Genomic DNA, 72089 nt, shown 5'->3' with positions numbered 1-72089 from the left:
TAACAAGGGAAATATTGTCCATCAATATGACCTAGGTGGCCGGTGTTTTTCGATCAGCTGCCATAGGATACTGTATTATTTTGAGCCACATAGTTAAATACCCGTTATAATTTACGTTACAAAACGGTTTCGAGATCTAGACATGGAGTTGTTTGCAAGAAGATATTTGCAATTAGTCTGTAAGTGTTCTTGACGCGATATCACTGATTGAGATACTGAGCTGATTGGTTCTTGCCTAGCCGTTGTCATAGAAACTATAAAGACGGTACGTTTGCAATAAGTAACAATGCTTTAAAATTGCAGCTGTGACTGAAGTAACACAAACATTGAATGCATGTTTGCTTTTATTAATGGCGCGGATCCCTCACCCCGATGAGCACACGGCGCGCCGCGGCGGCTGCAAACTGGCACACCACAACAATTTCCAGTCTGCGTGCTGATTGTGAGATCAAACTTTCACATAATTGAAATCATTACTGACTTGGGAAGACAAAGGAGGACCTATAACGTCTGTACGTCATGATATGCATAAATTATATTCATGATATATCGTCATTACTGAAATGTGTACTAAAAGTGTAATTCTAAATTCTGTGTTTTCCTACAGGTTGTCAGACGTAGACCAGTGGCCGTACATATCGAGTAACGTCGGCGACCTTTTGAAAGCTGCATGAATCCTGCATCCGGGTCATCATGAAATATTCAGGACTACTTGTGTGCTTCTGTCTGCTATTGCTGAGCTGCAACAAGGCACCATTTGTGAATGCGCAAGATGCGCGTGCAGACATTCCCGCTCACGAAGACCCTGGTCACAACGCGCACCAGGAGGGCGTAATATTCGGTTGCCTTGGACTTGTGGTCGTGCTCGCAGTATTCTGCACGATGATCCTGTGCGCTCTGATCCAGAGAACGCGATTTGAAATCCGACGCCTCGACGAAGTCATTCCGAAGGTTGTGGAGCGCATGCGCAAGGAAATGGTGACGGCTAATGGCGAACTGATGTCGGGGACGCTGACAGCTTCGCATGAATTTCAGACAGAGTTTTTGAACGAGGACGTGCAATTAACGTCGTACAGGCGACGAAACGAGGCCGACGCGTCAGCCGAGGCTAGTGCTAACGCCGAGGCTAGTGCTCCGATCGAAGAAGCCACTACTCAAGCGGAAACGAGCCTTCCGAGGAGAGATGTCGAGAGGGAAGAGCGATCATCGAGCCCAAGGAGGAGTAACAGACGTGAGCGTCAGCCGTCACCCGAGCGACGGGAACGTTTCGAACGCCACGCCCATTTGCAGCACGAGTCACGACACAGCGAGCGCCTGGAAGATGTGTTTCGCGCGCATCCCTCGTATGGCATCCGACCTCCGCCTCCACCATACCTCCACGGCTACGACAATCCGGGCATGATGATGAACGACGAAGCGTCGGCATATCGACACGGCCGCCGACCAGGACCAAGAACGGCCCCAAAGCCGGCGCATCGATCGTCGCGCCCTGTGTCTGCCTACCTGACTTCGGGAAACGAATATCCTGACGAATCACCTCGGCCGGTTTCGGTAATCGGCCTCGGAGGTGATGACGTCGAAAGACAGCCTCGAAGGCATGGTCATGGACGTGATCGTAAATACAAGTCACTTCTCTATGAAAGTCATGTATAACACGCTGACATATCATCGTACGTCGACTAGCTTGTATTTTGAATGATTTTGTACTGTTTATGTTATGCGTCATGTCACTTTGAAATTTCACTCATAACATGTAATCATGCTAGGTACATTATGTTTCACAAACGCCATAAGGCGATGGTCAAGTTCCTTGTTTCTGTTTTTTTTTTTTTTTGAAAGAGAAAAGAAGATTAATAGCCCTATGATACTTCATCCTCAGGAATAATACCCCCAAAATAATGACTGTCCAAAGGCTGAACATAATGTAGTGTATGCCTAATGAGGGTATTCTGCTACGCCTCGTTGCCAGAAAGTAGCTAAGCAAAAAACAAAACAAAACAAAAACAGAAAACACACACACACACACACACACATCGCTGAAAGTTCTGGACTGGAAATGGAAGGATTATGTTTCATGACTGTATTCCGAACCATTCCGAAAAAAAGAAGAAGAAACAATTAATGTTTTCCATCAAGATACCACTGTTTGACGTGGGCTTAATAGTATCTCAAAAGGTTCGATACAACTCCTTCGCCTGTATGATACATAGTGTATGTTATCTACAATTAAGGGTTATACCTATTCTTTTTTTTTTTTTTTTTTGCACTGAGGTTTATTCAACGGTAATATCTTTCTTACGTTTATATCTCGTTCCGATGAAGTTCATCCACAAAGATTAGCGGTTGCAAACGAACAAAAGGAGAGACTATACATTGTTCGGCAACTTACATGTATAGTCTAAACCCAACGGAAACTGGGCGATCCATACGGTCGTGGATGAAATGAAATGCAAAAAAAAAAAAAGAAAAGAAAAAAAGTCATGGTTCAATTTATTGGCAACGAGACTTATGTGACAGTTTGTTCGAGTTGTGAATGGGAAGGATTCGTGATGTTCAATCACAAACTGACACGCTGCCGCGCACGGTCTACCATCCAAAACGACGCACAGCCCGCTAGTGGTACTTTTGTGGAACGGTGCGACCTGATGAATGCGTAGCGTGACGGAGAACATCTGCCATTCATAGTAGTGATATAGCGGGACTTTATTCATTACTTATCAATCTTTGGAGTCACTTTTCGACTTGAGAGTTACCAATGTAGAGACATGGTTGCACAAAAGAAATATACACTGTACTGTGGATGCACCAGACCTACAAAGCAATCTTCTCTATACCTGAAAAGGAGAGCATTCACGAATATTATTCCGCAACAAATTCTTGGTTGCGGGCATTACCCCGGCATTTTAAAACTTAAGGTAACCTTATCTTTGCAAAGGGGTTGAAAACAGCAGCTGAACCCTAACCCTATTATATGTATACTTCCATGAGACCTAGCTCTAAACATTTATAAACTCCAGTCCCCCAGTGTGAACCCCTCACCCTTACCTACAACTGTAACCGTGATCCTGGACTCAGGAGTCACTAAGAATGCACAACGATGGTTCACTCACAAGTGAATACAGAATGTCAGTAGTATAGGTGAACACATGAAAACAGCAGCAATCGACTAGGTGGGCTTGCTTTGTTGTGAAACAAAGTAAGAGACTTAAAAAAAAATCGTGCATCATATCAGAATGATATCATCTTTGTCACTGACAAACAAAGTTTACCACTTTTTAAAATAACCCAGTAACTCATCTTGACGACAGCAAACGTTTTGAAATGATGAAGTACGAGAAGTCTAATTCTTACGGAGTTTTATGAATGGATTTTTCTTGTGAACAGGACCTTTTTGCGTCGACTTTTATTGAGTGATATAAGATTATATTGGCAGAGTCGATAAGAATACTTCGAGATGCGAATAGCACACCGGGTCATATTAAAACAAAAGAGAAACAATCGGAAGGGTACACCGGGTCATACAAAAGAGAAACAATCGGAATGGTACAGGAATAGAAGACGAGCAATAAACATTGTAAAAATCGTCTTGTATGACATGTTTGTCATTGTATTTAGTTTGCTTTGAACTGCCCTAAACAGCTATTTAATGAGAAATATTGTGTCCCGACTTACTATGTAAATGGACATATTACGTATATGACACAGATGGTTGAAGAGATTCCAAAAGCACCATTGTGTTGTACATACTTCAGTTACGGTCACTGCCATATCAATTAAGTATTATCCTTCAGAATTGATGTGAGGCTACACATCTTTGTATTATACATGATAATCAATTGTCATCGCACAAACTTGCCATCAACCTGCCGTCTATCATGCCAAACGTTGCCTTATTCTCGCGTACGGATTACAGAGACTCCAACCCCAAGCACCTTTTGGCTGGAGATCTTCCGTCGGAAGCGGGAGAGATGGAGTCTCTGGGATTACAGTATTACATAGTATACACAATGTTCATGAAGGACAGTAACTCGTGGTGTATAGGACCTATGTTTTCATGATGCATCCGAAGAGATTGATATTCTTGGAGATTCATCATAGGACTCAATGGTGGACCGAATCATTCCTTCCCTACCGGGGTACGTTCGAAACCCACCAGCAGCACCTGTTAGCGAGTACTATTATGTGCATCGAAGCGGGGTAAATGGTCTTCGGTAACGGTCGACTCCTGTCGAAATTCTTCGGCTGAGTGTATACTTTAATGCTACAGTCACACACGGCCGGGTCACAAAACGGATCTGATCAGGTTTGGAATATCAAGTTCTGCTGTCATGGCCCTCCGGATTAGTCCAGGAATGGAGAGTATTATGCTACAGTCACACACGGCCGGATTTCGAACCGGGTCCATAACGAATTAAAACTGTCTCGGCCCTGTTTGAGCCATAGAGACCAGTATCGAACCGTATAAAAGTCCGCTTTAATGAATCATTTTCGACCCCTATCGACCCGTGTCCACCCGCTTCGACCCATACTGAACCCGTATGTAAACCTTCTCATCATTCGTTGCATGAATATATTTAAAGACTTGCGAAGTTCCTTAGCAAAATACATGTAGATTGAAATCCATTCGTTATGTCAATGTTAATTAAAGGCTTGGACAGTTTCCTAATAACTACACGAAGATTTATCATAATGACTGCCCTAAAGCGTTCTCAAGCCTGTCTTTCATGGGCCATTATGACAAAGTGCTCAACTGTATACAAGTAATATCCATCCGATCGACGTCAAGTGTGTGCCCATTGAACCTATAAAGATATTACAAAAGGAAATTGTGTTGTTATACCACGCAGGAAAGCCTTATACGATGTAGATATTTTGACATGCTGCATAGAGAATTTCCACCATAACAATGCCATTAGCCCAAGGTACAGGTGTTATGTATGTAATGAGACTACAACAGACTCGTGGGCCTGTACATACGATTGCATTTTAATATCATTCTCCAAGGGTGTATACAGTATATGAACATAGTGATGAATGTATGACCGACCGTAACAGGTCAACTTGACTAGCAAGAAGTGCATAGAGTACAGTCCTCATGTAAATCATAATATAGGACCATATGTGTGTAATCTACGTGGCCTGCCCTTCACTTGTCTAGGTGTATTCTATTTTCACTCTTCACAATGGAGATTATAGGACCTCGTGCTGTTTCTTTTTTTCTCTATTCTTTATTCGATCAGACAGGAAGTGCGCTCCCAAGTAAGACCATCTCTTGATCTGACTCAGTGTTTGGATGCTTTCAAGCTCCAAAGTACATCCCACACAGCCTTTTCTCTCTCTATTCCTCTCTCCATCTCTATCTCTCTTTCCTTCCTTTCTGTATGTCAACCATTTTGAAAAAGAAAAAAAAAAGAGAAGAGAGTAAGCCTAAATTAACAAAAGGAACTTGTTCTTCAGCCGTTGCACGTAATGAGCAAAACTTTTGTTTCAAAGCAAGACATTTTCCCGTCATCTTAGTTGCTGCTGTGCACTGCATCTAAGAGTAAACAGTTTTATGCGTCTTTTCCAACAATTATGATAAAATATGCCTAGTGAACTTGAAACTCGAATCACTGTTCCCATTTCTGCGCAGTCTGTATCCCTAGTTACATTTCAAAGTGTTGCATACTTAATAAGCAGCGGTCTTATCATTGTAAAATTGTTGCACTGTGTGAAAAAGCAAACAGAAAACAACAACAAAATGTCTCTTCACTTATTATACATACTGTACAAGGTCGTCTTGAAGTCCAAAGGAATCTAGTGAGGCTTTTAATCATTTTCATAATATTTACTTTATTATTTTACTTATATCTGTAACATTTACAACACTACTATAAAAGTTATGTACACACGCTTCAGATCTATTAAACACACTTTAATAGAAATGCGACATTATGAGTACAGATTCAGCGGCAAATATCCGAAACATTTCATGCGCTCCTATCCTATTGTACATGTACAGTGTACACTGTACTACATACAGTATACTGCTCTGTATGCTCTTTCCAGTTCCAAAGTTTTTCATCAAATTCAAATCCATGTCTTGTATCTACCTACAAGTTTTATGCATTTTCTTTTTCTCCACATTTATTGATGAGGGAATCACAACTTCATGCTTTGATGGTGTCACAGTGTTTGTTGTATGTTTTACATTGAAAATGCGTAATGAATAATTGCAAGGAATATGAAGAAAACGTCAAATAGACTGTAATTTTGGGAATGAACATTCAACTATGCAATGAAATAAATCTGTATTTTGTACGAAAAAAAAGTGAAAGATCGTGGACCATAGAATTCTTTCTGTGTACCAGTGTGGCGTGCAATTGTAATAGGAATTTCTTGCATTACATTTGAAGTACGTGTACAATTGTATATGATGGACATTTGGTGTAGTACGACTACTGGGGACTATTTCTTACAATACACTTAACATACAAATTCACAAATATAGAACATTTTAAAAGGTATGTAACGTATCCTTTTACATAATGAACTAGAACTATCACTCAATGTGATTAATACCCACACCAAACACTGAGGGAGTTTGCTCAACCAGCATTAACTTTGTATGCTTTTTATTGAAAAAAAAAAGAAACCATGGCAATGTATTGTTCATTATTGAGCAAATGTCTATCTTGCTCACTGATAGTCATATGTGCCATACTCAAGTCAAGTGCTCAAAACCTGACAGAGTAAGATAATTAAATTGGCAATTTCTATAATATTTGTTAAACAAATGTTGTTACCATGGCAACACAATGTTCGACATAAAGAATGAAGTTTGCACAACTACATATCGCAGCTGTCACACGTGCCAAATTTCAAGTCAGATGCTCAAAAGCTGAGGGAGTTAGCTGAATTCATATCATGGCATAATTTTCATTCAAAATATGCAGTTCCCATGGCAACACATTTTTCAACATTGACGAAAGATAAGTTTTGCACATCTAGGTTATATCAAGATCACATGTGCCAAATTTGAAGCCAAATGCTCAAAAACTGAAAGAGTTAGCTGAACCACAATGTTTGTATGATTTTCATTCAAAATGTACTGTTACCATGGCAACACATTGTTCAACAATGACAAAAGAGGAAGTTTGCACATCTTTGTGCTATAGCGGTCACATGTGCCAAATTTCAAGCTAAGTGCTCAAAGACTGAGGGAGTTCACGGAGTCCATAGTATTTTTGTATGATTTTCAATCAAAATATGCTGTTACCATGGCAACACATTTTTCAACAATGACAAAAGATTAAGTCTGCACATCTACATACCATAGCCGTTACATGTGCCAAATTTCAAGCCATATGCTCAAAGACTGAGGGAGTTAACTGAATCCAAAATATTTTTGTATTCTTCTTAGTGAAAGAATGCTGTTACCATGGCAACACATTGTTCAACAATGATGAAAGATTAAGTTTGCACATCTATGAACTATAGTGGTCATATGTACCAAATTTCAAGCCAAGTGCCCAAAGAGGAACATTTTGTAAGATTTCTTAAAAATTTGCCGTTGCCATGGCAATGCATTATGCAGTACTAACGAGAAAGGTATCATGCACATCTTTATTTGATAGTGGTCCCACATGTCAAATTTGGTGTCAATTGCTCAAAAAATGAGAGAGTAGTTCAATCCACAACATTTTACAAGATTTGTTCAAAATTTGCTGTTGCCATGGCAATGCATTATGCAATACTAACAAAAAAGGTTGTATTGCACATCTTCCTTTGATTCTGGTCACACATGCCAAATTTGGGGTCAATTGCTCAAAAAAGTGAGAGAGTAGTTCGATCCACAAGTTTTTATGAAAATATGCCATTACCATGGCAACATATTATGCAATACTAACAAAAAAGGTGTCTTGCACATCTTCCTTTGATGCAGTCATGCATGCTGAATTTGGGGTCAATTGCTCAAAAAAATGAAAGAGTATTCGATCCACAACATTTTACAAGATTTGTTAAAAATTTGCTGTTGCCATGGCAACGCATAATGCAATACTAATGAAAAGGGTGTCTTGCACACCTTCCTTTGATAGCGTCTGGTCACACATGCCAAATTTGGGGTCAATTGCTCAAAAAATGAGAGAAAAGTTCGAGCCACAAGATTTTGCAACGGACTGACCGACCGACCGGCCACCCGACCTCAGAGTGATTCCTATATACCCCCCCCCCTACACAATATGTGTGGGTGGGGTATAATAAAGATAATACACAACTAACTGAACTGTAACAGTAAGCTAATGATACATCAAATTCCTACAATTTTGTATAAAGTGGGTTTTGTCAGATTTTCATGACAAAAATTTGATCTTATACATTACATCATGTAAGACACAACTCATCATCAAAACATGAGAGAAAGTGCCACACTGTATTTTTTTCTTCCTTCTGGCCCAGTGGTGACTGAGAAAAAAAAAAAGAGGAAATATCAAATAAGTTCATTTCAACAGCAGCTTGTTAAATTGGAAAGTGGACGTGTATCCTTGTGTGTAGGTTCCAGTTCTCTGTCAGCGTGAGAAACTTGAAAACACGAGGTGCAACGCATGAAATGGAGTGTCAAAACATAACAGACAGCGAATAGACACATTTAACCTCCAACTGAACTCCATAAAACATGCTGGGAGAGTTCCTGTTCAGTAAACTACCTGGATGTGATATTGTTGTTTGAATGTCATGGTGAGAAACAAAACCAAACAAACTACAATGTACAACAATAGAGTATGTAAGGCCGCCTCTTCTGCCCACTGAACTTGGCATCGTGGCAACCTCTCTTTTCAATGTAAAATTGATTTTCTTCTACTACTTTAACCATTTCTTCATTATCTACTAGCCTACTATTCACTAGCCTAGTCTTGGCAACTTTACTGTTGCTTATCAGGATACAGGACTGGTTTGCACCATCATCCACAAAAACAAAACAATACCAGGTAAACAAATACATTGTACTACACTTCTGTTCACAACTGAAGTAAAATACAATTGTACATTGACAAAACAGATTTTTCTTCATGTAAACATAATTACTTGAATGATAATAACAACATCCCAGCATCATAAAAGGCACGTGAACACTAAATAAGGAAAATGTCAGGACAGTCTATGTGAAGGATGAAGTTGGCAAGAAGGGACAGAACAAGGAACAATATATTATGGTGAAAACGGCTTGTGAAAGGACAGATAGGCAAAAGATGAAATAAATTTTGCTTTTAAGGGGAGAGCGAAGAAGTGTTTAAATACTTTATACAGTAATAAGAAAGGCTCAAGACAAAATTTGGCTATCATCTTCGGAGATTCCTAGCAAAGTAAGGGCAAGTCCAAGATAATGTCCCCTCAGATGCTCAAAATTCATCTTGATTTTATCAAAAAGTTATTGATATCATCTTGTAGCCAAAGAGTTAAATCATATGTTTCCAGCAAAGAAAATATTGAATTATGCAAATTTATGCAAGAAATATGGCCTTGATTTGCATAAATCAAAAACAAACCTTACGTATGGGACAAATTATAAATATTCATCTAAAATCAGTTGAATTTGTCCTTGACCTAGTTCCTTTATGGACATGACCCCTGTATGAGTTAGTATAATCTGCAATTGGTAAAACAAGGTCAGCACATTAATTATGCAAATTATGCACTTTCCCAGAACATAGTGTCCCATACGTAAGGATTTGAGTATGTTTTTTTAAGTTTTTTCTGAAGATTTGTAACATTGACCAATCATACTTTAGGAAGTTCTAATTTATTCATTTCAACTCCAGATTAGCAAAACTAAATGAGGAAATTTAATTAGTCCTTCATCTTATAACTAATTAAAGTTTGCTTACGTATGGGACAAATGCCTTACGTATGGGACATTACATGCAAAGTGAATGGGAAAACCGCCTTTTGACATGGATGCTATATGTCCTTACATTTGTTTGGTTAATGGTTATCTTTGCACCTACTCTGAAGAATATGTCTATATATCTGCCTCTCCTACTCAGATGACCTCAGGGAGAGTGTAAGGACAGCATTATTGAGTCATTCTATGATTAAGAAAGGAAAATAAAGAATATTCATTTATACTTGTAATTTCTTATTTTCATTACAGGCTGTGCAGCTGGTCTTGAATTAACATTCCCCGTTAACATTTTGATATTGGACATTTTCTTAATTCAGTTATCATTTTCAACTTTACCTCTCTACAAAATGACTTTGTCCAAGAATGGGATTCTCTGAGTGTCATTTTAGGTGCAGTACACTGTTCAGCATGTACCACAGGTTGTACAGCCTCAAAAGCGAAATCAAAACAATTGTGCTTATGGCGCGCATCAATGACAACATTATAGGTCTTACTGAAAAGAAAAATCACTTAAGGTGTGAGCAGGTAACTTTGTCATTACTTGAGTTGATAGCAAAGGAAAAACCCTATGAGAGTACACTTGTACTTTTTATTTTGATATGATTGTTAATATTTCAACTGTTCACCCTCAGAATATGTCATGACTTATCAAGGTCATGAACATGATTTCTGAAAATCCTGTAAAATGAAGACTATAGTTTACATTTGCTATAAACCACAATATCAATACTGGTTCTGTGGTTGCATGGAGTGCTAAAAACACAAATTACACAAACAAATAGGAAATTCAATTTTCTTTTCTATTTTGTGTTTGAAGAGACAGATGTGCTCTGAGACACCTTCATCAACTCATACTTACTTTGTACCCCACATCTACACAATTATCAACATACACTGCAATCTGGTAGTGTATGATCAAATGAGGTTATTAGAATTTATTCAAAATTGTAATTTGCAGATCAGTGAGTTACTTAAGTGTTTCAAATCTAGATTTGAATGTGCAAATGATAATCTTTCCTGTATCACTACACAAGCATGTATGTATGTACAAAGTAGCACAAATTTTGTCGTCTTTGGTTTCATAGACACGAAGCCAAGCAATTTGAAAAAAAAAAACAAAACAGAAACAGCATTGGTACATACATTCTTCTATCTCCTTAAAATCTAAAACTTTCATTAAAATTTGATTGATTTTGCAGTTCAGCTAAAATTCACATGGCAAAACATGATGATTACAGAGCAAAATGAAGTACTCTTGTTGTTGTGTTTTGTGCTGCATTTCAAACAATTATAAAGCTTTATAAAAACTTAGACAACTTGCAAGGTAAGCCTAGAGCTACTGAAAGTACCCACTTCAAACTGTATCTGCAAATACATTGTACATGACATTTGATTCTAAAGTTGAAATTATCAAGACTACAAATTAGTTATTGTACATGTACATGTATGCTATATCAAGGTCACAAGCTAGAATTTGCTCATTTTTTTTTTCATTTGATGAAAAAATATTGACTAGAGTAATTACAAATGGGCTAGAAATAGAGTGTCAGTATACTATTATCTGCATGTGTAGACATCATGAGGACAGTGTTAATGCATGACGGAATCCAAACTAAGACATTTAATTGTAAATTGGTAATTACTTTTATTTGTTTTATTTTAGCTTTTGCTGGGTACCTGAACCGGGAAAGTACCCACTTAGAAGTCTATTTCATTTGTTACATGTTGTAGCATGATTTGTGGAACTGAATATGACACTATGGGGAAATTTAAAGTCATTCCCATGAATGCATTTGTGCACTAAAGACAAATGTCCCATACGTAAGTTGAGCCATGTCCCATACGTAAGGTGTACTTTCGTTAATTAAACCAACTTCATGAAAATATGCTTTATTCTTTTGCAGTGAAACTTTGCTGAAAGATACTTCAGTATTGTACCTTTCTTCACTTCCAAACAGAACTTGATCAGTAAGGTACTTTCAGAGAATTTTCAGTTCAAACTTTATTTTGAAAAATCCAGTTTTTCTCTGGTCCCATACGTAAGTTGGCATATTTTTCTTAATAAAATAATCAACCCAAGGTCAAATGACACCAAACTTAAACACAATATTCTTCTCAAGAGTACCAGTCCTCCTGATGATAAACAATAAAATCCAAGTGCTCCTTCATTACTTTTCAGAGGTTTGAAATCTCTGAATGTCCCATACGTAAGGTGCGCGATATCTTGGACTTGCCCGTAATCTAAACACAGATAATCATTCAAATGACTGTTCTAAATTTAAATCTGTATACAAAACATTCTAATAACTGAAAAAAGGAGAAAATATTAGAATGTTATTTGTTTTTGTTTCCTTATGTTCTGATTTCCTCAAAATTCTCTTTAATGAATTTGGGCCTTTCTTCTATTCAGGTATTCTTTTGCAAGAAAAAGGGAAAGGAGAACTAGATTAGTTGGAATTGAAGAGGAGAGGAAATGTACGCAAATGAAAACTAAAACAGAATCTGAGAGGGAATGAATGGGAGAGCTAAGTACATAAATAGGCCTACAGGTGGATGACAATGATATCAAACAGAAGTAGATTGGTATGATGAAGATGTTATGGTGACACTGTGAGGAGAATGGTGGGAGCATCAGTGTGGACAGAGGGGTGATAAATTTCACAGTGCCACACAAACACAGGAGAGGAAGGTGATGAAAGAAGGGGGCGGGTGACTGGTGACACAGGGAATGGGCAGGAGGGTTGGGAAAGGGAGATGACTCTCAAAGATAGAGAGAGAGAAAAAAAGCAGAAACAGACAACAAAATCCCAGAATTGGGTTCACTACAGCATGATAAAAGGAATAGAACCTCTTTGCCTACTTGGACATACCTCCATGCTTGGCTATCTGGCACAAGAAGATGGAAATCAATGACACCTACACTACCAGTTTGTGAAATACATTGTACCTACCAAACAAGAGTAAATTCAAGTAAGGACGATTTTTTTAATTTGGGTGACCCTACGTATGTATAGTCTCTTTACACATAGTATTCCACCTTCTCTCTCTCTCCCTCGCTCTCTCTACTCCTACCTATGCCTTGCTCGCAATGTATACAGGCTGAAAATATTACATATCATACACACACAAACAAAACGACAACAAACATAATGTGTATATACATGTATGCACATTGTAAACATTTTATCATCAGTACCAGTATATTCCTTGTTGTAACATAACATACATTTGGTGATACAGGGAGTAGGTTTTTCAGTATCTTCACATGGTCCTCTGGATCTCTTATTTCCCTCCAATTTAGCATCTCTCCTTAAATGCTTGTTCTCCTGTTCTCCTGTAACATGTCAGGTTATCCTTCGACTCCACTGCTGGTTGTTTTGGGATCTACATCTCGGTCATATCCGATCAATCGCTGGAGAAAAGAAAAATTTGAAAGTGTGTTAGAAACAAGAAATAAAAGAAGGAGAAGACAATGAGATGGAGAAAAATAATAAAAGCAGAATCATATTAAGATGAAATTAAGAATAATAAAGAAATAAAGATGAGGGAACAGAAGCCGAAGAAAGTGATGTGGAGAAATAGAAAAACATAAGCAAAGTCAGACGAAGGAACGACAAAAGGAACGAGAAAAGGAGGAGAGAAAAGAACAGGAAGAGGGAACAGAAAGAATAGATGACATGGTGCAAAAATATAAGAAGGCAAAGAAGAGAGGGTGGAGGAGATAAAAAGGTACTATGTACATACATGTACTAGTATGTTAAGGACTAGTTCACCTTCATAGACATGTGGGTTGAGAGAATGTAGCAATATTAGTAGAACACATCAGTGATGGTTTGAGGAAAATCGGACAATCCGTTCAAAAGTAATGAATTTTTGAAGTTTCTGTTCAGTCACAGCTGGATGAGAAGACTACTATAGCCTGTGATGTCACATGTGTACAACGATATAAAGAAAGAATAAAGAAAATTCAACATAGTTTCACTTTTCTCGCATTACAAAAGAATACTCAACTTCTCTCTCTCAGAAGGCAGGGGGAATAATATTACCCTTAACATACGTCAGTAACAAGTCGAAGAAATGTGAACTTTATTCAAAAAGTAAAGTTTTGTGAAATTCTCTTTTTACTTTCCTTATATCGTTGTACGCATGTGACATCATACACTGCAGTAGTCTTCTCATCAAGCAGTGACTCCACAGATACTTTAAAAATTCACAACTTTTGGATGATTTGTCTGATTTTCCCCAAATTTTCACTGATGTGTTCTACTAATATTGTTGCATTCACTCAAACCTCATGTCTATGAAGGTGAACTTGTCCTTTAAAGATGATGGAAAGAAGAAAAGATGAGGAGGAAGACAGAAGATGAAGAGAAGATTACAGGAAGGAAAGGGAAACTGGCAAACAGAGAGAGGTATAGACCTGATTCAGGTTCGTTGAGGGCAGCCGGCAATTTGTGGCACTGGGCGCAGCCATAAGCTCAAATTGCGGTGTCCCAGCCTAACCCCCTTCCTCTCCCCCACCCCCCGGGCAACATGTTTATCGCGCACTTGTAACAAAGGTTCGCGCACTAAGCAAGCATTCGCGCACTCAGTACGAGACGCCCATTGGCTTAAACAACCATGCATCAGTTTTTCACTCCGTGCGCGTGAGAGGGGTGGGGACAGAGGAGGGGAGGTCGGCTGAGACACCGCAGTAATGGCGTTGCCCATGCCAAAAATACACATAGCGCGTCACAGAATCGGTCTATAGGAGGAAGAACAAGGGAAAGCAAAATGCAACTTGAGAAAAACATAATGAAGAGAACAGTGAACACTGGAGAGAAGATGATTGTGTCGCATTACATCGTGTCCTGCCTAGGAATGTGGCTGTCACGCATGATGAATGACACTGACACCCAACATGAGGAGCACAGATAGGACAAATTGATAAGACACTGCCAGCATTTAAAGGAACATGCCAGGAATCTCGCCCGTGCTCTTGCCGAGATGAATACAGTACAAATTTCCATAAATTTGTTTATGAATGCTTTCAAGAAGATGTCCCTCATAATGTATACTCTCTCGCAAGACTTGAAATATTATATCAAATGGAAGTAGCAGATGATCATGGTTTACGTCAGGGTTTGGTCAGAATAGCAATTGAATCAAAGTTTGAAAGATACAGACCATAGTATAACCTGTCCTGATATATTGACCTTCAGTTAATTAACACACAGTGTTTAATTCTGGCAGATAGAACTTTCTTTCTATCTTTCTCTTTCTGCACCTAACCTAATGCTAGTCTATGTATACTCTGCAGCAGCTGAAAACATAATGCATTATGATATCTTTAATTCTGATTCATTCTCCGTGTAAGATGACTGATAGTCTGCAGATGTTTGACAGAGGGCAATGGTGGGCAGGCAAGCATGTAACAGACAGCACTGCTCCTTGTGAACTTTTCACCTTTTATCTTTAAAAATTCATGCATTAAAAAAAATGACACAGATTCTGAGCGAGACAGTGAGAAAAGTATATGAATGACAGAAACATCCACATGAAAATTCTTCACACATTTCTGTTACAAAGTAAAAGTTTACATTAGTTCATGAGTACACACCAGAATACACACCAGACCACAACCTATTTCTGTTGTAAAACATGTACACTTCTGTCAGTAAAAACACCAAAAAAAAAAAAAAAAGGTGACTATATTTATCACGATGAGAAAAATAAGCAGGTCTATTCTACATACCTGTTAGAGATAAAAAGGTACAGAAGATGTGTAGTACAACAAGAACGCAGACTTTACAGATTTTGATGTTAATCAATATGTTTTCAAAATATGTACGGAACAAAAACATGTTGTGAATGAAAGACTAAACACTAAACGCTACATTCCAATTTCAAGTTATTTTCTATTTTCATTTTTTTTTTGTACGATTACAATTCAACAACTTTAATACAGACAATATCTGAATGTGTGTGTTGTGATCCTTTACATTTTGCTGATAGCAAAGCTTGCAAATGAGAGAGCGCTCCTAAGGATCTGCTGACAAAATCTCCCTAATGCAAGCGGAGATGCCATGGACCCTGATAGCCATGATAAAATTGAAGATACATGTAGCTGAGGAAGAAGGTTATAACGGAAGAGGAAATTTGTTTGAAGGACATTGACCCCATTTGGCTGGACCGAAACAATTCATGATGAAGATTTTTGGTGAATTTCCTCTAATATCCTTTATAGGGTTGAGAAGACATCCGACTATTCTAAAACTGGAGAGCATGTGTTAGGTATGACAATACAGAAGCAAAACAACTTCTGTACTGTATGCAAAGGTACTGGCCATTAACATGACACATTGCATGGACACAAAGCTGGTAATTAGGTCTGCACTATAAAGTTTGCCTATCAAATCAAATGCACAATAACTTAACATGAAATTTTGATTAAATGAGCACATTACGATAAAAGGGAAAATTCCTGGGAGATTCTTTAAAATTGGTAAAAATCAACCAACATTATGCCTTGTCATCATGATTAGAGTCTGCATTTTCAAACATACGTAACAAAGGCAATATGGGTGTCAAGTTGAAAGATATGACTTCAAGAAATGCGAAGATTGAGTTGATTGATTGATTTATTTATTATTATTATTATTTTTTTTGGGGGGTGGGGCACTTTAATGATACATTTATGTGTTATAATTTACATAATCACAATAACAGTCACATTTATCATGTTATTCTAATATATATACACTTGAGCTTTTACAAATTGGGGACATGAAATAAACTAACACCCTGCATACCTCATGTGAAATCCAGCCTCTGACCAAATTGCTAAATATTAGTTCATAATATATTTATGCTTACCTTCCTTAATCACTACTGCCACATGAAAATAGCAATTTGCGTCATTTAGAAGAAAGAGTTGATAACATAATATTCATATATTATTATTATTATTGCCAAATTACTTGGCTATGAATTTGATTAAAACGATGAAACCAAATGTTCAAATATATTGCATACTGGTTTTTAGAATGTTTGGAAGCCAAACACTTTTGTATCTCTTGAAAACTTTGGCTATCTATCACTATTGTCCACCACTGAATTCCTGTCACCTATTATGCACAGAGAATAATAGTACACTTTGTTTTAAAGCATACCCGCTCTGAGCTTTTTATATGTTTTTGCATAAGAATAATTTCTCATGATTCATTTTTTCCCTCCTTGTTTGACAGAGACACTTAGGAAATGGTTGTGGTAAGTCAGAGTGATATCTGCTGAGCTTGCTATGGAGGTTTTTATAGAGGTATAACACGGTTCCCAGGAAGGCATTCTGGGTCTCTGACAAGCCTATTTCAATCACAGGAAACAAGCCCTCAAAAAGCCATCCAGGAAATGTTTTGATAGTGATGAGACTACGGAAGGACATCATAAAATACATGAGGGAGATATACAGTGTAGAGAGGAAGGATATAAAACTTAGAGATGATGGCAATCAGATAAAGGAGTGTCATGCACAACCCCCCCCCCCCAAAAAAACAAAAACAAAACAAAAACAAAAACAACAACAGCATATATTAGGATATTTCTCCACCTTTCATTAAAGTCCCTTGCACCATAACATGCCAAACTTGTTGAGTTTAAATGACACGAGGGAAAGAGCCCATGTAGATAATGATCAAGACACTTTAGGCAGAGAAAGAGACAGACGGTGTGATATACACTGTACATGTGTAATACAACACCTACTATACGACATGGTTATGCTCAGTGGTATAAAAGCATTTACACATGTATACAATTGTATTTTGGTACCAATCAAAGATGGGAAAGATAATGCAGGAAAAAAAAAGAAAAAATGGCAAAATAGAGCAAAGATGCACTTGAAAGCAACATAGATTATTGATGGACAGACAAATGAAGGAATGAATTTAATTTTCACAGTACTGGAGGTAGTCTGGTGAAAAGAATACACATTAACAGTTATATCATGATCACATTGTGTACTATCCCACACTGGTTCTTATTTCTGGTGCAATACTATTGCCTTCCATCACAAGCTGATGTTTGTACTGCACTGCATGTCTTTTATATGTACCTTTTATTTTATCTATTTTGTTTTTTCTAATTTACGTGCTATCTTCATGCAGAACTTTTTCTTTTTTTTTCAGGTTAGAGGTGGCTGGAAATGATCATCATATAATTTTTTCTAAACAAGTTTATTTGAGTTGGACTGGTGTGCCCAGCCTCAGGCATACTACTGATCAACCAAGCTGATAGATTTCAAACTTTGGGGGTGGTTGTATTGAATAGATGACTGAATCAGATAAAGTTATTGCAGAACTTGAAAGAAAAGAGGAAACAAAAATGGCAGAGACCAAAATACTTTGCATAATGCTTGCACCAAGCAAGATGAGATCATGAATGCATGGCATTTTAACTGCACAAATATCAAAAAGAATGCTATGCTTTTACAGTACTGTATAAGCTGTTATTTTGCGTAAAGATATTTTCGAAAATTAGGTGACATTTTCACAAGATGTTGATTTCGCGAATTGACACCAACGCTATCTTGCATGTATTGTTACTCTAGTGTATGGCGACATTTTCACATGTTGTTAAATTCGCGAAATTAGATTTGCGAAATTTGCGAAAATTAAACCCTCGCGAAAATAACCACTTATACATAATCATTGAGAACTATGAAACAGAAATTAAAGGCATAATTTACCATTTGCAGATGAAACAAGAACCCAGCATTAGTGCTTTTTAATAGTTCTTAAATGTGAGTTAGGATAGAAACAACCACTGTTAAGATTTGAATTGGTAAAATCAATGTTATGTATTGTTAAATATATACAAAATGTGAACAATAGTTAAAATAAAAATGTTTCCAGACTAAACTGTCTACGGTTACGGTTTATTGAGAAAAATACAGATATCTCCGTATATTTTAGGCTTTATAGCGAAAATTTTATACGATAGGATGTTTTGTGGTACAACAGACCTACGTACACATATGCATTAAATGTCATTTCCTGAATTTTTTTTTAAATCACTGTTTCCAAAGGTAAACAGGACCTTTAATCTAAATTAAACTTTGTTTTTGTTTTTCTTTTCTTTCATAGATAGTGGCTGTTATCAACACTTAAAAGGCTCATTGATCTTAAGTCTGTCCACTACTTGATACCGTAATTGCTGTTATATACAATGGCATGCTTCTTTTTTACATTCATATACATTGTAAGTTTCAGCTGAAACATACAAACTTTTCTCCCATTCAATTAGAACATTAATACAGAGGCACTGTCCTCAATCTACCAAAGACCCAGATTGTGCCTAATGAGTGTCATCTCTGATACTAAACATTCTATCCAATGTGCATGTAATGTACCCTTGTTTGTAGCATGAATGCGCAAATAAAGTACGCAATCACATGACTGACATATAACTTCCTGTAAAAGTAGATATTTTCGCGTGACTATAATTTGTCGAGCTCAGCCCGATAAGAAGTGTTTCTAATTCCGCTAAATCAAGACAGTAAGTACAGGAACATATTGCAAGCAAAAATATTTGCGTGCTTTTATTTTCACGCTAGTTTCTGGTTGCGCTAAATGCGCAAAAATTTCGACACCGCGAAAATTTCCACGTTTACAGTAAATCAGTCACTAATACCACGATTGTCACGGTGCCGTGCAAATCCAAAGGCTGGCATACATTTCTTTGGGAATGCATCATCCAGTTTTCACTAAACTGTGATTACTTTCAACTTCTATTGTAGAAGTTCTGAAAGTGAGCGCCATGTGAATCCCCTAATTTACTGTTAGAGAAAGGAATGTTAAAGGCTTTTAATGACTAGTACAGAGTATGCTCATCCCACCACTCAAAAAGAACAAAAAAACAACAACAACAAATACACGTACAAGTATGTACGTAAACAGCAGTTGTCTGAATAAGTTCTTGAAAATAGATGAAACAATCTGACCCCTCACACTCTACGAACAAAATATATGGTACGTCTATGAAGTCACTAAGTAAGAGAACTTAACAAGCACCCCACAATCAAAAATTGTAAAGCTACATTGTAGATATGAGACTTCAAATTCATAACTACACCTTTGAGAAAGTGATGAATGTGTAGTGTACAAAACTGCTTCTTTTAAAAAAGAAATTCTTCAGCTCACTCTTCATTCGTACTGTCCCTAACCCTAAAAAGACTGGGCTATTTTGGTAGCTCGAAAGACTGGGGGGGGGGGGGGGCCTAAAGGGCCCCCCCTTAAGATCTCGGCCGTGGATTGCACGATCGCCGCGGAAATTTGCACAATGGTAGTGTGCGATGTAATCTACAAGATCGTATTTTTAAATCTTCCAAAATAGTCTTCTTTTATTTTATTTTGACTAATTATGCTAATTTATGCGAGAAATCAGACTCTTTGATCTAAATCAGTATATAAAGCTAAGAAATTGCTCATTTTTGGTCTCATTATTCTTTGTGGCATTCTTAGCAAATGTACTTGAAAAAAATTCGGCATCAAAATTAATTTCTTATTTATTTTATTGTTTTATGAATTTCTTATGTATTTCTTTGTTTTTTCGACCTTTTGTTTTCTGTTTTTTTTTTTTTTTATTTCTGGCAGACACTTTTTTAAGCATAATACTCCTAAAACAAATTAATTTTAGCCATTGAGAGTAAAAATAAGCATATTTATATGAACCATGTGAAAAAACTCAATTTGCATTGACTTTGTACACAAAATCACATTTTTGAGCCATTTTCGGCCTCACGTGCATGTACAAAAAGTTATGTAACTTCAGAACCGTACCCCCGGGCGTCACAAATTTGGTGTCAAACTGTGCGGGAAACTCGAAAGAAAAAAGTCATAGAGCATCGCGGCGAGAGCATTGCGTGTTGCAGAGTAATCGCACGAAATGTCGAGAGGGGGGCCTTTTAGGCCCCCCCCCCCAGTCTTTTTAGGGTTAAATTGTTTTTAGTCATTTTTGTGTGTGTGTGTATTTCCATCGTGTAGGTGTGTCTCATTGCACCAACAATTTTTGATGAGAATATGTGACCCTGCATCACAAAACAAACAAAAAGGCGTACCCCTTGATTTTACGTGAGGACTCAAAAAGGTGAAATGGGTGAACCGAATCAATCTTGAGTTTTTCATATTTTCTGAAAGAGCTTTTTTCCTTCTACATTATTCTTTAGTTTGGAATTATAGCACAAATGGGAAAGTAAGTGTGTTTTCAGAAGTTTTTCTACAACCCTTTTTGCGGGAGAGTAAAATGATCAGGAATTATTTGAGACCCCTTTTCATTTCTCAAAATCCTTTGTACACTCTTCACTTTCACGTCTAATATCAGAACCTTTTGAAAGGATAATGCCGCTGCTTTGAAAGTTGGTATTAATCATGGACAGAATGTGTTAATAGAACATGCTCAATTCCAGCTTAATCTGATAATCCCTTAATTGTTCCTCCGGTGGTTGAGATCCTGTGTTTTGTCCCTTTCATCGCACAGCTAGCGCGGCTTGGTGAAAGATTATTATTAAAAGCACTTACTTGAATAGACCCTGTACTTTAGAGCCTCTTTTCTCAGTTCACACATTTCCAGAGTGTGCTTTCTTTCCAGTATTTAGGTAGGTTAGGGGGGTCCATTTAAATTGAGTTATACATCATTTTAAAGCTTAGAGTCTTGGTCTGTTCTTTCAGAATCTGCCCTTAACAAAAAATATATGTCTGGCGACTTTTTGTTGGTTTTGTGATGCAGGGTCACATGTTGTATGGTTAAGGGAAAGATGTTCTTGACAAACCACATTAGAAAAAGTCAAACTTGCAATGAAAATGAAAAAGAAATGAAAAGATAACTCAATGATTTTGTTAATACCAAAAAAAGAAAAAAAAAAGAAAAAATGTTTCATTCAAATATTTCCATGTGGAAAGAGAGAGTCAAGTGAGAAATACAATATAGATGATCAATGCAGAGATGGCATGCATTTTTTTCCCTCCACACAACAGAGATCAATAGTAGAGTGGTAAAGGCAGCAATATGTTGTTATGTTGAAATGCGATATGAACGGAAAATGCGTAGTAGTCAGACTCATGTACATACACATTCGCGGCCAGGATCTGCGCATCAGCGTGTGCGGGGTGTTCTACGTGTATATCTACGTCTGGATGGTCAGCGACCTCGTCTACCTCCCGATTGACGAGGTTTTCTATGCCGCCACCGCCACCGCCATTTACGACATCTGCCGCAAGGGCGACAGTCAGCTCTACAACGCACACACATATCAACGAGCAAGGAAAGGAGTGTTAGTAAGCATGGCTGCTCTAAGCAATGGTACATGACCATTCAGTTTTATCTGATTGGTATGCAAGGGCAATGGAGTTAGACACATGTTGGAAAACAGTTTTTGAAGGATAACTGTATAAAACTCGAGAAAACTACAGCATGACCAAAACATACAAGTAATTCATATCATAAAGATTTTGAGTAGACGTCAGCTTGAGATACATTATACCTTACAGTACAGTCTACTGTACAACTGTATTTTATGGATTTATTAAAGCAAACACCATAAAAGAATACCCTCAGTACTTTATTTTGTGAGATCAGTATTTTGGGTTTCATAGAAGTCACCTCCAGATAGTGCAAACAATCACAAACCAAAATATAACACAGAAAATGCAAGATACAATGTACAATTGTACGTAAAGAGTCGAATACAAAAGTAACCATGGGAATGGATGGAAACAAAAAGTGCACTGACAGATCACCACTCTGTAGGTTCTACTAATAGACCTACCTACGTAGGTGCCTACAAAGCTTGTCAGTAGATGAAACATTATCATTCAATAATATTTGGCAGACAGAGAGGGATGCATACAACCATGGACACTGTATTTTCAGTTATTATAATAATGTTCAATCAGTTTAAGGCTAAAGAGGTAGTACATTAAAAAGAGATACTAAATTGCACAATAGTTGTCAGTGATTTGCCATGATAGTTATGTGTACCTATCAGTACAGTTGTAGTACAAATGATCACACATACAATGGTGCTAACTGCAATATAATTTCAGCGAAGCAATTATGTTACCAGTAGTTGTAGTTGTTAATAGTTTCATTCTTGAATAGGCAAATATGAATGAATAAAATAAATATCTTTGAAACATATCTAGGAAGAAGCTTACTGTGAGAAAAGTTACATTCTAACTCCTAAAATGTGGATGTTAATATACACTGCATGGATTAAATGGCATGAAGTTATAACATGCACTGTTGATCAAATACATTTGTCTTGAAAAGTATGAGACTAATCATTGCTACACGATTACACTGGGATTCTGTAATTTTGAAGAAATGCACATACCTTCAGTATTTTAAGCTCTACAAAGAAGCGTTACAAGCTGCACATGTGTCACCTTGTTTAAGCACCTGAACATATTACATCGACCAAAAAAGCAAAGACACAGCAGGAGCAGAAACATAGCAAGATGTGAGTGCAAGTAACTAGAAGTGCACAGCTAAAATCACAACACACTCTGAAGTTAACCATGTATATGCAGGTCAACAAGGGATTGACTTTCTAAATCTGAAAATAATTGTTTATATTGTGTACACTTACTAAATATAATTTCAGTGAGTTCTAATATTAAACTGAAAACTATTGTTTATGTATTAGTATTTGTATATTCATGAACATGTTTCATAACACTTTGAAAATCAAAATATAAAACAAACAAAAGCATGCATGAATGGACCATATACACATGGAATACCAAATTAAAGTACTGATATGACCAAACACTGCCTGAGATGTATACACCTTGATACTATCACTGAAGAAAAATATATCAACATGAATACAATATTTGGTTCCTCATTCTATAACCAGATTATGGTATACTGTTTGATGATGAACAGGCAAAATGTCTAAAATGAGAACACCAAGAGCATTTGTTGAGACTCATATTCATATCCAAAAGTATTATTTTCCAGTATTTGATTTTGACATGCATATCATCACAAATCTTAAAAGGCAAGCCTTCAGAAACATAATTGGCTGGCATAGTTTGCATAAAATCCATGGTTTAAGCATCTGGTCCTGGACTAAAAAAAAAACCCCAAGTGCTTAAACTGTATCTGTAGTCTGTACTTGTGCGCACAATCTTGACGTTGCATATGTGGGTTATGTGGCACACACAAACACATCCTGAATTTGCATTACTCACAGGGACTAGATTCAATCTACCTCTTACGCCCGAACATATAATGTTGCACCGTGATATGGCCCAAAAAGAATGGGCTATGGCCCAAATAGAGTGAGGATGTTACTATATGGTAGACATACAATGTACAACATATTCCAGACTACTACTGGCACACAAGTCCTTATTTATATTGCAGAGATTAGCCTTCCGTCACTACACTGGCGATGACAATGTATGTTCTCTACACCGCACAAGATGTTGGAGACACAATGTACTGTGAGTTTGGCAAATTGATAGCGATGATCCATGACTACAGTATTTTTTTCCCCCGCAAATCGGGACTTCCTGATAATTTTGGAAGTGGATAAATTCGTGATTGTAGAGTACAGAACTGAAGAGAGAAATGTACATTGTATGCATAAATGCATGTAACATTAATGTTGCGATGAGAGTTGATATTTTTGTTTTTGAATTCGCAATGTTTACCACCTGACTTGCAAAATTTGTGAAAATAAAAACTTTATGACAAATTTAGTGTATACGGTGTATGTACAGTACATTCGTCCATAAACATAACACTCGTGATCTAAATTCTAAAGCTTTACAGTGCATTCCACCTGCACTGAATGAATGGTAACCCAGTGGACAAAAACACAGAACTTCTTGTGCTTTTTTTCTTTCTTGTTTTGCGTAGATGCTCTTTGCACGAAGAACAAACTGATGAGGCCAGTGAGGAAAGCTGACAGAGTTTTAACAATCAGTTAGATCAATCACAACTTTGCTTTTGAACAGTGCCCTCATCTGTAGTAACACTGATTAAAACCTGTCAATCATATGACCGTACATTATAGCAATATTTGCAACATACACGTAGGCATACAAAATATAAAGTAATGTGGAAGATTTGCATCCACTGTATAACATACTTTAAAACGAGGAATGTCCACACGCATTTTAATTTTGAGAATTTCTGGCGAGCCAAGATTCGCAAAATTAAAATGCATGCGAAAGTTCTTGTTTATACTATATGCATTGAATGTTAGAGGCAACTCGCGACATTTCATGCCGCAAAAAAGGCTGTCGCCCAATTCGCGAAAATTTCATGCCGCTATAACATTGTGTTTTACAGTAAAAGCAGTGAAGTAATTTCCACTATCGATATGCTATAGAAGTACAGTACGCACCAGGCATGGGCAGACACATAGAGGGTATAGGGTAAACCTCTCTCACACACATACAGGTGTTGTACACACACACTCAGGAAAAGAAAAAAAAGAAAAAAAAAGAAAAAAAAAGTTGCCTCACATTGTCGTGACCTATTATAATCCAAGGGTATCATCTGGGGAACGGAGGAACAGTTTGGTGTGTACAAGGATCACAAAGTATTACCCTTGAGTGGGTGGTGCAACCTGGGACTTTGGAAGAGACTCTGCCTTATAGGTAATAATGTGACTAAGCAATGAGTCACTCATCAACTACACAATAAATTAAAGGCGTCTGCCAAGGGTTTGACCTGAGAGAGGTCGACTGTTAAAATGAATCAGAGTATGTTTTAATCACAGTGAGAATAAAAGTGTGCTTTGAGGATTTTGTTTAAACCCGTTGAGGACAAGTGCCGAGTATACTCGGGCAGGTGTCTAGATGGGAAATGCATGTTGTAGCAAAATCAGTCCATCCTCAACGGGTTTTAAGATATCCAATCAAACTCAGTCAGGATCACCAGATTACAGCAGCTTTCAACTGATGTTATTTGAATTGTAACATGTCCACCCTCAATAACAGGGCTTCAGTAAGATATGCTGCCAACCAATGGCTCTCCCCCTCCCTCCTCCCCCCACCAAAAAAAAAAAAAAAAAAAAAAATGGTTTAAACTGAATCACAGGTGGCGATCCACCCCTCAAAATGATTGATTTGTTCCAAAAATCTGCATACCACAAAGCTGTCTGTATCCAAGCAGATGCCAACCTCTTGCCCCAGACAATGTCTGTGAAATCTATTAACATTTAAAGGGAATCATTTACTCTTGGAGGTAATGGGTTTAGATGTCTGCACCTTAATGAAAAATACATTCATTCTGATTAGCCCTTTTTGCTCTAGGGACTTTGAACAGTGTGTACAATATCATGGGGTTACTCCGCCAAGCAGCACTCAAAAGGTAAAATAGCACTATTAAAATAGAGCCTACAGTTTAACACCCTTCTGCACCTCAATCTACTTGCATACTGAAAGTATAGGAGTGTGTAATGCCTTTCTACTACCAAATCACTGACAAATGTGCAACTTGTCCAGAAACAAGCCGTACAGTGAGGTGCCCGCGTCAGGGGCCCTAATACCATCACCCTGCTTAAAATTGTTACAAGCGCACCGAACAAAAATTTATGCCCTGGACTGTGTTCAGTACGCTTGAAACTTGGCAGGGTTACCACAACCAAGCATACTCTGTGAAAACCGAACAGTTTTTCTGTGAAAATCTTAAATTTATAATTAATATAATTAGGAATATGTGTTATAAGTATCATCACAGTCACCCGCACGCATCCTTTACGTGTATGTCTATGGAAGCATCACCGTCACCCGCACACGTCTTTTACGTGCTTTGTCTATGGGAGCGCTGGTGATGAGTTGCGGGCCCCTTCCTTGGGGCGGCACAACCATTTTCCACATCGTTCGCATTTGATGACAATAGCTGCAAATTTCTGATATCGATCAGTGAACTTGAGGTTCTATTGGAATCTTGAGCATTTTTCCTGTATGTGAGTGGGATTTCCTAGAATTTCAGTGATGAAATGTGATTCAAACATGCATAAACATTAACTACTACGTGGTGCGGGTCACTCAAATATACATGAACAATGTATTATGAATAGGATTGCCTTCCTTCTAACATTGTATGAAGGCTCCTTTTCTTCCCCCCCCCCCCCCCCACCCCTGTTTCTCTGTCTCTCTTCTTACCTTCTACTATCTTGTGATATGAGAAGTGAAGATACAGAAGGAAGAGCAGATGTAGTGAGGCCACGACTCCTGCGATGACAAGCTTCTGGGATTTAGCTGTTGTTCTTGAGATATAAACCATAACCTGAAAATGGGAGGAGTTTAATACAAAAACAGACAGCTGATTATGAACTTCCTAGTTTGTTTTTTCTTTCTTTCTAAACTGTGTGGACATAAAAAAAATATGAAATACATTTGCATAACTATCAATGAGATTGTCAATTTGAATCAAACAATTCATGATTGTTTAGTTTGTTCTCTCTTTCTTACTCAAGGTATTTCACCTGTCAGCAACATGTTCTGCAACCAAAAACAGGCAATAACATATGGCCAACATGTGACTGCAATGAAAGAACTTTTTACTCTTTGTTATCAAACACAGAGAATGGCATTAAATTAAACTTTGCCTGACAAGTCTCTGGTTAGAACCAGAAACTTATTTGAGGCAGAATATACTTGTTTCATATTTTTGATTAAAAATTGAAACAAGAGAAAGAAATTGGTATCCTGGCAGTGGCCACACAGACAGTGAAAATGTAGCAGCCTTGGTACCGCAAGAATTACCAATAGTGGGTATCAGAGCTAAAGAATGGGTCCTGAATCGTATCTGGACAATAAGCCAGTTCGTAATTAGCTCATGGGCACATTGGTACAAATGACCTTTCTTTTTTCTCAGTTGGTTAGGCACTTCAATCGTTTTCAAAGAGACATTATGGCTACCGGTAAGCTTGCCCGACGTAATAATTCATGGAATTCGTGTTCAAACAATGAATGAACTTGCATAGACCAGGTGACCAGAATGGTCCGTCAATCAACCGTCGGGGAAGCATCCATCTCATTGTTTTGCATTGAATGCATTAAAAAACTGTTTTATTCTTTTTGCCAAATACCAGGTTTGCTGTCAGGTGGATGTACTGGCAAGTAACATTTACAAGGATTGCATGAATAATCATTGTATGACAGATGCTTATCTCAGTGAATTTAAAAACCAACTTGCCTCTTGGTACAAATGACCTTTTTCTGCTCATGCGCAAAGTGGAACTACGAACTGGCTTATTACCCTCCCCGGCTAAAAACTGGTTAGATGTAAGGTTAGAGTAAAGATTAGGGTTAGGGTTAGGTTTAGGGTTAGGAGTTTGGGTTAGGGTTAGGATTAGGTTTAGGATTAGGATTAGGTCCAGGGGAGGGTCCGGGGTAATTGCCCAGGGGGTAATTGCCCTAGACCCATCCTGAATACTTATATTTTGGGAGAGTTGATTGTTTGTATCAGTGACATCATTTCAGAATCGTGTACTATATGTAAAATGTAAAGAAAAAAAAAGTAAAAAATAAATAGTGAATGTCAGACCATGTGAATATTCTGAAATAGTTGAAAATATATATACAGTCATGTGTGGCTCTTTCAAGCAATCACAAGAAGTCAATTATTAGAGTAGAAGCTCATCTGTATTGGAAATTGACCGTCATGTGATGAAGACAAAGACAGAATATTCTGCTGATGAAGCCTGTAGGGTCAACAGCTGAAAATTCTGGAGGTAAATATCGTGTATTGAGATCAAAAGTTTAACATCAATTTCTGTAGAAGATAAATTGTTCAATCCAAAATATGACCAAACCTAATGAGAGTAAAGATGCAGCACCTACATAAAGCATGAAAACAGAAAGGTTTTTCCTGAGACTGGGAGGGTTAATAGATTATACTATAATGCTTGCAAGATGTACTCACCATTTTGGCAGCCGAGAGACCCCCGAGAATGCCCCATAAGGCGTAGAAAAGGGTGTGGGAGTGCAGACTGTGAAGTGCTGTGCCAAGGAATAGGACGAGGCAGTAGGAGAACATGGCATAACCCTGTACAATGTGAAAACAAGATAAAAGCGATGGCACATGAAAATGGGGTAAAGGGGTATGACGAGTACATACAATGCAAATATTCTGTGAAGTTTTTATGCATCACATAATAACGATAGCAGCTACTTTGTATTCGGTTGATATTGGTATATGTAGGATTATCTACTATCCTGAAAAAAAAAACAAAACAAGCAAACAAGAAATAACTAAAACAAAAGTACACACTTGTCTTCGATGAAAATAAGAGAAGCTTATGGGTCACAAAACAATATTAATATCAAATAAAAACAGTATGACTTGACAGCAATTGATACAATAGTACAATTTCATTCAGATTGACTCCATGTGTAGCAACGGAATATTTAAGCCCAGGAGGCATACCAACTTTATACAAATCAGCCACAAAGAACAGTGAGTTTCAATTGCATAATCACGGCAAGAGAAATGGTGGAACTAGCCTACAATCCGCTGAGATTGTGAAGGTAGAAGGCTGAAGTTTATTCATTGCTAAGATAGGATAGTTGTGGGTATGAACTGCATGTACATGTAGTACTCTGGGTCGGCGGAGCGTTTTTAAAAGTGTGGGGCCCACTTCCGGGTTTAATGAGCTACAAGCCCAAAAAAAAAAAAAAAAGGTCTTCAGCTCATCTCTCCCCTTCCACGTCTCTATCTATTTCTTTTATTAAGTGTGGGAGGCCCCCGACCCCCCCCCCCCCTTTTGGTTCGGCCATGGTACTATGACTACTAGCAGGGAAGACAATTGAGTCTATGAAACAAAGGTGGTACAGTGTGACTAGCCAGGAGGATGAATGAGTTAATGAAACAAAGGGGGTACTGCCACCCTTCTTGAATAGCAGATTTAGTGGCACTGACTGGACAGTGACTTAAAGATGGAAAACCACGTTAAAGTGTTTGCTTTTTGTGATGCTGCACAAAGATCCAAAAAATGTCAGACAATTTTATTGTAAAAATGCTCTTGTACTATGTCTCCCCTCCCCCTTACAATTCATGGTCAGTTTTTCTAAACAAAGCTTTTGGATGGTGGACAGGACATCTTTAGTATGATACAGGAAATGAGTATTATGGGAAAGTAGGTACAAGGTTGTATACTTATATTAAGGTTGATACTCAAGTCAGGAGTTCTCTCTCCCCCAAGCACTGTGGGGTGGAAGGACATGTTTCTCTTAGCCCTGCTGTACTTCAATATTTTTGTTGTGGAGAAACTCAGCTTTTTGCAGATACAAGAAGTTCCATCCTTGCAAAACTAAATGACCACCATTCATCATTTTGGAGTTGTTCACATGTTTTTTAATGGTATTTCATGGACGCTTTGCTGTATATTCAGAACCAACTCTCATGTTGGTTGATTTAGGGGAGAGTCAAGTGACTACTTGGTACTTTGCAGAGCCAGCATGCAACTTGTAGAATTTGCAGCAACCCTGCAGTAATCTTCATTTGGACACAGACACCCCCTAACTGCCAGTGGACTCAATGCAGAGGCATCCTCTAGTAATCATTCATTGACCCTCAACATTTCAGGGACTGAGTGCGCCAACGATATTTGCTTGTAAACCCGTTGCAGCCCTCAACCTGAAGGACTGTAAACTTGAGCATTTCACATGAAGATGGAAATGTAGGGACCCCATCCCTGTAAGGCATAATTCAGAGTGGAAAAAAAAGTAAGTACACAAAATACGTTGTACATGTGTACTTTCACTTCTGACTATCTTTTGTATCATTGCTCTTGAGTTTGAAGAGCGCATGACTTTGTAAGATACTGGGCGAGCAAACTGGCTACTCATTACCCTAAAACTATGAAGGTGTCTGTTAAAATTTCAGTGTATACTGCATTGTGTTTGTTGCTGCTTTGATGCCCACATACTTGGTTTATTTGAGAGTGAATGTTGTACGTAACTAATGCTTATAGATGTGTTAATGAAATGATGTATTTGGGGAGAGAATCAGCCATCCTGACAAGTGACTTTTATTCTACATCCCCTACCAATGCATGCGAGCTGGAACAAAACTGAATGTAGATATGACCTCTGTCAAGTTAAGATATATATAAAGCAAACAAATTTATAAACAATCATAGATGGGGCTGAAAAGGTTGATTTGAACACTCGTCATTGATGACATGACTCAAGTGAAGTTCACGCTGAGTTGAGGTACAGTTGCAAGTCGTTGGTTCAAATACTCACTGTCAATGATAAAACTTGAAGGAAGGTGATGAAAGTATTGCAGACATAGGAAGTGGTGTAGTAAATGAGTGATCCAAGCAGCCAGTAGCCAAAACAGACTCCAACCGCCGATCCCATCAAGGTACCTTCTTTCTGTTGCAAGAAATGTTTTGAAAATAAGGACAGTGTATGTTACATCGAATACATCCTGTGGAAAAATTTAATATGTTTTTTTATTCTTATTCTGGCCAGGTTTAGAAAAACAAAGCAGAAAATAAAGTCTGCACATGCAACATTAATCTGAGCCCATCATATCATAATGTGTCCTTGTCTTTCATGGTGAAAATACACCTGTAATGTACAAATAATGTAAGAATTTGAGTAGCAGGTGCACTGCATCTCCCATAATGTCACAAACATACACCTGTGCATTATTTGGTTTTATAAATGGGTCTATGAACAAGCTTTTAGTATGATCTCAGCTGATACAACTTTGTACTTCAACACAATTGGGCTGCGCTTTTATTAAAGATTGGTCCTACAGACAATTGAACATGTAGTGAAGATTGTTTGGATTCGTGCTGTAACGTCTCAGTGACATCATACGTACAGTAGCACACATACTCTGTACCCTTTGCACATAATGCAGAGCTAGCTGTAGCTAGCTACGTACACACGGATGGCCAACACTGCAAGCATAGTGGTTGCACCAAGCAATCAGCAATTGTACCATAGGTCAACACATCATGCCGATATGCTTTTTCATTGCACACTTACTGGACATCCATGAATGTTAGTAAGAAAATATTTCAGAGTGCACACATGCCTCACTTCAGGGCTTCAGACTGGCTACACTGATTTCTTGAACCCATTTTATAATAACAATGAATGGTATTGTCCGAATCAAGTTGTGTTACTTACCACAGTATGCCCCGAGTCTTTCATTCCATACAGCAAGACAGCTATGAGGGTGAATACATTCATCAAGGGCCCATAGAGCTCACCAACCACTTTCTGTGAACAAACAGATGACATTCAAATGGATATATATCACTGGGGTCAATAGTAAGAATAAGAAGAAAAAGAAGATGAAAAAAAAAAAATCAGTACTATAATTATAGTTTGTAAGGTGAACTCATTAAAAGAAAACAAACGAACAAACACCCAAACAAAGAAACTTTTTTTTTTGGAAAAATGGACTCATCTTTTTTTTTGTACTGGAATTATGTCGAACCTCAGAATTGAAAAACAAAACCAAGAAAATATACACATACTTTGAACTTTGGGGGTGGGAGAAGGTACCTTTTTTTTTGTAATTAGTGTTTGAGAAAAAGGGGGTCTGTTACATACAATGTACATGTTGTCAACTACAACCCTACCTCAGCACCCAATACATAGCTTATTAACCACAAAAAGCTGTAGCACAGAAGCGCCCCCCCCCCAAAAGGGAAAAAAAAAAGAAAGAAAGAAAGAATGAAAGGAAGAATATAAAATTATGAAGATAATGGTCCTACTTACTTGTGGATTGCCAGTCAGTTTTCTTGGAACAAGAGAAAACAGTAACCTGTAGGGTAAAGCAAAAATATGTATTTGATAATTATAAAATATAAAAGATATTCTATATTTGCTCTCATAAACAAAGAACATTTGAACTGCACATTTCTGAGTAAGAGTTCCAATATAAGAAATATCTATAACACTAGACACTATGTATTTTGTTTGTTTGTTTGTTTGTTTTTTTGTCCTTTCTTTGCAAACCAACATATGACTTGGGTTTCTCATCACTTAGAAAAGGAATGTATGTTTCAAACTGCTTGGGATTATTACTGGTTTTACAAGAATGACATTAGCAGCAGTGAATTTTTGCTATAGTACTTGCAATCATGGCAACATTTGATATGACAAATATCTGGTTGAAATGGCCTTTTTTTGAAGGTCTTCACATCTAGGAAGTTGTGAATTGACACCGAGAAACAATGCTAAGATTTCAAGCAAAATGACATCTAGATGTAACACACCCTCATGATTACTGCACCCAAGTCTCATACATAAGACTGGGTCCATCTTTGAAAAGAAGGGCATCATAGAGGTGTAATGGAGGTATGTATTTTTTCAAGCTTGCCAGAAAGAGAGTGCCAAGAGGAAACTGTCAGGGTACAGTGTATTTTACAAACATGTACTGCCAGTACTTTGTCCTTTTTTTCCCACAGTCTGGCATTTTCAATAAAAAATATGAAATGAACTGTATGAAGTTATCTCACGTAGTAAGAAAACAAAGAAAAAGAATATATTCAACAACAAACACTGACAGAAAGGACTCATTTTAGGTGTACAGGACTTGTTCAAGTGGTTTTCATACTATATGGTAAATTCAGGCAACCAGGGATAGATATTTACCTTGCTACCACTACTTTTGGTTCCACATCGAAATATGGACGAAGAATGTCGATGTTGCCATAGATGTCAAAGGCCTTTCTAGCCTGTTGCTTGCCAGCTTGCCACACCTAGAAAATTTGGGTTCAATAAGAATCAACAATCAACAATCAAGAATCTATCATTGCAACAGTAAGGATAGCTCTAATCTGGAACAATTACATGACGCAAGCAGGTCAATATTATCGCATACACTATAATATAGTGTACGTTGAATCTTATATATTATATAAGATACAACAATGATGCTGATGATATTAGAAATATCTAAATTACCATTATCATTAAGAGAACAATAAGACAGAGTATTTCTTTGGCTCTTGACACCAAAGTTGCAAAGAACACATTACCGGTAGGATTCATAGTAATGCATTTAATATTCAATTCTAACCCACAAAATAAGGCAACATGAATACACTTTGAACGGCCGGACAGATGTTCTGCTTGGGAATCAGACAGGTGCAAACATCAGTACCATATGATGTTTGAAGTTTTCAGAAGTTTCAAAACTAACGCAGCAACTGATTGGTTCTCGCAAGAGGCGATACCATTACACCACATTCACGGCCAATTCTGATTGGTCAACACAAAGCTGACACCAAACCCACCGTGTCTGCCATCTGGCTCCTCATGGCGTCCATGAAGGTAGCGTTGCCTGTCTGGCTGTCCCCACCGGAATTTCCGTCCCCCTCTGTGCCGTCCTCATTGGTCAGCTGTGGGGGCTGACGGACCAGGGATGGCACAGCATTGGAGGGGTCAGACTCCGACTCATCCAAGTAGTTTGCATCAGAGAGGTCTATCACTGCTGATGAATGCTGGGAGTATCGTTTCAAGGAAGGAAGAAAAAACAGTCAGTTTACATGTATGCAACATGCAGACACAATTGACAGCACCGGTCACAGTTTGGCTCAACAAAGATTTTGACGAATTGATCATCAAAAAGTGCAATTCTAGACCATGTTAATTTTTAGTGTAGTAATATTACTTGAGTAAAACACACAGAAAGGTACTGGCAGTGGTTTGAATAATGAAGTTTTTTTTTTTTTTTTTTCATTGCAATCAATTGAAAAAGTGCTCTTTATTCATGCATATAAGCAGAAATTCTTCATTGTTTAGTGTACAGTATAACCCATCTCAGCTCAGTTGCATAATGTATTACAATGTACGTGCAGCAATTGCACTTCTCATACTTTCAGTGAAAACAAGTGAAGCTTCATAAAATTACAAAACTGACTCGTTTGATCAGGAAAGTACATTAAACATAGGGCTTAGTCTCTGACCCATTTTCCCTTCGTATGACCTTACATGCACAAATTGTACAAGTGCACGTATCCGAATCTGTAAATGCATACCCTACTTGTATAAATGTAGATGTCTACACTGCACACTGAATGTTTTGTTTGTTTGGTTTTTGTTTTCAGAGAGTGTAATTATGCAACTCTTCTTTATTTCATCACTTACATTGCCAATGGTAATAAAATTAAAAAAAAAAATAATAAAAAATAATTTAATAAAAAAATGCTCCAGAGGACATAGTAATAAGTTATACCACTACACACTACAAGAAGAAACTCATTTTACATGTGTATCAGGAAACCATGGAATAGTTTACCAAGAAATTTAATAGATGCACCCAGTGTCTTCAGTTTTGAAGTTGGTTTGGATGAATTCTGGGGCAACAAAGTTTGACAATTAAGTTTGACGCCACGCCACCTGGCCATGACCCAGCTCATCTCAAGGACCAAACCTGGATCTGAATACAGAGGCTCAGCCTGCGTTCTGAATCTTCTATAGGTATCCACACGTAGGTAATACTGGCAGAGTGAGTATGTTGTACGTAAGCCCTCCAATGTATGTGTCGGTACCTCCCTGATTAAATGCAGTGCTTAGTTTTATAGTGTTCTACTCTACATTTACTTATAAAATACTGGTAGCTGTACTATAGATTTGAAATTTAATTGCCACTTTTGTCTCTCTCTCTGTACAGTATGTACAAGTATGACAATGTTGTACATGTAATTTGTATGTTTGTGCAGCAAGTAGTGGAGTATGATATGTAGAAACAAATGCAGGGCCTACATGAAGTGCCAGTATAGTACAACCGAAATGAAGAAGAAAATAAAAAGAAAATAAGAGAAATTCAGCAGTGAACCCCATCTTTTTTGAGTCGAGATGCAACCCACAGAAAACAACAACAACAACAACAACAACAACAACAACACAACCAATAAATAAAGGTAGGGACCTATAATGTATCAGATAGGAAGAACATTTCACTCACACTGGGAGTGTTTGAAAAGTAAAATGAAAACAAAACAGAAGTCTGCATTGCCATTGTATACATTTTGTAGGTATGTAGACACTACGTAGACTATATAGATCTACAGAAGGCCTAACCGCAGAAGCGACCCCAACCCATACCGCATTGTTACTACGAGTGTAGTTAGAGTAGCGGATCAAGTTTGCGGCAGGTTAAGGCCTTTTCAAGGGTATTTAGTCGTATTCTAGTAAAACAGGCAACAGAAATTAAATAATTCTTTTTTCAATTTTTTTTTTTCAATTTTTTATTGGAAGAGGTACCAAAGGCCTCTTGACACCTGCATCACAATTTTGTATGGTGGACAATTACCCTAGTCATGATAATCAATTTTATGCAGAAAATTTGCAACCACCAAGAGGACCCGGTTTGCGGGCAGGGGGGTCCAGTTTGCAGCATCCCACACAAAAATGTCCCCTGATTTTTTCAAACATTAAAATTTTGCAAAAACCAAATATTTTTTGATGGTCCAACTAGTTTTCAGCTTGTTAGAACACTTTATTTGGATTCATTATCTCGATCCTTCACGATTTCATAGTTTTTCAAGATTGCATGTATTCTTTTTTTTCAATTTTTTTTTTCAATTATTTATTGGAAGAGGTACCAAAGGCCTCTTGACACCTGCATCACAATTTTGTATGGTGGACAATTACCCTAGTCATGATAATCAATTTTATGCAGAAAATTTGCAACCACCAAGAGGACCCGGTTTGCGGGCAGGGGGGTCCAGTTTGCAGCATCCCACACAAAAATGTCCCCTGATTTTTTCAAACATTAAAATTTTGCAAAAACCAAATATTTTTTGATGGTCCAACTAGTTTTCAGCTTGTTAGAACACTTTATTTGGATTCATTATCTCGATCCTTCACGATTTCATAGTTTTTCAAGATCGCATGTATTCTTTTTTTTCAATTTTTTTTTTCAATTTTTTATTGGAAGAGGTACCAAAGGCCTCTTGACACCTGCATCACAATTTTGTATGGTGGACAATTACCCTAGTCATGATAATCAATTTTATGCAGAAAATTTGCAACCACCAAGAGGACCCGGTTTGCGGGCAGGGGGGTCCAGTTTGCAGCATCCCACACAAAAATGTCCCCTGATTTTTTCAAACATTAAAATTTTGCAAAAACCAAATATTTTTTGATGGTCCAACTAGTTTTCAGCTTGTTAGAACACTTTATTTGGATTCATTATCTCGATCCTTCACGATTTCATAGTTTTTCAAGATCGCATGTATTCCATCAATTTCCACCCATTTTGACATGTAAAATAGCGCTATGTGTGTAAATCCCATAGGGGTGCCGCAAACTGGACCCATCCCCGACATTTTGGTCACTGTGGCAATCCTCAAAACTGACAAAGGAAATGAATTTTAGAATATTTAACACAGTTACACGAGGAATCCTTACCATGCCAGGCCTCTTTTCATAGTAAGATTTTGTATAAAGATGCAAACAAGGGATGATGGTGGTTGCCTAGCAACAGAACAAAATCTCAACGTTTTGTTAAGAAAGTCATACTTTTGTAAAAACAGCGTGACACAGACGGTTTAAATCAGAATTACATTGTATGAAGGCCGTCATCCGAGTTATGTCATGATTCTGGTATCAAAAGAAAGCTCTTCAGTTGCTCTTCAAATAAAACAATTTAGAAAACAAAAATACCCTTCTACTTTTGAAGATATGGTTAGATATTCCTAGGGGTGCCGCAAACTGGTGCCCCTGCAGCAAACTGGTGCCCCTACTCTACACTATGAAACCAGTACCTAGTAGCGAGTTAGGCCTTTTGTAACCCCGGCGCAGGGCGCTGCGCGCTGTAAGTCATAGACTAACTCTGTAGCTGTAGATGATCAGATGACACGTGACGACTATAATAGTATGGGCAGGCCTAGAGGATGTCTATATTTGACACACGAATCACACACAAAACTCCCCCCCCCCCCCAAGAAAAAAAAAAAACAAAAAAAAAACAAAAAAAAAACAAAAAAAAAAACAAAACAAAGATAAAAACTTAATTCAATAACAATGAATGGAAAATGAAACGAGAGAAGCACTCTGAGAGCACAGACCTCCGCCAAGCAGCTGCTTCCATCAATAATCCTATTCTTCCAGAGATCAGTAATATTTACCCATGATACGTATTGCATGCTAAAAAATCATCCAAATTCACAATTATCGCAGGCTTTCTTTTTTTACGTCATCAACCCTCAGCTGCGCGGCGCGCCTTGCAGTAGAGCACGCACTGAAGTGCGCGTATGAAAACCTCAAAAATACACAGCTTGAACTCCCAGTGGTAGAGACTAGAGTCAAGTTCATCATGTTCATTGACCCTACACTACCTGCCAAAATATCGAAAATCCTTCATAAAATCCATAAAAGTTTCCGGATTATTGCCAAAATTTAATCATCTGTTCCTTGTGTCATTCTCATCCTTTCCTGTAAGTTTCATCCAAATCTGTTCGCAATTTTTTGAGTTATTTTTGCGCAAGGACAAACAAACAAATGGTAAATTTATTAAACGAAAACATAGATAAACCTCCTCCCTTCTTGGCAGAGCCAGAGGTAATAAACACACACACACACACACACACAATCAATCAACAAGAACAACAGCCCCATCAGGCACCACATGCAGCAGGGGAATAGACCGACTGTGACAACAAATCATGCAAAAGAGAGAGGGAGGAGAGAGCTAGCTAGGAGAGACCGTATGTTGCTCAGTGTGGCTTGACTTAACTATACACAGCCCAGTCGCTGTACATGGTACGTCGCGACAGCTGTTTTCGCATAGCGTAATTACAGCGTCTGCCTGGTCGGGCTAGGCTTGACTGTGATGACGTGTACGCGCCACGCACGGCCAAGCGACTACCGTCGGGTGAAGCCAACCGCGGATTGGGGAGACCAGCGGAAAGAGTCGCCGACTGTCGGGGAGAACGCCCGACAACTGTCAATAACAAACACGTACAACTCCAACGTCATGGGCATTCATAGCGTAAACTTTGGCAGCTTGGCATCCCAATTAGTATTTATGGCATTGTATCAAATCACTGAGGCAGAAATCTACCATGAAAGACAGCACAGAAAATCATTCTTTCCTTCTTACTAATATAACTATAAATTATTTCTAGATGTCCTTAAAACAACGAGAAAAAGCAGAAAATACAGACCATTTCGTCGTTTTTCGCGTACCACTCGGAAGTCGCCATGTTGACACATATTAGGCTCGCTCTATTTCTGATTTTAGATAATGATATGCTTAAGACAATCGAGCGAATATCAACACCAATTTCATGTAAATATAAATATTGAGATATGTAAAAATATTTACCGTAGATGTAACAAAAATAAATAATCATCTAAAAGTCCAATATACGTTTGATAACCTATTATTATTTGTTGATCTGCTTCGCGCGATGTTCGATAACACACACACACAACACAGCAATTGCACTTGATATGCACACTGTAATCGCACCAACGCCACTTTGCACTGCATGCTGTATGGATTGATAACATTGGCAAACTGCAAATGTTTATAGAATGTATTAAACAGCGAGTAGGGAGTGTCATGCCAAATTTATTCTCTACAGATGGAGCTGGAGATACGGACGAATTGTGCTAGACCTCTAGTCCATGAGTTGTGCCAGGTAAAAATGAATGTCATGCCGTCATTTCGAGGTAGAGGTCTAGGCCCTAACTGAATTCCATACCCTAGTTCTGTACGTTGTCACGTTGTCGTTGTTACTGACCATCCAGGGTCAGCACTGCACTGCCACGGCACTGGCAGCACTGCCACTGGCACTGCACTGGTCAGCTGGGGAGATGGGATCATATCAGGATAATTTAAACCCCGGGCGCTCCCTGTGCGTTCGGCGTTCGGGCTGTGTTTTGCAGCGCATTAGGATTGGGAGAGAGACGAAATCATGTCTGGTATTATAAGTCTAGGCCTAGATCTAGGCCTAGGCCTATAGACAGCCTAGATCTATAACTTGCACTAACGTTTAGGCCTAGTACTAGTAGTATGGTAGGTGTTCAACCCACCGACCGGGTCCATAACGACCGACCGCGCATTATAATCACGATAATGGCATTGCGTACAGAAAGAAAATGTACGCATGGGACTACGCGCAACGGTGTTCGATTCTTCACTGGGCTACGCTACCGAGTAAAATGTGGCGAAAACAACTAGTCTAAGTATTCCCTCTAACGTTAAATTACCGAAATTTAGCAAAATCGAATAAGGTTTATCGTGTAACTACATATAGACCTAACTAGGCCTACCTTTGCTGACTCGTTGTTACAGTGTAGATGTAGAGTATCCTTCCGTAATAAATTTGACGATTTTGACCGCAAAATTGTCACCGCCGCTTGTACGATCGTGCACACACGTTACACACACATGACATAAACATTTTGTCGCCCATTACGACCGTACGAGTTGATGCAGAAACGAGAAATGAATGTGAAAAAAACAAACCGACTCATCTAATTTATTTCAATTAGGCCTACGATGAAAAGTTTCCTAATGAAAATCAAGTCAAATTCATCAAACAGTCCTTCAAAAGTAATATCGAAGGATTCAAAATATATTCAAATGTTATTGGGGAAAAAATGACGGCTAGAAAAAAACAGCGGCCTGTCGAAAAAACGCATTTAAGTGCCCTTTATACGTATTGTCAGGGTGGTCGGTTGTAATGAGCAGGGCAACTGAGTGCGGAAAAAATGACACCCCACGCGTTCGAAGCCGCCATCAAAGAGCGCGTACCTCAGATCGCATTTTCAGTGCACGCTTGTGAATCCGGAGTATTTTCTCCACACGTGAGTAAAATTTCAGGCAAATTGTGAGATTTTTCACGTTTCTATTGATAGCAAAACGTTTGGTTAGGTGTCCGGTATTATGAACACCCAACCATACGACAACACTAACGTTACTCATCGACCACCTGGTTACAAAGTACAATTGTATTTTAATAGATCGACCACCCTCGAGCTCGTGCAATGGCTTTCTCGTGTATGAAATAGGAAATACGCTTGATATGAACCCACATGTATGTATAGAAAAAAACAATTTAAAATGTTACGAATTGATGAACCCAATATATATCGCCACATCCTTCATTTCACATAACATACCACCCATCCTCATTATACATTAACAACTCGTGAATCTAAGAATATGGATATTGTGGGGAAAATTATCAGTAGATACATTGTAGATCTTCATTCAAAAGAAAGAAAGAAAGAAAGAAAGGACGGGGTGCAATATGCTGGAACGTTCGAACATAAATACAAATCAAGACCTTTTGAGTTATGAAGGAAGACTTAAACACTTGAAATTGCCTTCATTGGCATATACATGTAGATGGCATAGAGCCGATATGATACAGATCTTTAAGATTGTGAATGAGATTGATGATATGAAGTCCTCAGATTTTTTTGAGTTCTCAGTTGGAGGAAGGACGCGTGGTCATAAATTTAAGATACTGAAGAAACATGTAAAGTCCAAAGTGAGACAGTGCTCTTTCTCTCAAAGAGTTACTTGTGAGTGGAATAAGTTGCCATCATTTGTAGTTGACAGCCCATCCGTGAATAGTTTCAAGTCTAACCCAGAGAGGTTCTGGAGTCAAGACAAGAACAAATACAACCCCGACGGGATATTTCTTTGTCCATGTTATACTGCACAGTGCCTAACAAAAAGTTATTAATGTCAGTATATCGCCGAGATTTAGACTCTACGTGCGTAGGATATGGAGCAACAATCTGAGCATGGGGTAAGGATCCGCGGTATTTTCTCCCAAAGTGAGACAAAATTGAGGTAAATCTGTACCTATGAATATTTTTCGGTGAAATGGCAGTTACAAATAAAGGCGGTCGATGAGTAGTAAAGTCCAACCATACTCTGCTGCAGTGACTATTTAGTGTCTAACTTTCGGCAGAAGCTGAACACTGTAATGTTAAGAGTTCTGACCGTTTCTTATAGCTTTAGATTTTTGTGACGGGGACGTTCAGAGGGGAAAAAAAAAGTGTTCGGGTGACAGATCATGTGCGAAAACACGCGTCATGCGTCAAGTTTATCTAGAGATCTCAGTCGTGAGAGTTGTACTGTTTAATAGAGTATTAGTCTATGTTGTAGCTTGCGTCATCTGAGTTTTCCACTAGAATCTATCGTGTTCTGAGCTATTTTTATGTCCGCTCAAACAAACTAACAATGTAACATTACATTTTTATGTTAGAGAGCTAGAACGTCTGCTTCATAAGCTTCATGCAACCATCATAAAATTGTATGGGGGCCGCCATTTTGTGTTTTATTCCTTGCATCCCAGCATAATTTAAATCTACTCTTCAGCACAAAGCAAGGGGAGAGGAGAACGTCCACTGCAAATGTCTCAAATGTCAGCGCCGCAAATCTGTTGAAGCTCCCAACATGTAATTTAACTCAAGAATGTGATAACAGTACTGTAAGCCTACAATGAAAATACATTGTACAGTCCAGTCAGTAGATAAAAAGATATGTCTGTCTGAAGCATTTTTAATTTTTTATCTTTTTTTATGGAAGTCTTTCCATTTTTTTTTTTTTTTACTTTTTCAGTTCTCCGAAGAGGGGATTCCGTGAAGCCAGACGTAAAACCGTATTCTCCGCGGAAAATATTTACACCATATACATCCGTATCAACAATGCCATGCCACCAAGGATAGATTAATAAATGACAGACTGATCCTTTGCCATCGGTCATTGACTAAAAAAGTAACCAGGCTCAGACTCGGCTACATTTATGATTCAAACTTACTGTATGTACCTTTTTATTCACTGTATAGGCCTAGTCTACTAATTATCACACTATAACATGAACACAGATCTTCTTCTCCCCAATCATGATCTAGGCCTACATGTAGTAGTAATAGGCCTATTCAAAGGACAACTTTGGGCAAAGCCAACACAACGGTAGCAAATTTTGGGAAGAGACAAAACAAAAGGTCGGACTTACCGTGAAATACTGTTTGCAGTGTAAGCATTGGTAAATATACACAGCCCAGTCGTCTGGTCAGGCTAAAAAGCATTGGATATGTAGGCTGCATGTAGCTTAATAGTTGTGAAGATTGTCACACATTTTCTACTGTTCGTAGTGGGAAAATGCTTAATCATGTTAATTGCAAGTAGATTCACAAGATATTAGAATTTGTAAGTCTAAAGTGTAATCAAAATTGTACAAACGGGCCCATTTCATAAAACTTGTCATCAATGACAACTGCCACATTTCTATGACAAATTTGCTCTCAGCCAATCAGATGCAAGAATTTCAGTAGCTTGTCACATCTATGACAACTTGTCACTGATGACAAGTTTTATGAAACGGACCCCTGGCCTACCTGCGCTGCGGTATGGTACAGTTTGTACTTAAAATTAGAGGGCAAGTCCAAGATATCGCGCACCTTACGTATGGGACATTCAGAGATTTCAAACCTCTGAAAAGTAATGAAGGAGCACTTGGATTTTATTGTTTATCATCAGGAGGACTGGTATCCTTGAGAAGAATATTGTGTTTAAGTTTGGTGTCATTTGACCTTGGGTTGATTATTTTATTAAGAAAAATATGCCAACTTACGTATGGGACCAGAGAAAAACTGGATTTTTCAAAATAAAGTTTGAACTGAAAATTCTCTGAAAGTACCTTACTGATCAAGTTCTGTTTGGAAGTGAAGAAAGGTACAATACTGAAGTATCTTTCAGCAAAGTTTCACTGCAAAAGAATAAAGCATATTTTCATGAAGTTGGTTTAATTAACGAAAGTACACCTTACGTATGGGACATGGCTCAACTTACGTATGGGACATTTGTCTTTAGTGCACAAATGCATTCATGGGAATGACTTTAAATTTCCCCATAGTGTCATATTTAGTTCCACAAATCATGCTACAACATGTAACAAATGAAATAGACTTCTAAGTGGGTACTTTCCCGGTTCAGGTACCCAGCAAAAGCTAAAATAAAACAAATAAAAGTAATTACCAATTTACAATTAAATGTCTTAGTTTGGATTCCGTCATGCATTAACACTGTCCTCATGATGTCTACACATGCAGATATAGTATACTGACACTCTATTTCTAGCCCATTTGTAATTACTCTAGTCAATATTTTTTCATCAAATGAAAAAAAAAATGAGCAAATTCTAGCTTGTGACCTTGATATAGCATACATGTACATGTACAATAACTAATTTGTAGTCTTGATAATTTCAACTTTAGAATCAAATGTCATGTACAATGTATTTGCAGATACAGTTTGAAGTGGGTACTTTCAGTAGCTCTAGGCTTACCTTGCAAGTTGTCTAAGTTTTTATAAAGCTTTATAATTGTTTGAAATGCAGCACAAAACACAACAACAAGAGTACTTCATTTTGCTCTGTAATCATCATGTTTTGCCATGTGAATTTTAGCTGAACTGCAATATCAATCAAATTTTAATGAAAGTTTTAGATTTTAAGGAGATAGAAGAATGTATGTACCAATGCTGTTTCTGTTTTTTTTTTTTTCAAATTGCTTGGCTTCGTGTCTATGAAACCAAAGACGACAAAATTTGTGCTACTTTGTACATACATACATGCTTGTGTAGTGATACAGGAAAGATTATCATTTGCACATTCAAATCTAGATTTGAAACACTTAAGTAACTCACTGATCTGCAAATTACAATTTTGAATAAATTCTAATAACCTCATTTGATCATACACTACCAGATTGCAGTGTATGTTGATAATTGTGTAGATGTGGGGTACAAAGTAAGTATGAGTTGATGAAGGTGTCTCAGAGCACATCTGTCTCTTCAAACACAAAATAGAAAAGAAAATTGAATTTCCTATTTGTTTGTGTAATTTGTGTTTTTAGCACTCCAACCACAGAACCAGTATTGATATTGTGGTTTATAGCAAATGTAAACTATAGTCTTCATTTTACAGGATTTTCAGAAATCATGTTCATGACCTTGATAAGTCATGACATATTCTGAGGGTGAACAGTTGAAATATTAACAATCATATCAAAATAAAAAGTACAAGTGTACTCTCATAGGGTTTTTCCTTTGCTATCAACTCAAGTAATGACAAAGTTACCTGCTCACACCTTAAGTGATTTTTCTTTTCAGTAAGACCTATAATGTTGTCATTGATGCGCGCCATAAGCACAATTGTTTTGATTTCGCTTTTGAGGCTGTACAACCTGTGGTACATGCTGAACAGTGTACTGCACCTAAAATGACACTCAGAGAATCCCATTCTTGGACAAAGTCATTTTGTAGAGAGGTAAAGTTGAAAATGATAACTGAATTAAGAAAATGTCCAATATCAAAATGTTAACGGGGAATGTTAATTCAAGACCAGCTGCACAGCCTGTAATGAAAATAAGAAATTACAAGTATAAATGAATATTCTTTATTTTCCTTTCTTAATCATAGAATGACTCAATAATGCTGTTCTTACACTCTCCCTGAGGTCATCTGAGTAGGAGAGGCAGATATATAGACATATTCTTCAGAGTAGGTGCAAAGATAACCATTAACCAAACAAATGTAAGGACATATAGCATCCATGTCAAAAGGCGGTTTTCCCATTCACTTTGCATGTAATGTCCCATACGTAAGGCATTTGTCCCATACGTAAGCAAACTTTAATTAGTTATAAGATGAAGGACTAATTAAATTTCCTCATTTAGTTTTGCTAATCTGGAGTTGAAATGAATAAATTAGAACTTCCTAAAGTATGATTGGTCAATGTTACAAATCTTCAGAAAAAACTTAAAAAAACATACTCAAATCCTTACGTATGGGACACTATGTTCTGGGAAAGTGCATAATTTGCATAATTAATGTGCTGACCTTGTCTTACCAATTGCAGATTATACTAACTCATACAGGGGTCATGTCCATAAAGGAACTAGGTCAAGGACAAATTCAACTGATTTTAGATGAATATTTATAATTTGTCCCATACGTAAGGTTTGTTTTTGATTTATGCAAATCAAGGCCATATTTCTTGCATAAATTTGCATAATTCAATATTTTCTTTGCTGGAAACATATGATTTAACTCTTTGGCTACAAGATGATATCAATAACTTTTTGATAAAATCAAGATGAATTTTGAGCATCTGAGGGGACATTATCTTGGACTTGCCCTAGAGTAGACGGGGGTCTAGTTGAAGTGCATTGAATACAAGTGTCGTACCTGAAAAGTAATTAGGAGCTACAATACATACACATTGTAGGGTCACGGTCTACTGTTTTGTGTTTGTTTTGCAGGGATCTGATGAATGTTTACAAAAAACGACTAACGACTAACGACTAACTGGAAGAAATGAACTGAAATACATGTGCATCTGAAGCTGGTGATCTGAAATGGAGGGGACCCTTGATGAAGATGACAACAGTTCTAGGTCCACCATCCTGCTCGACAGCGATGATGGCGAGGGCTCCGAGGATCTCTATGACTCTGATGCGACAGAGATTTCTGATGGCGAAGAACCTGCCAATCAGGTACAGTTTGTACATGTACAGTACTGTACTTGCCTATAGATACTTTAAAGCAGATGTTAGTTGTGATCAGTAAGGCCTAAATTTGCAAGTCGTACTGCAATGTAACCTGATAGTTTGTACATGTACAAAATACAACATATTTCATGGTTTGGCCTGATACAATGTATGAACAAATGTGTACACCTGTACTTGACTAGTCCAATGGGTTTTGTCCAGCATCCAATTTTGATGAGCTTGTAATACGGTACCCGTGCAAATGAGTAACCTCATTTGATGTACAATGTTCTTCTTTCCGTTAAACACAAAGATTCAGGTGTTCCTGGGGGCATCTTCATAATTATGACCAAATCACACATTTTGATTGGTAGTGCATCGTAAATATCATACATTGTACATGTATGTACAATGTACAGTGTACATATTGTGTTACATTTACAATGTATTGTATGTAGATGCATTTTGTGCATTTACAATGCAGACTATGAACACACCAATGTCTATTGCTGTGCCCCTTCATCTAGCTTTATGCATGAGCTGTTTGGCCCACTTTTCACATGCATTTCTATGCCTTGACTTACAGTATGAATTACAGTATTGCATTTGAGTTTGATATGCTACAATGTGTACTTGTAGTACAATGAACATTGCACGTCTCTGTTTGTTAGCCCTCGTCAGCAACAAGAAGAGAGGCGCAAGATGCACCTGTTGGCAACGGTAGGGAGACGAGAGCCGATATGCCTGACGCCACACAGGCAGAGAGTGAATCACTGCTTGTAATACCGCAGCCTGCCAGCCAGAACCGGATCAGAGCGGAGTTAACCAATTCTGACGTGTTGACGGCAGGTGCATCCACATCGGTGGCTTCATCCACATCAGCGGCAGGTGCGTCCACATCAGGACTGCATCATGCTACAGGGGTGACAATGGACCTTGATGTACCAGGCCCCAGTGGTCTTTCACACTTTGGACGCTCGCAGAGCAGTTTGCATTCAGCTGCCGATGGAAGGAGAGTAGAAACTGCCCCAGAGCAGTCAGCTGAGAGAGAAAGTGAATATGCAAATGATGGAAGAACTTTTGTCCAATCAGGAACTGGCATTGGAGGTAGCTTGCACAGAGTTCCAAATGATCATGAAAACAGTGGAAATGGTGGCTCTGCAACGCCATCACCATCGTCATCAGACGCTGATATTCATAGGCAGAGCCAAGCTGTGCCAGCAGCCAATCAGGCAGCAGCTAATGAGGAGGAGGAGGAGCCAATGGAAGAAGGGGGTGTGACCAATGAGGATGAGAGCAGCAATGATTCGATGTCTGATTTCCAGGAGGCCAAGAAGCCAGCCGCCAGTGCAGCTAAAGACAGCAGTGACGGCAGTGATGATGAAGCGGTAATTGTCTTGTCTGCAGCAAAAAAGTCTTACTGTAATAGGAACCCAGCTAGCTGTTCAGAACTTTCGCAGCAAAAACAATCTTGTCATTAGAATTGGCAATAATGTAAACTTCATACGCTAGATGTTGCCAACTGAATAAAAAAAAAAAAAATGATTTGTCATCGACTGTTTTGATACTAGCAGTAAAACAACAAAAACAAAAACAAAACAAGAAGAATGACAGAAATCAGTTTCCTCACAAGCAGATTCTGCTATTCTGCCCACAGACACCTGTCTTAGCATACAGTTGAATTTGTGACTAGTCTGCAATGTTTTTTAGGTGATTCACCACTATACCTCAGAAATTTGGGTTCTTTTTATGTGTCCATTCAGTGTGCTATTAAATCCCACCGAGAATTTGGGCTAATAGCTCTCCCAACAGTCCAGGCTAATTACTGCATCGTAGAGCTTGCCTTTTTTCTTCTCTAGTGTCACCAACTATTAAAGCTAAATTTCGATATTAACACATTGGAAGCGCACCCAGTATGATTTAGCAGGTCTACATCAAGTTTTTTCTCGAATTACTGTTGGACTGTGAATTAACAGCACAGGAAAATATGAACTGACAGGTAGTGCACTAATGATAGCCTTGGTGTAAAAAAATCATGAAAGCAACATCTTAAAAAAGATGAAAGTTACCTCCTCATTCGCAGAAATATCTGTACACAAGAATAACAGCTCATGTAGGCCTACAGAGAGTAGGTACACTGTAGTTTTAATGTGGTCTAGTGGTGTTGGCTGTGATCATAGGATGATTTGTAAAATAATTTGCATAGGAAGCACATGAGTTTTTAGTTCATTTATTCGTTTGTTTTAAAATATCATCTTTTCGAATCAACCTTCTTCAGCAATCCTGTATCATCTGCTATGAGACATGGACAACGTCCGGCTCTCACCGACTCGTGTCCCTCAGATGCGGTCATCTGTTCGGTCAGAGGTAAAACCAAGGCTTACTACATTGTATTCGGTGTTCCAGCCATACTACATGCACCTATGTTTTGTTTCTAAATGGGCAGAGGGTGATCTATGTAACTTAGAAGTTATGGCTCAAAGAGATGCGATTTCAATCATTCAAGATCTTGGCTACAATGGAGATAAGCATAATTTCTATGTTATGGAGCTGCATGAATGAAGTGTAAATCACTGAAAGTACTATGAAAGAAAAAATCTGCAATATCAACAGCAACAATGCATACACTAAAATGTGGGTTAATGATGGTTACCTGTTTCCCTTCATTTTTATTGTTGTTTCCACTTTACATGCATATCTGCCAACTACATATTACAAATATTTTGCAATTATTACAATTTTTTTTTAACCCGTTATACGAAAATACGAATACACCTCTAAAAATTACAAATCTGAGCTTATCATGTATTGAAATTCCCCTTTTAGCATTGCATTCAATTAAATGTTGTGTATGTTTTTCTTTTGATATCATGATATTTTTTTCCCTTGTTCTACATGGTATCGAGGACAGGAAAACTGAGTATGAATTTTACCTCTGCAGTAGTGACACGTACATTTGTTCATTGTAGTACAGTAGTGCTCTAGGTTTTATCTTTCCTGATTTTGATGCATCTATAAATCACCAGTATCTCAATGATTGTTCTTCTCAACCTCCTTGAGGTTTATGTGTTTGGGGATTATAAGCAATCGCCTTGATACCAGTAGAATAATGGGTGTGTCTCTCTGTACATTGTAGCTGCATTGAGCAGTGGCTGAAAGGACAAGGAGGGAAGTGTCCACAGTGCAACAGCAAAGCCAAGAAGACCGACATACGAGTCATCTACGCCAAGGCTCTCAAGGCACTGGACACCTCGGAACGGGATCGTGCAATCAAGTAAGCTCTGTGTAGTTTTCCTAGTAGTTCAATTAATATTGTAAAACATGATATATTCGCGGCATGAATTTTTTCGCGAATTGGAGCCGACAACCTTTTTTGTGGCATGAAATTTTTGTGAACTGCCACTGGCATTCAATGCTTATAGTGTAGACAAAAACTTTCGCGTGCATTTTAATTTCGCGAATCTTGGCGCCCGCGAAATTCGCGAAATTAGAATGCACGCGAACATTCCTCGTTTTACAGTTTGTCGTTTGTTTAGTTGGTTGGTTTGACGTTGTACATCCTGTATTCACTCGTGTTTAAACAGTTTACAGCTGGAGTTGTTGAATGTTCCATCAATCTATCCATTCATATTTCAATCTATCCATCTATCCATCCGTCTATTGATTCATCTTTCTTAGGATCCATTTTATACATTTATCAGTTCAGCCATATATCTATTTTTTGATCATTCAGTGTATCCATCCATTTATCCAGCTGTGCATTTACCTATCCATCTATTTATCCATCCATCTATTTATCCATCCATCTATTTATCCATCCATCTATTTATCCATCCATCTATTTAACCATCCATCTATTTATCCATCTATCTATTTATCCATCCATCTATTTATCCATCCATCTATTTATCCATCCATCTATTTATCTATCTATCTATCTATCTATCCATCTATCTATCTATCTATCTATCCATCTATCTATCTATCTATCTATCCATCTATCTATTTATCCATCCATCTATTTATCCATCCATCTATTTATCCATCCATCTATTTATCCATCCATCTATTTATCCATCCATCTATTTATCCACTTGTCTATTCTTTCATTGTACCAGGGCTCTAGAGGAGGAGAAGGAGCTAAGGAAGAAAGCTGAGATGGATGCAGCCCAGACCCAGCTGAGATACGTCATGGCCCTGGAGGAGGTGAAGAGGATGAAAGCCATGTTGGAGGCACACCAGAGGTCAGCCTCAAGGAGGTGAGATACTCCATCTACTACCTTGCCCTACGCCACAGATGCCATATATATTTTTTTTTTTTCCAGTAATATTGATTTATTTTTGTTTGTTTTTAGCTCACCTGAGCCGAAGGCTCTAAGTGAGCTATTAAATCGTTCCTCGTCCAGCGTCAGGCGTCCGTCGTGTGTCGTCCATCGTGCATAAACTTTTTACATTTTCATTTTCTTCTTGAAAACCCCTTGATGGATTTTCACCAAACTTGACTAGTAGCATCCCTAGGGGATTAGGATCTCAATTTGTTCAAATGGGCACCATGCTTCCCCCTGGGGGGCCCCAGGCCCCCCCCCCCCCAATTAAGGAATCTTTAAAAAAATCTTCCTCTCTAGAACCAGAAGTGACAGAGCTAAAATTGATACCATGAGTAAGTATATTCATGTCAGGTCCAGGGTTGCCACCCTTGGAGCCCCGGGGGTTTCTAAAAATGGGCCTTAATTGTACTTAATCGTAATTTTCATCTTCTTCTTGAGAATGCATGGCCAAATTTTCACCCAACTTGGCACGTATTATCACTTGGGTGATAGAATATATTCTGTATTAAAACAACACAGACAAAACCCTCAAATTAAAGAATCTTTTCAAATCTTTTCTAAAATTGTAAACGAAAAGCTATGGTAGTGCTACGTGTATGTGTACTGCGTGGAAGGTGAACTTGCGATACTCAGGTAAGCACGAGACCCCCCGGGTCTCTTGTTTTTTTTACCCAAGCAGGTTTATAACAAGTACTGTTCTTGTCATTTTTTTTTTTTTTTTTTTACTGCTTCCCTTGTCTATTGTCAGAAAGGTAAAAATACTGTTTATCCACCACCACCACCAAAAGAAAAAGAAGTCCTTTTCAGCCCTCATAATACTTGTAATGCTGTAACATAAGGTTGGCATCCCTGCTCCACAAAGTATGTATTAGATGCTCCTGATCAGCTTGTTCATCTAGATCAATAGCATGCTAAGGTTCCATATTGATATTAAACACTCCCATCTTGTTGTTGTGTTCATACCAGTTTACCAGTTTTATTGTATGAGAGCTGAATCTATTTTTACAAAAGTTTATTTTTGTCGCAAAGGCATTTTATCCTCACTGTCTTGTCCCATGGAGCACAATGTGTATTGCACTGTTTTTCTTGTAGTTGCTTGCTTTAATAAGCATTAATCACCAGCTTCGTTCATGTCAATGTATAGTTAAAAAAAAAAGACATTTACATAATCTTAATGGATACATTATAGATTCTTAGAAAAATATTGTTATGGTGTAAATCTGTGATTTTGATTTTCTTTGCTTTGTCCTAGCTTTATTTTTGTTTTATTATCATTCATGAATATCTGTGTTTACATGTATATACTTGTTTGCTTATTATAGTTGTTACAATTTTCATGATAAGTTTGCATATATTTGCCTCTAGGACATGTACATGTACGTGTATACTTAATAGTTTACACGTATGTGATAGTACGACAATGTAAAATCAAACTGATGCTGCCTATCACAGATATTATTTTCTTTCAGTAAAAAAGCAGCCACGTATCTGGAAATACTCTCCCTGTGCTATTGAAGCATTTCAATCTGTATATCATTTCTGATGCAGCGGTAACTCCAGTATGGGATCGTCCAGCTCGGACACTCCTGCCGGCCAGTCGACTGGACATTATTTCCTCGAGAAGACCATAACAGTCTCTGCTGTAAGTGACCAATGACTCCAACATAGCGACCTGATTTGTGCTGTAATAACTAGAAAACTGAAACAAATGATGTGTGCCCTTAAAAAAAACAAACAAACAAACAAACTAATCCAGAGAATGGAATGAACTTCAAGAGGAATCTTTTTTCACATCCATTCATGCAGAATCAATTCAGCCTCTTTAACTTCACTTCTCTTGCATTTTTGTTTATTTACTATAGAACTGCTGCAAATTGAACCCTAAAGGTGACCCTCAGTTAGCTTAATTTTGTCACATATTATGCTGAAAACTGTACAAGATAGATTCAATTGGAAGATCAGGCTCATGTGTCTGTTGGAAGTGAGCAAAATGATTTAATGATGGAATAAAAGCATCCATTTGTTTGTTTTGCCTTCTGAACAGAATGGTAACTGCAGAGTTTTGACCTATGACCCTGCCAACGGGATCCTCCTTGCCTCGATGCCTTCACCCAATCAACTCTTCCAGGGCTACGGCCTGAAAAAGGTGAGTTCAAATCAGCATTTTTCCTATTATAGGACTCTCTTTTCATTCATAGTTCTGGGACTATGAGCTGTAAAGTCATTGTACACACTCACATGGATACATATCGTCACTGGGGTGACAAGAGTTGTATCTGCAATTTTGGTGAAAATGACTTTTTTGGATTAATGGTCAAATAATGGGTTAAGTGATGTCCTGTCCAAATCCTGACTGTCTTACTCCAAAAATGAAGCCACCACGGCATGTCAAAGGAAAGGCTATCCCATTCGCCACAGTGCTTTGGCCGCCATGTTTTTTGGCTCTCCTGAACATTTGACATTTTGTAGATACGAGGTCTTGTCGCCCCAGCGACGATATGAAAAATGAAAAGCAAGCAAAAGTAATTATAAGTAAAAAAAAAATAGAAAATAGATCTACAGCAGGATTTCTGGTACTGTTTACATACTTAGGTTTGTAAAGTCTCCTGAAAAAAAAAAAAAAAAAAAAGGTTGTAAACCAAATCGCAGTTTTACTGCTCTGATGAAATTTAATTTCAAACATATAGGTGAAAAAGGGAGGGAAGGAATTTGCATTGATTTGGAAAGAGAGAGTGAGATATAGTAATGTACTTCTTATGTGGATAATGTGAGAATATTTTCAACTGAATGTTCCCTGCAGGCTGGGAGTAAATCCTTTGTACATTTTGCCATCACAGATAAGTGCCATGGACTTCAAGACATGCCAGTACATACCGATCCACACCAAACCCATCAGGGGTGTGGCACTGGACGGGCGGGACGATGGTCTCATCCTGACCGCCTCGGTGGACAAGACACTGAAGATCACCAGTCTGTCCAGCAACACGGTGGTCCAGTCGTGAGTATCACACCTGCTGGCCGTCAACCCTGCCCTAAAACCTCAGTACTGGAGCCAATTTCTATTTAACCCTAACTAGGCCGGGGGGGGGGGGGGGGGGGGGGGCCTCCGAGGCCCCCCCCTCGACGTTCCGCGCGATGTATCGCTAACGCGAAAAGCTATCGCCGCGACGTTTCATGACTTTTTTCTTTCAAGTCTCCCGCATCTTTTGACACCAAATTTGCGATGCCCGGGCGCGCGGTTTCGAAGTTGCGCATAAATATGTATGTGCATGTCAGACCAAAAATTGCTCAAAAACGTGAATTTGTGTACAATTTCAATGCAAACTGTGCTTACAGGCAAATTTCACAAAAGCATGATTATTTGGGGGTTTTACTGATTAAAATCAATTATTAATATATTTTCTTGTTCGGAACAATGTCGCAAACAAGTTTCATCGAAAAAACAATGAAAAACATAAAGTCGAAAAAACAAAGAAATACATAAGAAATTCAAAAAAACAATAAAATACTTAAGAAATTTTTTCTGATGGCACAATTTTTTTCTCTTATATTTGCTCAGGACACTAAAAAGAATATTTGCACAAAAAATGTGCCCATTTCGAGCTTTATTTAGTGATTTATACCAAATTGTCTGATTTCATGCATCATCACGCATAAATTAGCATAATTTAGCATAAATGATAAATTTTTTCTAAATTTAACTTCATGGTACTTTAGATTACATCATAGGCAATGTGTGTGCCAATTTTCGTCGCGATCGCGCGGTCGATGGCCGAGATCTGGAGGGGGGGCCTGGGAGACCCCCCCCTGGCTCTATGATCTTCCTAAATAGCCCGGCCTAGTTAGGGTTAAAGGGATCATATAGTTTTGGTTGAGACCATCTTCAGGTTTCTAACATTTTGGGGTGAGATAATGAGAAACCTCTTATGAAATTTGAAAGAGCATGTGATTCAAAGAGGAATTCAACGTTTATTTGATGAAAATTGGTTTTGAAATGGCTATGAGATGCGCAAATAGAGCAATCCTGATAAAAGTTGGGACCCACATTTTATTATGATCGTTTCATTTTACTCTGTGTTTGGATGTCTCAACCATTCCAAAACCGATTTTCATCAATAAACTTTGAATTCGTCCTAGAATGGTATGCTCTGTACTATTTCATGAGTGGTTTCTTGGTATCTCACAAAAAGTTTAAAGCCCAATCCTTGCCTCCAACAATACTGTACCATCCCTGTAACCCGTTTTGTGCCATGGACTTTGGAAGATGTGTACAAGACCAATGTGTTTTCTGTACCAATCAGCACTGAAAGCACACAAAAGGAAACCCACCCTCTACTGGCTGCAATCTCAACATACCTGGGAGTCTTGAGTTCATACAGGTTGCTGATAAATACTTACTGAGTTTAAATCTCTCTAATGCAAGACCTTTTTGCCTAGAATGCTTTTACTCCTTGAAGTAAATATGCACACTCCAATCAGCTGCAATCCTGCCCTGAGCTGCATGCATACACACAATAGAACAAATTTGGTACCTTGAGTGAATGTGAATAATGAAACCTCGGTTCCATTTCCAGCTATAACTGCCCCATGCCAGCTTGGTGCTGTGCCTGGAACTCTGCCAACACGAACTACGTCTACGCCGGCCTCCAGAACGGCGCCGTGCTGATCTATGACACGAGGAAGCCCGACGCGGAGGTGCAGACCCTGACAAAGGAAGGCTCGCGATGCCCCATTGTCTCGCTGCGATACGTGCCCAGCTCAACTAGAGTCACCTTTCCGTAAGTCTTCTGCTAGAGTAAATCTATGAAATCCTGTAAAACATGGCTTAATATACAGCGGTGCTTTATCTTCATTGTCTCTTTAGGGCAATACGTGTATGTGCCGGTCTGATATCATTTGCTGACCATTGCTAGCCACCTCGAATCACAAGAGGTCAGCATCATTTGGCCATATTCTATTTTATGTGTGTGCTGAGGGGAGATATGTTTGTGTGTTGCGTGGGTGATTTAATAAATGTAGTGCAACAAACACCCACTTTTTCATATTTCACTTTACCCCTTTTCTAAAATACACAGTACTGAAACTGAAAGATAGTGGAATGGGCTCTTTCACCTTCACAATTCATGACCTGGAGCTCTCATAAATGGGACCTGACGTTCGTGTCCTATCTTATGGACAGAGTGTATGTATTACTTCTAAGTACTGAGAGGGCATGCTATCTTTCCACACTACATTGCTTGGCCAATCCCAGTGGGACGTAAATCCGAGTCATTTGATTTCAATGGAGACAGACTACGTACAACTGAGCCACCTCGCTATTCCACTCTACACACTGTATCTGTGCTGTGTTGATGCATCAGTGACTCCAGCCTGGCGTTTTGCTACACTATTTTTTGATCCAGTGTATTAGCCAACTCTGCCCATGTTCAGATTTCAGGAGTCACATGCACGTTACCCACCCAATTTTAATTCTTGGACTTAAGTATCAAAGAGAGAGAGAGTGGCAGTTGTCATGGTAATGACAAGAATCCAGCTTCCTGATTGGCTGTTGCCATGGAAATATGCCATTCTAGCAAGAGTTGCTATCCTAACATCTTTTATGAAATGGGGCCATGGTCTAGATGAGAAACAGGCAAGAGACTTTGTAGGGTGATATTACACGTAATATACAAATGATGCACAAGTCTCAGTGCATCAGTCAGAATAGTATGCGTAAGTTAACTATGGAATGCTGAATCCAGGAGATGAAGCTGAGTGAGCTTAGGCTAAATTCCACAGTTACCGTATGCACACTTGACTGACGCACAAAATGATATGTGCATCATCTGTGTTATAGAAAGGGGACAATTTCATTGCTAATATTCAATTTTTCTATCATGTTATAGTGTAGCAATTTTATTTGATGCATTTCCTTTTTGTCCCCGCCGAACGAGTTCGAGCAGGGGACTATGAAACGGGCTCCGTACGTGTGTGTGTCCGTGTGTCCGTCCGTCCGTCCGTGTGTCCGTCCGTGTGTCCGTCCGTGTGTCCGTCCGTGTGTCCGTGTGTGCGTCCGTGTGTGATCAAAATCTTCAATTTGCTACTTCTCTGTCATTTATGAGCCAATTTTGATTCTGTTTGCTTTATATGATAGCACTACATGGGAGCTTTGAAACTTGTACACAGAATTTCAGTCGTGACCTTTGACCTTGACCTTTGACCTATATTGTACATTTTGCTACAAAATGCTACTCCTTCGCCATTTCTAACCCGATTTCGATTCCGTTTGCTTTATGTGATGGCACTAGGTGAGGGCTTCAAAACTTCTACACAGAATTTTGACCTTTGACTTCTTTGACCTTTGACCTTGATTTTTTGACCTATATTGTACATTTTGCTACAAAATGCTACTCCTTCGCCATTTCTAACCCGATTTCGATTCCGTTTGCTTTATGTGATAGCACTAGGTGAGGGCTTCAAAACTTCTACACAGAATTTTGACCTTTGACTTCTTTGACCTTTGACCTTGATTTTTGACCTATATTGTACATGTTGCTACGAAATGCTACTCCTTCGCCATTTTTAACCCGATTTCGATTCCGTTTGCTTTATATGATGGCACTAGTTGAGGGCTTCAAAACTTCTACACAGAATTTTGACCTTTGACTTCTTTGACCTTTGACCTTGATTTTTGACCTATATTGTGCATTTTGCTACAGAATGCTACTCCTTCGCCATTTCTAACCCGATTTCGATTCCGTTTGCTTTATGTGATAGCACTAGGTGAGGGCTTCAAAACTTCTACACAGAATTTTGACCTTTGTCTTCTTTGACCTTTGACCTTGATTTTTGACCTATTTTGTACATTGGCTACAAAATGCTACTCCTTCGCCATTTCTAACCCAATTTCGATTCCGTTTGCTTTATGTGATAGCACTAGGTGAGGGCTTCAAAACTTCTACACAGAATTTTGACCTTTGACTTCTTTGACCTTTGACCTTGATTTTTTACCTATATTGCACATTTTGTTACAAAATGCTACTTCCGGCGGGGACATATGTTACGCACCGCGTAATTTCTACTTTTCCTTGTATAATTGTAGCTTGCCATAGATGAAAGCCCCAAAGTCATGCATTCAGTGCTTCAAGACCATGCATCCAGTAATTACTGGATGCATGGCAAAAGTACTGGATGCAGGATTTTTCAGCCAGTAGGCATTTCGTACCGAGTGCGTGAACACTTGCTTAGTGCGCAAACCTTTCTTACAAGTGCATGTACTCTTGCTACAAGTACCCGATAACATGTTTACCACTGTGACTCAGCATGAGGCCAGTACAGAATCAACACATAGCTCTCGACCAATGAGATGGCAGGATTCTCGCTACCCATTCTCCAACACCAACTGATGGCAAGTTGTATCTTTGCTTTCTATTCCCCATCAGATGTGCCGGTCTGCTGATAGGAACACTAGAGGGCGCTTCATTCTGGGAACAGCTGGCACCAGAGGACTACAGATTACATAATCTCCAGCTGGAAGGTTGGTGCTCAGATATCTGTGGTTCATAGTGCTTTCAGTATTGAATCACATTTATTGAGTGGTCATAAAACAAAACAAAACCAAACCAAAAATACCACCAAAGACACCTTAATTTTTTCAACAAATTTCAAGGGTAAAGAAAAACATGTCCATTTACAATACGTATGTATTAAGCATTGGATATTGCTCTAAAAACGCAATACTTACATGTAACTTTTTCTCTGAGTAATTATTGCCATAGAGAGAGAGAAAGTAATGTAGATACGATAAAAAGTACATGATCGTCATTAGCTGTACATGGATCATAGTTTCATTTGAAGTAAGGCTTGACATGTGCTCACTATTCATGGTGTTTTTATGTGTATGTCTAGTACTGACTCATCACTTGTGGTATACTTGTAAAAATGATCACAAATTACTTTGAGTGCATTATGTGTCATTTTTGCTGTACAGGAAGTTGTACCAGCGTAACCTTTGAACCCACCACAAGGCACTGCCTGGCTGCTTTCCGCCCCAACAAGACGCACCCAGCCACCAGATATGTGGTGAGTCTGAAACCCCACTTGCTTAATTCACCCTCCCTCCCCCAGCATGTTTGCATTGTGTGTGTGTGTGTGGGGGAGGGGGGAGGTGGTGGGAATGAGTAGGTTGTGGGTAGGTAGGGGAGGATGAACAGAGTAGCTTATTCCATTTATTGTTTTCCAGTGAAGCCCCATGCAGTTTTATGTAGGCCCTATGTGGCGAGTCCAAAACTCTGCATGCTCAACTCTTTATGTGCCACATTCGCACGCCCAACTCAGTGGACGGCATGCCAAGTTCGTATGATATATTCGGACAAAGCCACCCAAACCATTTATTGCCAAGTACCACTGCACAATGAAAGAGTTTTTCTCGTTTCAAGTCCTGTTGGGTGTACAAGGCGTAGCTTGCATTTTATGTGGTGATTGACTACTAAGCGGTATTCTCTATTGGATTTGCTTGTAAATTCTAATTTTCTGTCACTGTATTGCGTGCAGATGTCACTGCTTTACAATAATGCTGCTACCAGTCATTGTAAAGAAAAATAATCATAGATTTGTCATACTATTTACATCAAAGCAAAGCTTGGCATTTTCTCTGCATCTTTGCTTTTTACATTTCGAGGGTATCAAAAATCCATGAAAGTTACATAGCTATGAAAAAAAAAAATGTTTTCCCAAAGCCTGACTACGCTGCTAGTTTAGGCTCATTAGGCCCCCCCCCCCCCCCAGATCTACGTGCGTCACCCACAAGGTAATCTACAAAACTGAATAGGTAATTATTTCACAGTTATTCACAATTGTTTTTAATAAATTAATTACGCTAATTTATGCATGAAATGTAAAAAATTGGTTGTAAATCTGTAATTTAAGGTCCAAAACTGCTAATTTTTGGTCTAGGTACTCCTTGTAGAATTCTTATTGAATGTACATAGAAAGAAACGGCGGTATCAAACATTTTTTCTTAATCTTATGTATTTTATTGCTTTTAAAATTTCTTATGTATTTCATTGTTTTTGACTTTTTTAATTTCTTTTTTTTAATGGAAATCATCGGCGACACTATTCCGATCATAAACAACATGAAATTAATTTATTTTGGTCAGTAAAAGTAAAAATAATGATACATTTATGAATTTTGGTCAGAAACAGAATTTGCACTGGATTTGTACATGAAATCATGTTTTTTTGCAATTCCAGGTCTGACATGCACTTACAAAATATTGCGTAACTTCAGATATAACCGGGTGTCGCGAATTTGGTCTCAAAAGTTGCGCAAGACTTAAAAGAAGAAAGTCATGAAACTTCTGGCGCGAGGTTTTTATGTTACAGATTTATCGTGGAAAATGTTGAGGGGGGCCCAAAAAGCCCCCCCCCCCCCCCCCGCAGTCTTTTTAGGGTTAATAGGGAATAGCACTTTGAGAATGGTTTGAGAAGAGTATTCTATCCCCGACCACATTATGTTCAGTAAATTCATTCATTTCTCTTTATTCATGCTCCATAAAGGACCAGCAAGCCTGAGATTAAACTAAACAATCCTGAGGCAAACAATAAAAGAAGCAAAAAATGAAACTAAAAAAACACAGACAAATACAAACAACAATTTGGAGTCTGCTAGAGCTTTTTTATGTGTCCTATAGCAGGGCTGCACACTGGCGCCGGTCCGATGGTCAAAGACCGGTAAAAGTTACTGTTGGACCGGTAACTTTTCGGGAAATCCACAAGTTACCGGTCCGACATGACCTGTAAAAAAAAAGCATTGGCGGGGTCAGTAGAAAGAAAAAGAGCAGCCCCGATCAGGAAGAAACAGAATGCAAGATATCGCACTGTTCAACAAGTTTTACGCAAGTTTTCGTTTATGTCTACCGGTGCAATTTGTACAGTAAACATATTTGTTTTGAGCACTAGGAGAAGGTGAAAACTAAGTGATAAATGAATAAACATAATCACTGCGTCACTCAGTCTTTTCTTTCTTTATTTATTTTTATATTTAATGCATTTACGATTGTATGTACGTGTATCACATGTTTGGTGAAAATGGAATAGTTTTCTACACACATCAGTTTTGGAAGAGGGGTTAACTGAGTGGATAAGGCTGTATATACGCTTGTTTTGCCAAAGTCATGTCTTTGTTTAATGAGTATTTTCCCATGTTGTTCCGCAAACTTATTTCTGCAGATGTGTGAGATGAAGAGGCAACTAGTTGGTGACCATGGCAACTCCTTGGTGTCTTCCAACCCGGTCCAGACCTTCTACGGAGGAACCACGATGAAGGTGCTCACACAGGCTGCCATGTACTGTGCACCGGGTGAGGAGGAGAAATTGATGGTGTGTGCTGGAGATGAGGCTAGCTCCGCGGTAAGTTATTTGTCTGTCAGAATTTAAAGTTGACATTACAGTGCACTCCTGTTATGGTGAACATGGTTATAATGAAATTCCGGTTACAACGGAATAAAAATTCAGGCCACAACATTATCCACATGTATTTTTATTGTTTATTTGTACGGTTAACAAAATTTTGATATAACGGAAGAAAACTGCCAGTCCCGAGAACTTTGTTATGACAGCAGTCTACTGTATAACCCCTTAATAAATGGACCTCATAATGCATCATCAAGAAAGAAAATCTGTGTCTTGTGCATACAACTATGGTAACTTCACAATTAATGGTCACTCAGCAACCAATGGTAACTACCTTAGCAACGCTATTTCATAGCCAGCCAAAGTCAAAAAGTCATTGATGGTAAGCATAGACTGAAGAGTTTAACTTCTTTAATGTAAAATTACAATTAACCCTAGTTTTATGCAATGGCGCTTGATTTTTCACTTGTAGAGAAAACTTTTGCAGTTTACAGGAGTGTGTAACTTTATTAGGATAGAGAATGATAGTAAGGATGTGCTTTTGATACATACAAATGATATTTCAAGTTGTAGATATTCCAAGAATAAATTTTGGCGAGCTTTAAGTATCAAAACAGTAAGTAACAACAACTCATTCAGATGTTTGAAGATGTTAACTCTTTATGTGCCACGTTTGCATGTCTGACTCAGTTGATGGCGTGCCAAGTTTGCATTTATTATTCCTCTCAAACGCACAAACCTGCCCAAACTGATTGATAAATCCCCAGACGCCACAGTACGTTGAAAGTGTTTCTCACAATTCCAGTCCTGTCACAAGTAGCTTTCATTGTGTTGAGGCAGTATTCCCTAGTGGATTTGCTAGTAAATTCTGTGTTTTTTCACTGTTTTGTGTGCGAAAGTCGTGGCTTTACAATACAATTGTCGCTTCTGGTCTTTTGGAAAGAATCTAAGCAAAGCTTGGCAGTTTCTCTATAACTTCTTTTATTACATGCCAATAGTAACAAAAACCTCTGAAAGTTACATAGATATGAAAAGCAAAATATTTTCCCAAAGCGTGAGCATGTTGCTTTCTTAGAATGATGTACTACACAGAGGGTTTACACCATGGTACATAAAGAGTTGACAGTGGTGTCTTTGTACAATACTAGCAAGTGTAATCTGTGATAGTACATAACTATAAAAGTTTTGATTTTGACTGATTCAAGTTCTATTAATATGTAACCATTTAAAAAAAAATTACAATGAAATGATAAACAATGGAAGTTGCCTGTGCAGCCATGTGCTCTATTTCATTGTGATGTCTTTAAGTATAGTGCTAATGCTACATGTCTTTATCTGTAATACTCTGTGACTTTTGTGACTATCTCCGCTATCATAGCTCCACATGTGGGATGCCAACGTAGGAACTCTCAAGCAGAAGATCCCCATGGGGGCGACGGCCCTGGACGTCTGCCCGTTTGCATCGGGAGGGGCCTACTACCTCGCCGCGCTCACCGACAAGCTCATCAAACTTTGCAGATGGCAGCAAAGATGATTTTAGGTGACGTCATGCCTCCCCCACTCACATGTACGTTGAGCTTCCATTGTAATGACATAGTTACAACACAATTCCGTTATCTCTGTTAATGATGAAATTTTGTTGCGATTATGGATAAACCAAAAGAACACTGCTGCTTCTACAGACTCTCTTATGGCAAGAGATGCATGCCTTGTGTATGCCTTCATGAGCATAATGTGTTGAGAATCTGGACTGGACAGACAGCTTTGTGAGCGGTTTACTTTGCAATTGAGAAGCACTTTTTTATTCATCACATGCTGTGTGATGTGAGAGATTACCATGTGCTTGTTACATCATGCAATTCACTGCCTTGTATTGTCTTGTGTAACCCATGTGAAATACCCACACCGGTACAATTAATTGACATGATTGGTTTCTATGTGTGACAGCAGAATATCTTTAAATAGTCAGGTCGTTAAGAATGTTGACATAGAAGCGGTTGGCGTGACATTGTCATTTCTCACAAAGATTTCTTGGTTCTGTCCCTGAGGCACAGCCAACAAGTCTCCCTGATTTTGAACCAGCCTCCTCCCCCCCCCCCCCCCCCATCACTCCCCCACCCAACTTGGCAACATCATGTCCTTGAGAAAGAATAGAACCGCTTCCCTGATTTGGGAATTGATTAAGCCATTTCTTGGTATCGCCAATGCGCGATAAAAAAAAAATCTGCACACGCTGCAGTGGCCTGTCATAGATACACTGTTGGAGTCCTAGGAACTACGCCATTGTCGCTTCTAGTTGGTTTGCACGTGTCCCAATTCCCATGCGATTCAATGCAATTTTTATCTGCTTCCTTTTGTTGCTTTTTTTTTGGGTGAGAATTAAATCTGAAAAGAGTTTAAAACTTCTAAGTTTAAGTGATTTGCAGTCACTAGAGTCATGGTTCATTACTGCAAGGCTTCAGTGTGCTGATGAAATGATGAAAAGGGTAGGAATCTTCAGCAAAAAATACCCCTGGGTAAAGACGGAAAGTGACCCGAGTGTATATGCAGCCAAATGCATCTAAATTGATGTTCGCTGCCAGGCATTGCTGATACCGAGAATTCAGATGCATTTATCACGTATAAGCATCTCCGTGATTAGTTTTTGGCCTAATGTCGATATATGAACATTAGACCAATATATCAAAAGGACATTTCAAACTCCTACTTCAGTCTTCCTCCCAACATTTTTCATCATTGGTTCAGCTGTCAGCTTGGTAGCACTCTCATGCCACGTTAATTCCATCGCAAACTAGATGTGTCTCCAGTCACTACAATATAAGGAAAGCACAGAGGCAACATGTAAGCCATCAGTGATTTGATGTATGTGCCTGTTTGGAAGCCTAATCCCATTTGAGTGGCAGTGCTGTTATCAAATTGAATGAACTTATTGACAAATTATATTTTGTCGGCTTTAGGTTGGAAAGGCTAACATGTAAATAAAAAGCAATCTTGTGCCATAAAATGCTATATACACCTTGATGAGTACTTTTTCATACATGAATGAAGAGAAGAAATTATGATCTTTGTTGTTTGTACAAATATGTATTGCACTGTAGAGATTGGAAAGTTCAGCCAACTTAGCCAATTAATTGAGAATGACCCATAATTACTGTTCTCAGTTAATTCATCTCGTTCTGATACAAAAGTATCTATGTTTAAGTTTTTCCTCTTTAGATGAAAGTGAAAACTAGTGAGGTGAGAACTACCAAGGCAAAAACTCCTTACTGTGCTAAAAGTAGCATATCACTGCAAAGGTTTTATTTTCTCTTTCTGCTGTTTGACTGATAATCTATGTTTAAAAAATGGTGCTTTTCTCATATTTCAACCAAACCTTTAAAATATAGACTCTTGAAAAAAAACAACAACAGAAGAGTCAACACACTCCATTTTAATACAGGTGTTAGTGGTGTCGGTAATCAGTTGTTAATGAACATACATGCACTGTACGATATGTACATGATAATTGATGTCTGATGTTGTAATCTACTGGAGATTATTAACGAAAACCTTGTAGCTTTATACTGTGTGCCTCATGACAGAGCACGGGTAATATAATTTGATCGACAATTTGTTTATTTTCTTTTCTTGTCTTGTTTTTTTCTTTCCCTTTCTTTTCTTTTCTGTTATGGGCCCATGTGTGCCCCTAAGGATAAAAATCATGAACAGTATCAAACAACATGGTAAATACACATTGTATGTGATCACAGGACTGTCTCACATTGCCCTGATTTGTGAGCAGTTGTTCATTTCACCGACTTTATGTGAGGTTTCCCGCATCTTGCTGCTTACGGTAGCTGCCATCCTGATTATAAGGCAGGATCTAGTGCTCACGTGTAGTCATGTGAAACTTCGCTGCTTCCACTGTAACCACTATTGATACTGTACATGAAACCTGTAAATTAAATGATGTCACCTGTATGGTAGCTGTTGCTAGTGAAAGTATAGTGGTTTATATCTAATCCTTCTGCATGTACAGTATCGGATATGAATAAGATATGATTGTGACTTTAAAGTGTTATGTGCATTTGTTATGTGTTTTCAATTCCAAGCGTCTTCTGATGTATCTCCAAAAGCAAGAAGGTGCTAACGACAATAATGTATGTAAAAATTGTAAAAGAACATTTTGATGAGCAATAAAGTTTCATTTTTCTTAGATACACATGCTTTTCTTGTATGGAAGTTGAATGGGTGTTAAGTGTTTTCATGGATTGTAATGGTTCCAGCTATGGAAAATATACCACTGACAATACTGGTGTTAATTGTTTTCATGGATTGTAATGGTTCCAGTTCTGGAAAATATACCACTGACAATACTACTCTGTATGTTGGTATATCGTAATATGTCAATTTCTCATGCACTCACAAATCTTTCTATGATGAATCCTACAGCAGACTGGGTAGGAGAAAAGGAGAAGGGAAAAAAAGAGGATGAATAAGGAGGAGGAGGAGAAGAAGTGGGAAAAAACAATGAGCAAAAGAGAAACCAAGCATCTTTGGTTGATGAAATACACTGCAATAGTAGTACATGTACTTCGGCTTCAAAAATACAACGAAGAAATCAGAGGAGAAGCCGCATTGAATGTATGTATTCATGCAAAATATTCAACTTAATTTCTTCTTTTTTCTTTTACAATATATTTTTTGTCTAGTTTATTATTAATCTTTTTTCTTTACAGTACAAATATCTACAGCGTACATGTACATGTACGATCGTCAGCGTCACATGTACAATCCGTACATGTTGTCATACATTAAATAGTAACCCGCTACGTATATATATATATTGTTTTCTTGATGTCAGGAAATGTAGTACGGTATATAAGCAATAATGATACACATGCACACTGTTTGAAACTTTCCAATGATCAGCAAAATAACTACAGTAACTTGCAGCAGTGAGTTTTGTATATAGAGGACTGGCCACATTAGAGAGCTCATGACTTTAAGACAATCTCAATGTGATGGGACAAAGTGATGACTTTGTTTAATACGTTTCCTCATAATTCATTTTTATGTGAAACCAGTCATTCAAGTGTCAAATTTGAGTTTCATAGAACGCTTATAGAAGTCTTAGACCTTTGATGGGTAACGCTCGCGTAATAATAGCCATGACGTATTAATGATACTAAAGTTACCAGTCATATAATTGATGTCGGGAGCACGGTAATTGATTTGAAATCAAGGAGGAGAAACCATGCAAAGTGACATTGTGTACATGTACTTCATTATTTTGTATCTGTCATGGTGTAACCAGATATCAGTTTATAAGTCTAAAACAGTTCATGATATCCGCAACTCACTGGTTATCAAGTAAAGGCTCATCTCTCCTTCTCTCTCCCTTCCTCCCTCTCTCTCTCTCTCTCTCTCTCTGTCTGTCCTGTAGCTATATCTATCTATCTATCTATCTATCTATCTATCTATCTATCTATCTATCTACATTGTATCTATTTATCTATCTCTCTGCATATGTCTTACGCACAGTCAACATAATGTCGACTATGCACAAGTCAAAAAACTGGACAAATCAAATCAAATTTCTACCCCCTGATGGATTATTTCGTTATCACATCAGCTGTTTCACCTTTTCTATCTCTCTGGTCTCCATGAAGATATGTTCAATTAATACAAGGCGTACCAGCTATGCTTTGCTTTCAGCACAGAATGCAAATAATAATGGTTAGTTTCTATAATGTTAATTGCTATACAATATACAAGTAATATAAATCAAAATACTTCCCGTTCATGATTAACACACAGTCTTTCCCGCAACAAAGTCTCTATCATTTTGCGCCCACACAAACAGCGATGAGAAACAGTAAAACGAGGCACAGCGCTATCGGTCGATGGAACACAGGTGATCCATTGCAGAGATCTTCTTCACAACAGTGCGTGCAGGTTTCCATGTCTGAGAATGTCGGGTCCCTGTAACAGACTTCTAGGCACTCTGAGCCGCAGTATCGCGACGTGGCGTAGAATTCCATCGACTCGACGCCCAGATCGTCCACAACATCTAGCATGGTGACAGATTTCTGTGACACAAGAGAGAGAGAGAGAGAGAGAGAGAGAGAGAGAGAGAGAGAGAGTGAGAGTGAGAGAGAGAGAGAGGAAAACAAGAGTCTTGTATTTTTTTTTTTTCATGACATATCTTTTATCGTGAAACGAATTATATCTCACGACGGGGTTGTAAAGGCAAGTGAATTAAAAGGAATCTGAAGCAGTGGGTCAAAAAAAAAAAATTATTCCAAACAAAAAACTGTTGTGTAATCCCTCCTATTATAATCCCGTATTCCCCTTGCTTATTACATTGTATGTGTTGCAAGGAGAAGAAGCATCGCTTGGCAGGTCTGACACAATCACGGATCCTCCGTTTAAGAAAAACACTTCACCACATTGCCCCCCTAAAAACCAACAACAAAATAACGAGTAGAGCAAAATACTGGTTGTCACAGGAAAGAAGGGAGAAGGATTTAGAAATTCATATTGGATGTGGAAAGACAGACACGACATCTTTGTCTTTTGTTGTATACTCACGATGCAGTATTGTTCGCATTCAATGATGGTTATGTTGATCAGCGGGACAGGATTGGGAAAGGGTTCGGAGCAGTCCGGGACTGTTCCATTCACGTTTTCACACTCGTAACACCGAACGGCAACGCTTGGCCCTGAAACATTGCAGAGAGAGAAAATTCATCAATTTTCAGTTCATGTTTCTTTCTTTGTGTGTTTGCTTTTTGTCAGAAACGATAGACCGAAAAAAGAAGATGTTACTGGGATAAGTAAAAAGTATGCACAACATGAATGGACAAATGAATGGTTGAATGAATGAATGGATGGATGAAGGAATGGATACATTAATAGATGTATGATGACTGGCGGGGGAGGGAGCATACCGAATGTTCCACCCGAAAGGGTTTGAAATGCTATTGAGGGAGGTTATAAGTCCCGAGACGAAGTCGAGGGACTTATAGCCTCCCGAAATAGCATTTCAAACCCTGAGGGTGGAACGTTTGGTACATGTTCCCGACAACAAAAGTCATCATCTGTTATAATGGGTTAGTCAAATACGTCAAATACGTCAAATACGTCAACGTCAACCACCAGCACAACGCACTCGATCGCTCGCTCGCGCAGCAGAGCCAAATTCACTGTGCGCGCGCGGTCCTAAGCCTTCTCTGTCATACGTGAAAATGTTTTCCCATGGGAGAACATTACAAGAATGTTCGCCCATGGGCGAACATAACGAATGTACCTCCATCACATGACTGTGTTTAGCCAATCACTAACCGGTATTTGACTAATAATATAAAAGAATGAATTGACATAATTATGAGAACAAATTAAGTAAGCAATCTGAAATCCAAATAAAAAGGGAAACAGGTGTATCCATTTTACACGAGGTTCTCTCAATGGTTGCTTGATGACACGAAGTCTTCCACCACTTTTTTTTTTTCAATCTCGGAAGATATTATCTTCTGCACATAATATAACGCAGTTTTGTTTTATTTTGAATCATATGAATCGATAAATAGATTGATATATAACTGTATAAGTCACATTAACGGTTAAAACCTAATTCATTTCCAGTAGATTATGATATCATAATTATGATATAAAATATGGCGACATAACAAACTATCGTTACATCCTCCACGTGTAGACTGGACGGTCGTATGGAGTCATGCCCATCCCCCCCCCCCAAAAAAAAAAAAAAAATGCAAACGTGAAAAAAAAAATGCCCTGTTTTCATTACGCACGTGAAGTTCTGGTACAATGTTACGGTATTGTGTAAGCGGGAGGGTATATGACTGATATAGATGAATGCTCAAACACAACACATGAACAATAAAAGCAGGGGATTATAATCGGTATATTGAATGGTATATTCATACTTTTTTTTATACATGTAGTGAAAAAGACCAACGAACAGACACACACCTATATGACTCACTCGTACACATATTTTTGCACAAACAACTATAGTCTGAAATTCGGCGATGTCATTATAAACACTTTTACATCTACCGATACTCACCTACTGACAAAAATGATATGAGCACACCAATCACGATCATGCTGGAGACAGTTTCAGCTCCTGTGAGCACGTGGAATCTTCTTCTGTCCATTTCGCCCCGTATACCCATGTTGTTACTGGTAGGCCTACAATGATAAACGTCAAGCAAATTTGAAAAATGTACTTGTCTTTCAATAATGAGGTCCTGTACGGTATGTTGAGTCAGCAGGGCTGACAGCCAGCAATACAGGGCAGTCACCTCAAAACATCAGTGCATTAATTTTATATCCATGATGCAGGGGAATTTTTATCAAAAAGTGTCTTCAAGTTAATGGATGTAGAGCAATGCAGATACGTGGCAACGTCTCATCACTTTCGAATTCAAGATAATAATGTTACGTTTAAAAGACTCATTCATCCACCCTGATTAAAGAACAATCATTGAATAACATAACATTGTCTGTCACCTCTGTTAATTGGATTCAAGCGCAGTTTCTCTCTCTCGATTTCCATCTGTATGCCTCAAATATTAACCCGTTCCGTATATACGGGAACCTGGTGGCCTGCGTGTTAAACATAATGGGCATTTCATTCAGTATGGAATGGGTTAACACATCACATTTAATTTGTACAGGTGCATGTACACAACACGACTTTTCGTAATGTAGGCCTATACATCCGAGAATGAGAACACCGAGGTAAATGATATCTAATTGTTGTGTTCGTTAGCATGTATACGCGATCTCGACGGCAATCACGGTCTCAAAGAAACGATTTCGCAGTTGAGGAGAAAAAGCAATGCTGACCTTAGTATAAAGTGATTTCCAATGAGCGGTCCTGGGCTGGGCTCTCTCGTGGTGTGACGCATTAGAGATGTCAGCAACTTTGTGATGTTATATCGGGCAGACACCACACATCAAAGGGACGAAGCTGCTTGAGAAACGGCGAACACAGAGGTTAAAGATTGATTGCATAATATTTTGACAAGACGAGGCATAATTGCTAATGAAAAGTTAAGGTTATGCGATGGCGAGATCCACACATCAAGTTAGACATAGTAGGTGTTGTATATATACGTAAAATGATATCGTGGGTTACACCAAGGATATGGCGAGCGGAAGAGAATATCGATTTTTACTTCAACGGTCCTTTGTTAATTCCTTAGCTTCTCCTATAGGCCCTAGTAGGTCTGTCTTGAATTGAAGAAAAGCCTTTTCTTTCCCCACTCGACAATCGATATCTAAATATATAAGTTGGAGGGAGGTGTCGGAAAAGTGTCAAAATGACTCGAGCAAAATTGTAAAATAATGTATATTTTATAAACAATGTCCTGTTTACCTTTGGGAACAGTGATTTAAACAATGTTCAAGGTATCAAATTTGATGCATATGTGTATAAAGAAAGCAGGTCTGTTGTATCACAAAACATCCTACCATGTAAACGTTTCGCAATAAAGCCTAAAATATAAGGAGACATCACAATTTTCTCATTAAAACATAACCGCGTAGACGGTTTAGTCCGGCAACATTTTTATTAGAACTGTTATTCACATTTTGTGTATTTTAACAATATTTAACATCAATTATACGAATTCAAACTTTTCCGGTCGTTGTTTCTATAAACTCACATTTTGGAACAATTTTAAAGCATTAATGCTGTAAATGGTAAATTATGCCTTTAACATTAAAGCTCATGATCAGTCAGCTGTAGCAATGCCCAACATAGTGCTTCTGTACAGTATGAACAGTAATTACATTGTTAGCCCATCCACTGCTCTCCAGATGCTCTGCGGCACGCAGCTATTACTTTTTTTTTGAAGTCTTGTGACACAATCATATCCGATCCGTTGCTTACTACTCCTGGAGGTCCAAAAACTTATCGGGTAAATTATAAACTTGTCGAAATATTCTCAGTACCATAAGGATTGGAATTATTCCTCTATGCCAACTCTAATTCTTTGGGAGTAACCAGATTTATAGGCTTTCCCATAAGTATGTATGATACGAACATGCATTCCACACACACACTTTGAAGTATTATACGTATAGGCTCATCATCAGGAAGAGCAAATAACACCTTTTAAGTGATACGGTCTTCATAGTTACTTGTAACATAATATTCTTGAAGTTATGATTACAAATACAATCATGTATCTCATATTCTCTCGCCATTAATTCTAACATTTTTTTTTTGTTCTTGTTGTTTTGTTTTGGAGCTTAACCACAAATGATAAATATATGAACTTCATAAAAAGCTATAGTTCTGCTATAAAACTCTGCAATCATTCTATTACGAGTAATGCTCAGAAATCTTAGAAGCATTTTTTTTTTTTTTTTAAGTTGGAGAGTTGGCTATGAAGAAACGAAAAATATGCCTGCTATCCGTGTCTCTGGTATAGGGTATATTGAATGGGAGAAAGGGGGATCATTGAGAGAGCGAGAGAGAGAGAGAGAGAGAGAGAGAAAAAAAAAAACCAAAGACAGCAAGAAAGAGGAAGCCATATAGGGGAAGACGAGAATTTTTTTTTAACATAATTATATAAAATCATGAAGCTCTGAATATACGGGGGCAAAAAGGAACGGTATAAGGCCCCTTATGGTTATGAACAAGAGAAATAGAGTGATTAATTTATATCATAATCAGGCGGAATGTTTCTAACATAGAAAGATGTATATATATATATATATATATATATATATATATATTTCTTCTTCTTTTTTTTTTCATGGATACACCACAACGTCCAGCTTGGTTCACATAGAGAATGATTTTGGTAATAATATCTTGATAGTTAAAGAGTCCACCAATTTCAAGTATTGTACGCTCGATTGCTTGCTCTTCTGTAAAGGCTCATCATTGTGCACAAGAGAAAAAAAAGTCTAGAGTCACAGATTTACAATAATCAGGCGGAATATTTCTGATATAGCAGTT

General features: G+C 38.2%; 3 protein-coding genes across 3 annotated transcripts; 2 read left to right on the top strand and 1 right to left on the bottom strand.

The window, feature by feature from the left end:
- Positions 1 to 693: 693 nt before the first annotated feature.
- Positions 694 to 1653, top strand: LOC140246729 (uncharacterized). Its single transcript, XM_072326068.1, has one exon. It carries the CDS (start codon positions 694 to 696, stop codon positions 1651 to 1653), a length of 960 nt encoding a protein of 319 aa, XP_072182169.1.
- Positions 1654 to 13105: 11452 nt separating this feature from the next.
- On the bottom strand, positions 13106 to 39694 carry LOC140246728 (protein YIPF3-like). The gene is made up of 11 exons (XM_072326067.1): positions 39612 to 39694; positions 38749 to 38806; positions 34152 to 34358; positions 33508 to 33614; positions 32629 to 32674; positions 32032 to 32124; positions 31132 to 31263; positions 28808 to 28930; positions 27043 to 27166; positions 21986 to 22148; positions 13106 to 13295 (listed from the first exon to the last, which is right to left on the bottom strand). The coding sequence occupies exons 1-11, from the start codon at positions 39692 to 39694 to the stop codon at positions 13289 to 13291; spliced, it is 1143 nt and encodes a 380-aa protein (XP_072182168.1). The 3' UTR covers positions 13106 to 13288.
- Positions 39695 to 46161: 6467 nt separating this feature from the next.
- Positions 46162 to 63379, top strand: LOC140246727 (E3 ubiquitin-protein ligase rfwd3.S-like). Its single transcript, XM_072326066.1, has 13 exons — positions 46162 to 46389; positions 47055 to 47771; positions 48662 to 48750; positions 49520 to 49657; positions 50502 to 50642; positions 52260 to 52353; positions 52756 to 52857; positions 53549 to 53709; positions 55286 to 55489; positions 58133 to 58227; positions 58681 to 58772; positions 60923 to 61102; positions 62484 to 63379. The coding sequence occupies exons 1-13, from the start codon at positions 46252 to 46254 to the stop codon at positions 62637 to 62639; spliced, it is 2307 nt and encodes a 768-aa protein (XP_072182167.1). The 5' UTR covers positions 46162 to 46251; the 3' UTR covers positions 62640 to 63379.
- Positions 63380 to 72089: the final 8710 nt, after the last annotated feature.

Source organism: Diadema setosum, chromosome 3 (genome assembly GCF_964275005.1).
Source record: "Diadema setosum chromosome 3, eeDiaSeto1, whole genome shotgun sequence".
Classification (NCBI taxonomy): Eukaryota; Metazoa; Echinodermata; class Echinoidea; order Diadematoida; family Diadematidae; genus Diadema; species Diadema setosum.
Note: the sequence above shows the minus strand (reverse complement) of the source record. Positions and strands in the feature narration are given on the sequence as shown.

Coding starts and splice junctions, on each gene's coding strand:
- LOC140246729 (XM_072326068.1), top strand. CDS start 694: ATGAAATATTCAGGACTACTTGTGTGCTTCTGTCTGCTATTGCTGAGC.
- LOC140246728 (XM_072326067.1), bottom strand. CDS start 39,694: ATGATCCCATCTCCCCAGCTGACCAGTGCAGTGCCAGTGGCAGTGCTG. Junction 32,675..33,507: donor CCAAAAGTAGTGGTAGCAAG/GTAAATATCTAT, acceptor TTTACCCTACAG/GTTACTGTTTTCTCTTGTTC. Junction 32,125..32,628: donor AACTGACTGGCAATCCACAA/GTAAGTAGGACC, acceptor GTTTGTTCACAG/AAAGTGGTTGGTGAGCTCTA.
- LOC140246727 (XM_072326066.1), top strand. CDS start 46,252: ATGGAGGGGACCCTTGATGAAGATGACAACAGTTCTAGGTCCACCATC. Junction 46,390..47,054: donor GCGAAGAACCTGCCAATCAG/GTACAGTTTGTA, acceptor TCTGTTTGTTAG/CCCTCGTCAGCAACAAGAAG. Junction 50,643..52,259: donor CAGAGGTCAGCCTCAAGGAG/GTGAGATACTCC, acceptor TTTCTGATGCAG/CGGTAACTCCAGTATGGGAT.